Below are 72,089 nucleotides of genomic sequence, written 5' to 3' on the forward strand. Positions count from 1 at the left end.
GGATAGGATTCTTTTTCTGTGTGGTACTGAGGATGTTTCATTTATCAGGATGGAAATGCATCAACCAATCCTGTTCCCATTTACCAGCAGCTTCCAGGTCTGACTGAAGAAGTTTAGTGTCATTTAGAGTTTTAATTTCTCTATAGATTATACTATCATCTGCAAAGAGTCTTAATGTACTGTGTTTTACGTAATCAGCAAAATCATTGATGTAGATTAAGAAGAGGATAGGACCCAAAACTGTGCCCTGGGGTACACCAGAGGTTACAGACACCTTCTTTGACATTTCTCCTTCCAGGACTACTGTCTGGGTTCTATCCTCCAGAAAATCAGAAATCCAGTTGAAAGCATTGCAAGATATACCCTCGATTATATGTTAATATTATACTACATATTACTATATTATGTTATATTAGTGCATCTTTTGTGCAATTCTTTGTTTAAAATGGGATTTTTTATCCGAAATGAATATTCAGCCACCTTGCCTGCAACACGATGTTTGTAGGCTAATCAAAGTGCTTCTAATGTAGTACTAAGAATGATCATGTCAAACTAAATTGATCAAATATATGTTGAAATCGATTATTTGCCTTAGATTTAAACTCACATAGTTTTTATGAATTTAAATACCGGCCAGATACACTTTCGAGAGTTGTCCGCCATTAAAACTTTTCATTATGACGTCACAAATGCAGGTATGGGTCGCCGTATACACAATATATACAGGGAAAAAGTGCATTTTTTCCCTCAAAATATTTTCTTATCAAACGCAAGAAAATGGCTATCAATTGAGATTTCCCATTAATTCCCGAACCGTCGGTCGATTTTACTTTAATGATCAGAACAACCACCTTGATCACTCACGATGATAATCAGGTAGATCTACCAGTTGTAAATATTAATATGAAACAATGCGTTGTTAACACTATTTTTCGAGTAATAACAAGCATTCTTTGCATTATCACTGTGTATAGACTCTCTGTACGCCCAAACGGAAGTCGCCAATAACTAGGCGTTCACTTTCGTTTTTCAAATTTTTGGAAGCTGTCGGTAGTGAGTATTTTTATGTTTTTCTTTGGCTATTTGAAATAAATATTCTTGTTGTATATTTTTTTAATGTATGATAAATGTCTCTGCAACAAACTGCCGTTAAATAGACATTAACACATGAAATTAAAACGTATTTTCACTCAAAACCCAGCAGGTCAAATCAAAAGACGATGCATTCAGGCTAAAAATGCCCATTATTTAGGAACTGCGAGCGAAATACGTGTCAGAACCGCTTCTGAATGTTAAATTATAAATCCATGAAAATGAGTTTATACCTACAAATATGAATTTACAATCATGAATAGTTTAAATATTGTTTAATTCAACATGAATCTGAATTATGCACTGATCGACCGCCTAGTCGCAAAAAAGCAAAACACTGTACGCCTATTCGATAAAGAAATGACTACGTGTTTGGGCTTGTAGGCTCTATACACTGTACTTATTGAATTTATAAATATAAGTTTCGTATTGTATTTTACTTGCGACAGTGAAACAGTATTTATTGGTCTGTTTCACCAACGATGTCCTTGTCTTGGACAAGAAATAGAATCTGTGTACGTGTTTCCGTTAACATACGAGAAAAATATGTATTTATTCCGCTCAACTTGACAGGACACTTTTTGTTTTCTTTTTCTTTGTATTTTCACCTCGACTATTCGGGGGATAGCGGTGCTATTCTACTCACCCCGGTTTCGGTTAAAGCGGTTAAAGTTAAGTTTTTCGGCAACCTTTTTTTCTGTCATCTTTTTTTTTTTTTTTTTTTTTTTTACTTTTGCTTATACCTTACTGTAACTTCACATAAACATTGTGCAAACAAAGCCTTTTTATGCAGGGACTGCCCATTATACCCAAGGTGAAGGTCACTCAAGGTGTTGTACTTGAAATTATTTTTTGAGTTTAAGCTCCGCCAACAGACAAACATGCTGTCTACATGGAAACTTTGTACAATCAAAGTGTCCAAAACGAGTCCGCTCATCTATCTTCCAAGACGGTGGTTAGTTTAATACGTCTAGAACAACTGATGTTAACATTAGGAGCCAGGTCATTTTCAGTTTGATTTGTAGCGATTACTGCAATAATTATTAATGCAAAAGAAAAATAACTAGATATTAGCTTCAATCTGCTTGATTTTGACTGATATCAGTGGTGATTTGGAGCCGGATATTAAAATAAACAGAAATTACCAATAACCGCGCCAGCGGCATGCAGCTGTTTCTTCTGTGAATTATGATAAAGTTCCCGAGGTAAAGTCCGAACAAGTCTCCGAGATGCCGGAAATGGATCAAACACTGAGTTGTGCCACGTAACGATTATATGAATGATGCGTTAGTGATTTATGTGAAAAGAATCTAGTCATTCTTACAAAAAATAATTTCAAACACAATGCAGGTTAGAGTTTATTAGTACGCATTTACCAAATTGAATTAGTCGCGCGGCTGTGCCGCGCTAGACTAAATTAATTTGATAATTACTTACTAATAAACACTAATCTTTACGAAAAGTGGATTCGAAACTGCAGTAATAACATAAACTGGTTCGTGACTGTTATGAAAACGAAAGAAATTGTAACTAGTACTTTTTAACTGTTGGTTATCCATAAAACAAAGTCAAATTATTGAAATATATGAATGAAAAGAAGTTTTGAATAGGCGACAGTTTTTCGACTAAGCGTTCAGTCCGGATTTTAGAAATTGCGATTAGTGGGCCAGTAATGTATCGACTAGTGGGACAGTGTAATCGGCATATAGCCTAGATCTATGTCTCAGAAAAACACATTTTCCTAAAAACGCATTCGTTACCATAAAGCCATGCTAGTATTTATCGATGCGTAAAATATTTACCTACGAAGCAGCAAAGGTTTCAATTCTTTGCAAAAGCTCAAGATACATGTATTTCAAAGAATTGATAGTTTCATTAGAAAATCGAACAAATACCCACACGTGATTTGACTTGAAATGAAGTATATTAAGAGTTTTAATAGGCGTGTTTGGTATCTACGTAAACAGTAGCTCTTAAACAATACGAAGATTAAAACTACACTTACTTTATGCGATATTAACGAAATAAACAATGAAAATCCAAGCCCTCCGCGACAGCAAAAATTTGTGTTTTGATTTCTGAACGCCTAGTTTTTTGCGACTTCCGGTTGAGCGTACAGAGAGTCTATACACTGTGATTATTATCGCCCCGGCCACTGCATGCATGTATTTCCAAGATTGACACTCTATAACCTTTTCGAAAATAATTTCCATTCAACCATGCATCTGCTTTGAAAACACACTGGTCATGATTATTCTTCTATCGCAACCGATTTGAAAGTGACATCATAAATGACATAATTTTGAATGACGTAACAGGGGGCTAGTTGACGTAACAGTACGGTAGCCCTTGTTTACTACGATAATCCAACAAAATTGATGCGATCCTTGCATGCATAGGAAATACTGAGATTTTTTTCAGATGGGCAATAATCTCCACTCCGTAAGTGCACCTTCAAACCGTTTAAAATCGCCTCTCAGTGACGTCTGTGAACGGAGGCTGTATGTGTAATATACATATCTAATTATTAAGTGATCTCTACATAAAAAAAAAGAATTTCGAGTATTAACTTTAACTATATTTTCAGCTTCTGAAAGTTTGTTATGCGCAGCAACATATTAGTCTTTCTGTATTCCAAATGCACCACAGTTATTATACAGACCTACATTGCGCAGCTAATTAGATCTAATGTTGATCGTTGAGGATTGATAAAATATTCACATTCAAAGATATGCGATATTCTATTTTAAATGTGATATCCTTGAATCATTTTATTGTAGGCTAGATCTGTCTTCAGTGTAGGATATCATAAAATATATCCAACATTAAATGATATCTTAAATCAAAATTAGTAATATCATTAGATACAATACTGTATAGCTAATGAATTAAGGATATCACAAAATGAATTAAGGACACCAAGCTTTTCTGATATCTGCGTGCTGTAAATTTTGGAATACCCCTCTATGCCAGTATACACTAGCTATGCACCTGTCAATATTTTGCCCGCCCAGGGGGGCGGCGGGCCGACCCGGGGGAATTTGACATTTCAAAAATTTTGTTGTCTAAATCCCCACCCATGACTAAAGTCTTCTTTCATCAAGGGACAGTACCCCGTATTTACCGTTGATAAGAAGAATTAGATATGCGAGTTTCTCCCCTTATCTACCCGTTTGGTAACATAACGTATCTTATCATCTAGCCTGAGATTCAGTCGGTGATAATTTTCGCTTTGTCATAACATACGCGCTATCTTATGTGTATGAGAAAGTTGCTGTTGCTGTTACTGGCCCGTTTAGTTTCTTACAGTAGAACAGAAACACATGAAAAAACAACAGACTGGAACCCAGGCTACTTTTCACAAATAAACAGTGTTGTTATTATCATCTATAAAAGAAAAGGAAAGACGAAATGGGAGTCCGTATAATTAATGCAAGAATTTTACAGGATAAAATATTTTCATGATCACCTCAAATAATAACCAACCTTATGAAAAGATAGCTATGATGTAATTATCATCATATGAATTGTAATGATAAAAAAAATCATTTCATCAGTGATATGTGATTGAAATTTTAATTAAAAACATTTAAATTGTAAAGATATCCGTATAAGAAAATTTGATTCATCAAAAGCTTTTAAAACTCGATTTGTAACATTTAGTGTTAAAATAACATTTTGCTTCAAAGCTTTCTTTCGATTTTATTAAATGAATGTTCATTTTTGAGTACAGGCTATGAAATGGACTAAGGCAGTCTGGCATTGTGGAAACTGTAACTTGCAGCAACTTAAACACATGTATTTACAATATGTAACAGTACAGAAAGAAATAAAAATTTAAGACACCGGTCACATAATTTTAAGTACTAAAATTTTAGGTTTATCTGACCGCTATCTCATTTGCATTTGCTTAGTTAATCAAGTATAATATGTTGCGCAACAGAACATCTGGTTATATATATCCGTATGAATAGCACCACTGCATGCAGTTGTGTAAACTCGCAATTCTGTGATCAAAAGTATTCAATAATTTCCGAAAAAGTCAACGTTTTAGGATATATTTTTAGGATAGAAATATGATGATTTAATTAAACATCCAGTTCATTTTCTTTCATGAAGTTTTTCTTTTTATAGCTGACCCTTATACAGGCGCGGATACCTGCTGTGTTAACAGAAGTTTTATCATATTGTCATGCTGACAGCTATTATACTTAACACTTTGTTATTAATCAGAAACACATTACACGCTTATATATAATAAGTAAAAACAGTCAACATGCTATATGATATTTTACTTTAAAATCAAAATTACTGTAATATTAAAATCTATTTTAAATAAAAAGATATCAAGTTAACAGATATATCATGTCAGGTCATTGTTCACATTTAAACTTAGAAAAGTTTTGACAACTATTTGATCGACTGTAAACATGATAATTACAATTAAACACTCGAATCAACAGAATATTTTATATACTTCCAGTAGTGCTAAATTTATGTATTAGTCCATTATATCATATAGCAATCTGGTAATACATATAATAACAGTAAAATTAATACAGACGTATGTTGATATAGCTGTGATTTATTCTGTTATGCACTGATCCGATTTTGATAAATAGTAATAGAAGCGAAAACCCTGTAAAAATAGTTTAGAATTCTGATTTTGTTTAATTTCTATACTGAATGTGCACGTTATACTATTTTTATTTCGCACGCACTAATTTCACTTTTACAAAAATGCAACCGATATATTCTGTCAGTCACAGGGAAGCGTGGATGTACAATTTACAAAACTTATAAACTGTAATTTTTTACATTTTAAATCTGTTATATTCTAAGATCGAATATTTCAATGGACACGTGGTTGAGTCAATTTACATTTTTTGACTGTAACAATGACACGTGACTGACTTTTAACGAAATACACAGTAATTTTTGACACTATTTTCTTTTTTTACATAAAATAAACGACATGTAACGCAAAATGGGATAAAGGCAGTATTTTATCTTTTATTTTTAAAACAATCAGCCAAAAAACTTAAGCTTTTCAATAGTATTCCAGCTATAATAGTTCTAATATCTTTGTCTCTACTACTTCAAGCACGACAGAGAATCTTATCAGCTAATCGAACATAACTCGGACATTTTGGGCAGAGTAGCTAAAGTGCAATTTTAGCCGTTTTTAATGCAAATGGAAGCAAGATGCTATTGAATTACTTTAAATATTTTTATATCATCATTTTCTTTGTTTGTTATACTTTCACGTCATAACAGTGATGAAATTTGTTTCAGAGGATAAACAGTATTAAATGTCCTTTAAAGTAAGCGAAAAACGTGTTTTGCTTGCATTTTATATAGGTTATATAGGGAAATACTATCGTTGGTTTCAAATGAAATTGGAAGCAAGAAGAAATGATGTTACATTAATAAAAAATACACCAGTGGAAAAATAAGAAAATGAATTTTATGGTAGGAACAGTGATAAATTTAAATATCAGAACAGGAAATAAGAATGGTCGAAACAAAATTTAATCCTTCTATATTTCAATGTAAATCTCAGGTCTGTCTGATATCGGAAAGTCTCTGCGGCGGCTGTTCTCGCACCCCGCTGCGGATGGCTTGATAAGACGCCTAAGAAGAAAAAAGTTGGGTATGCTAGGGACAACCTTTTTTGTCTAAATCCCACCCTAGAGCCTGGTTGGTACATCAAATGTTTGTCAAATTCCCGCCTGTCGGGAATGGTCTTCTGTCTAAAGTCCCGTGTATGCCGCCGCTCCCCCGGGCGGGCAAAATATTGACAGGTGCACTATATATACTTGATACTTGCGTCAGAACATTTGACCTTCGTCGAAAATATTCTCGGACTAAAGAAAGGCACGCCATAGCTGTATTCTGTTTAAAATTATTATTATTAATATTGTTTCTGAATTAAAAAAAATGTTCAAATTGCTATGTCCGAATGTGTTTCATACTTTTTTTTCATATTTACTCGCCGAATACGTGAGGTGTCCCTCAACCGTGACTAAATAATCACGTGAGCGTAGAGAATATTTATGCTAAAAATAGGAACTGGGAATCGCAACACAACACACGTGTTCGGCTAAAAGATCTGTCATGGCTGGAATTCCCGGATCCGAATCCGACGAAAATAAGGAACAGTCTACTCAGGAAAAGCCAGAAAATGAATGTGCTTCAGGCAGCAAAGCCGCAGTGTCATTGAACGGCGACGGTAAGCTAAAATTAGCATGTTTTTGCAGTTTGTTTTCGAAGGTCATGCAGGGTTTATTTTCAGTCAGCTGAGAGGATATTATGCAGCACATGTCATCTTGTTTTTGACAATGTCAGGGTAATTTCACAGCTTCAGCTGGAAAAGGAGACGATGAAATTTAATTAGAAATGTTTAAAAGAATGCTTTCATCTTGAAAAATGTATTTTTAGTATGGGAATTGTGGACAAAAGAGTCAGCGATTCTGACAAGGTCATTTCCAACATGGAAGTCTCGTTGGCTGTATTATGAAACATTTTTTCTTATGCAACACTTATGCGCACCTGGCAGTTGTTTTGTGCGATGTTAACGAGTACTTCTTGACAGTAGTTTACTTGATATAGTGATTTATATTTGTGTTGTTCTCACTGGATTGTTTATTTATCAAGGTCACAAAGGTCAGAATTTAGATTGTTTTGGACATTTTTGTTGTTTTTACAGTGCTTTTAACAACTCAGAAATTTCACGTAGATTTAGAAACATATTCTTGATCTAAACCTTGTCTCTAGTACGGAAAACACCTTTTTTCAATTGAAAGACTGAAATAAGCGTGAGAAACAAAAATCAATGAATAATAATTACAGAAGGGTCGAATATTTCTGAACATAACTCATGAGACTAATTACGAACAATTATTTCAGTCTTTTGTATCGCTATTAAGTACAAATGACTATATTGACTACTGAAAATATGAATTGTTGGCCTTTTTCTAAGTTGAATCCGGATTTATCTTGGTGACGAGCAAATAGGCCATTCTTCCGTTGCCTTGCCATCTAGTCATAGGCTATTTTTCAGTTGCCTTGCCATTTATTCTGTGGTCAGAAACTTATTTTTTTTCTGATGTAATGTAAGCAAACTGAATGGTTTTTAGGTCAATAATAGTAGTCAAAAGTACTAGCCCTCAGTCCTTGGGACATTACATAAAAGTTTTGACTATTGACTGACAAACCAATCAGTGAGTGTTTAATTCAGCATGTGTGATATATAATGCAATATTTAGACCTTTACTGTTTGCTTCTGGTAATGCATAACAGATTTCTTCTGGATAATGTAATGACCAGTTTGATTATACTGAATAATTTAATGTAAAATACATTCATCCACTAGGATGCTTATATTTCAAATTAGTATTACCAGCTTAAATGTCAATGTTCGCTAAAAGTCCCAAGTGAAAAAGCACAGATTACAATGTGTAAATATATTCCAAAATGTGTCATATTTGTGTATATTACAGAACTACCAAAATAATCAGTCAAGTGTTTGGTAAGACTTCACAAGCTTTTCTACTGTAATGGGCTGACATACTTTAAACAGGTTCCATGACTGGTTTGCTCTTTTTAACAAAATTATGCCCGTTTTTCAACTTTTATATTCATTCATTTGACAAGGCTGCTGAAATGTCGAGTGTTGCTGTTCTGTGACAGCTCTTGATGGTTGTGTATGTTTGCTGGTATCTCTCACAGGGATCCACTGATGGGATTTGATTGAAACTTCACACACTGTTCACTGTGATGTTCTGACATGCAGTGCACAGGTTCCATAACTCTATTTTTCATTTTTTACAAAGTTATTCTCTTTTTTTTGTTTAAATTGTTTCCTGATTTCTCCATATTACAAAGTTATGTCCCTTAAACATTTTTGGGGGGTTAAGTTTTTTTATGCCTCCGCCATAAAATGGGGTGGGGGTTGCATATAGTGTTACCCGTCCATGTGTGTGTTTGTGTGTGTGTGTTCGGGAAAGGGTGGTGTTCCTGTCCGGGCCATAACTTTGACATGCATGTCCAATTTCAGAATACACAAGTGATAAGCATGGATAGACAATGTGTCGTGCGCAAAACCATTTCACTAGTTCAAAGACCAAGGTTACAGTCCTTGGTTGAACTTGGCCAATTTTCACTACATTGTGGTCTTTGTGTCCGGATTATAACTTTGACCTGTATGGTCCGATTTCAGAATAATTTGACACAAATGATAAGCATGGATAGACAATGTGTCATGTGCAAAAACCATTTCACAAGCTCAAAGGTCAAGGTCATAGTCCTTGGTTCAGCTTAGCCAATTTTCACTACATATATACTGATAATGTGGTCTTCATGTCCAGTCCATAACTTTGACATGCTAACATTACATAGTCCGATTTCAAAATAATTTGGCACAAATGATAAGCATGGATAGACGATGTGTCTTGCGCAAAACCATTTCACTAGCTCAAAGGTCAAGGTCACGTGCAGTTTTCCCCAAAAATTGACTTTACATCTGGTTTTTTATTCCCCTTTGCCCAAATGCCGAGCTATTTTTTTTTCTCCCAATCACAAGTCTGGGCCCCTTCCCCACTTGGTAAAGAAAACCCTGGTTCTGCAGGAAGTACAGTCGACATTGTACTTGCGACCACCTGTATTGAGCGATTTTTGTATTAAACGACCAGTCAAAATACCTCCCGAACGTTTTCAGTATATAAATTCATTCCAGTAAACGACTTTTCTATTAAACGACTAGCGACCACACTAGTGTAGTCCCGAACGATAAAATTATTTTTAAATATTTGACAAAAGTATCTATAAAGTGACCGGGTACCAAAATTCTACCGGGCATTTCTTCATCTGTGTAATTAGCGAGTACGTTTTGCACGTATCAGTCAAACTGACAAACAATCTAGCCATAATTTTCATGGTTTGTGGACTTAGAAAAGTGTTCACAATGTTAAAACAGATTTTGAAACTATACATGTATGTTCATAATAAATACAGTTACATTAACAGTTAAAAAAAATTTCCTTTTCATCTGACTGAAATTCATTAAAAGACCATTCCATTAAGAGACCACATCTTAGCAGTCCCTTGGGTGGTCTCTTAATACAATGTCGACTGTATAGACTTGTGGACATCTTTTCAGGCATAGTCAGCAGGGCGGAGAGATGATAAATGGTTAAACAGGCTTTTGTCTTTTGAAATAAGACACCCCATCCTAAGTTTATACATGCATGAATCAGAATACTGGACAAACAACAGTCTCAACTTACAATGACCAGGTCAGCTTGAATGCTAAAACAAGGGTTCATAAATATTAAAATGATACAGTTGAGAGCATGTTCTCATACCGTACTGATTTTAATTACTGTGCTCTTAGCTAAAGACAACACCATGTCAGATATGTTTAAAGCCCTTGCACAAGGTTGAATTGGTTGTCATATTAATGCAAGACAGACAGACAGACAGACAGATAGATAAACCATGAGTAAACTACGTTATAACTTAATGTTGCTACTTACTAGTGAGAATAGGAGTTTAAACACAGTAATTGCACACTTGTAGTCAGGAGTGCAAGACTCCAGTCAGAAGCTTGTAGGTTCAAATTTCTGATAGCATTCCATTATGATTTACTGAAGACAAAGAATCTAAGGCCATTTTTTTCACCTTCACTTTCTGGTGGGAGTTGTCAGTTGCTTGTTCATTTTGATGTAATGGCATATGGTCGGGGTTAAATGTACATTGTTGTAGTTAGTTATCTTTCTGTATTATACATAAAAAGAGCAAGATTTTTTATGTCAAAAATATCAGAACAGGGCACACGTTTATTACCTTAGAACATCAAGAAAATAAAAATTGAAAAGTACTTTTTTTGTCATTTTTGATGTGTTTCAGAAACACAGACTTTGACACTGAATACATAAAATATGCCAGAGTCTTTGTTTGAAGAGGTCATACTGACAGCTGTACCTAGTACAATAGCACCTTAATGTCAAATAGCATCTGCTAGAATAGAGTTACTTGTTGTAAAAGAGATAAACAGTGCACAGATCTGCATCAAAATGTACTAGCAGAAAAACATGAGAATTGCCACAGGTATTTTTCTGTGGAGCAAAGAGAGATTTCATTCTCCAGGAAAAGGAATCTCGGGTTGAAAGTTTACAGTTTACAACTCACCTGGGGATCCTACATAAAAACAGCTTTGATGTAATTTCGTAGGATTCTTTTATACCCTGACATTTCTGTGCTACATGTATACTTGGGGTCTTCCAAGATCACAGTTCCTTATAATATGTTGAAATGTTTGTTTTAAAAATGTAAAATTTTCTTATTGATGTAAACTGCAAGTTTCGAGAGTGTTCACATGTAATAAGCATTTTGTACTGGTCGGGGAGCATGCTCTAGGGAGATCTCTTGATGCTGGTTAAAAGCATTATGTGATATGTAAAGGGATTCAGACAATTTCCATATGGGCCAGTCAGCTGATTTTCTCATTATGAAATTTGAGACAGTGCAGCCTTCTTTGTTAGGAGCACGCAACTTTGTAACAGTTACAAACTGTTCATGCTCAATTTAAGTAACTAAAGAACGTGTCCCAGTTTTGACATCCAAAAATCACAGGGTCTATTGATCCCTTATGATGATTGCTAGGCCCCTTTGAACCATAAGAAAGATAAAATTTAACAACTGTGATAACGGCAAATACATCTGTTTGCTGAATATCTCCATATCTCGTTTTGGGAAATAAGACACCATGTATAGACATATCAGTAAAATCTTTATTGAATAGTGCCTTGTTGATTTGAATAAATGTATTTGAAATAAAGTGACTCAAAATTAAGTTGTGTGTTAACACTATTAGTGTTAAGTATTGTTAGATATTGATATTTGACTCTTATATGCTAGTCTGCTTGCAAATGTATACATACGGTACTATTCTATTACGTACTAAATGTTACTTCTCTCTATATAAGTTTTTTAGCCTGTACAATGAGCATAGTAGGTAGGGCTCTAAAGGGTTATGAGTTCGATCACAGGGTACTGTGTTATTTTTTGTGACATTTTGAAAGAAGACGACATGTCTGAGGTCATTTGTAAACCACCCCTGATTCTTGCGGGGAAGTTATTAGTTATTTGCAGAAAGCAAGTCAGTACTGGTGAAGGATCCATGAACTCTCTTAGTTAGGTTAACAAAAGACTGTTGACAAACGTTTTTTAGCTTCATTTAAAGAAGTGTCCTTGGGCATATTTCATTACCTTTCTTGAATATATTCTCGAAAATCCTTGTATAATTTTAGTCCTGATTGCGTCCTGTGCTTCCAGAGTATCTTTAGTATTTAGTGTTTAGATCTATTCTGCTCACCAAAGCATCAGCATCACATTTCAGTGAAAGTTTTTTATGCAAGGTATTTGCCCTCATCTGAATTAAGAAAATTTTGTTGAAAGTTTTGTGTGCAAGTTGTTAGCGTTGCTGTAATATAATTTTAGTTTATAATAAAGTGTATTAAGATATATTTTATGTAAGCCGTACCTAGTTACGGCCCTTGTTAGACTTAAATTTTTTCATTGGTCAAGTACAAAATTTACGCTGTCTTATGGACAGCTTGTTGCGTGACTGAATACATGCTGTATGTTGGAAATGGGTGCCCGCTCGTGATGAAATAGTGCACGGAGGGGCACCTGGGGTCTTCCTCCACCATTAAAGCTGGAAAGTCGCCATATGACCTAAAATTGTGTCGGTGCGACGTTAAACCCAACAAAATAAATAAATAAATAAGTATGTTGGAAATGTATGTTTGTTTGAACTGTTACACATATAGTTGATATATACTGAAAGTCTTAATGTTTGTAGAAGCAAATGACGTTGGCCTATTTTGTCACCTCGCAATTCTAGTTTACCAGTACTTGAACGAAAGTTGAACTATGATGAAAAATTGCTTTTTGTCAAAAATTGTTTCGTCTTGGCTTGAAAAGTTAAGCTTCAAGTCAAAGAGGATTAAAACATTGAGCCAAATTATATCATATAAGCTGATTAAATGTCTAGATTATAATAGGAAGTCTTGATTTAAGTTTATCATTGTAGAATGACAGTGGTAGGTCAGGGTATTTAGCAGTGGGATCAGCTTGTACTGCCTTTACCACATGCTGAATGTTTGAAACTTTGTGACTGGATCATGCTGAGCAAATAGATGCTCAGAGTGATTCTAGATATATATATGTGTGTTGTCACACCAGAAACGATCATTTTGCTGAATAATGCTTACTAAGAATCTGTTTAAAGATAATTACTGTTGTAACCAGAAGACCCATTTAACATGACAGCAGAGCTCACATGCATTGTCAGTGACACCCCTGTTTTATGATGTGACAAGTCACTTCTGTGTTGGATAGTCAGCTTTATGTATTCCAGTTAAGTTGCTGAGCTAGAATAAGTTCAAAATATCTTATCACTGAAAACTTAACAGTGATACTGACAGACAAAGGTGAACAATTTCTAATAATGACAAGATTTTCCAGTAGTGTAACATACTTTTCTGTCTTTCAAACTTTTCAAAGACAATGATTGTAGAGTACAATGTAGACTGGTTATTTGTTTCAATATTGATCCATTGACAAAATTGTATTATCTTTGTAATTAATTGCTCTACCACTAATTGGAAATATTCTGTATGTTACACATTTAATTTAAGCAGATGGAAATATATTATGTTACATGTAACAGAATGGTATCCTTATAATTATATACAGTTGAAGTTGTAAGAATGAATGGAGAAACATCACACATGAATGGCAGCATGGAATCTGCAGATACAACAGTAACGAATGGAGAGAAAGAAGAAAAGACGGAGAATAATGGAGAGAAGGAAAGTGAGGAAAACAAGGAACAAGAAGTGCTGTTGATACAGGATACAGGATTTAATGTTACTATTATGTGCCCAGGAGTCGAGGAATTTGAACTACCGGTATGTATACAAATTAATAATAAGTAGATGAATTTAGCAATTTGTTTTAATAAATTTGAATGAGCTGTACAGTATTTATTCACATCTAAAATGTAATAAAACAAAACAGATTCTATAGCTAGTACCTAAAAACTAATGAAAATTTCTGTGGTAGGCAATGCTGCAGGTCCTTATTAGATTCATGCATATCAACAGGCATTTTAGCTCACCTGAGCCAAAGGCTCATGGTGAGCTTTTGTGATCGCTCAATGTCCGTTGTGCGTCGTGTGTCTGTCAACATTTTCTAAAAAATCTTCTTCTTGAAAACCACTGGGCAGAATTACACCAAACTTCACAGGAATGATCCTTAGGTGGTCCCCTTTCAAAATTCTTCAAAGAAATTAATTCCATGCAGAACTCTGGTTGCCATGGCACCTGAAAGGAAAAACTTTAAAAATCTTCTTGTCCAAAACCGCAAGACGTAGAGCCAGATATTTGGCATGTGACATCATCTTATGGTCCTCTATCAAGATTGTTCAAATTGTGCCCCTGGGGTGAAAAGAGGCCCGGCCCTGGGGGTCACAAGTTTTACATAGACTTATATAGGAAAAAACTTTAAAAATCTTCTTGTCTAAAACCACAAGACCTAGACCTTTGATATTTAGTATGTAGCATTGCCTTGTGGTCCTCTACCAAAATTGTTCAAATTATTTACCCTTGGTTGAAAAGAGGCCCCGCCATGGGGGTCACAAGTTTTACATAGACTTGTATAGGAAAAAACTTTAAAAATCTTCTTGTCTGAAACTACAAGACCTAGGCCTTTGATATTTTGTATGTAGCATTGCCTTATGGTCCTCTTTAAAGATTGTTCAAATTGTGCCCTAGGGGTGAAAAGAGGCCCCGTATAGGGGGTCCCAAGTTTTGCATAGACTTATATAGGGAAAAACTTCTTGTCTGAAACTGCAAGGCCTAGGCTTTTGATATTTGGTGTGTTGCATTGCCTTGTGGTCCTCTACCGAAATTATTCAAATTATTACCCTGGGGTGAAAAGAGGCCCTGTCCTGGGGGTCCCAAGTTTAACATAGACTTATATAGGGAAAAAAAAAAAATCTTTTTGTCTGAAAGTTCAAGGCCTTTGATATTTGGTATGTATCATTGCCTTGTGGACCTCTAACAGGATTGTTCAAATTATGCCCCTGGGGTTATAAGAGGCCCCCGCCCTAGTGGTCACTTGTTATATGAGTTATATAGGAAAAAATACTTCAAAAATTATCAGATCATATTTCCTAGAGTGTTTAAAATTATATTTACCTGATGTACCCAAGTGATTACATGTCACCTTACTATGACCTTGACCTACTGACCTACTTTCTTGTTTTTTTGAGATACAGCCTTGAAATTTGGATGACTTGTACAATTTTGCATACCGATCTTAAAACTGACTTTCATTTACCATGAATGTGACCTACTGACCTACTTTCTAATATTTTAGCATCAGTTTGCCATTTGAAACATGTGGCTCATATTACTCAGGTGAGCGATTTAGGGTCATCATGACCCTCTTGTTTTGAAGTTTTAGCCTGTATTAAACCACTGTCTGCTCTAAGCAGCCCGATCCTGTTCTTCAGTTGTCGAGTTTCTAACTGATCTTGAAACCCCAACATCTTATTAGTTGTTTCGGAACATAAATTGGATAATTGACCAATGGCAAGGCTGCATATTTAGACTGGTTGCAAACCATGGAGTATAGGCTTATACAATCTTGCCGATGGACAATTATTTGAACATTTTTAAAAAAAAAATGCAGATTCAAAAAGAGTGAGAGCAACAACATTTTTTAAAAGTGAACTTTTATCTAAATTCAGGTGAGTTCTATGGAACTGGTTCAAGAGATACATCAAGTTTTGATGGATCGGGAAGATACATGTCACAGGACGTGTTTTTCCCTCCAGCTTGACGGACAGACACTTGACAACTTTGCTGAATTAAAGAGCATTGAAGGATTGAAAGAGGGCTCTGTAATAAAAGTTGTTGAAGGTAATTGTTTAGATCCAAAACTACTTCTGAAAATTAAATTATATAAACAGTTTTATCATAAGCATTTAAGCTTTAAAATAATTGTAAAGGGACTGGGTTTTTTTTTTTTTTGCTTAAAATGGAAAACATATTTGGATTGCACTCTCTCTTGGCTTAGAAAATTTTCCTCTCAGCCATAACTTTAAAGTGATTACGGTAATCCCATGAACTTCACATAAATGTATAAAACATGATGAGAAGGTGTGTTTGTCACACTAATATTTACATTCTCCCTTTCCGTTCTATTGAAAGTTATGATTTTCATTTTGTATGAACTTCAAAAGGAAATGTGCCAAAGTTATGATAACGTGCCGCTGTTTTGAAGACATTCACATGTAGTCATGGAGAACGTTCCTTAGATTATGTCATAGTTGTTCTATCTACTGAACAGAATGACCAGGAAGCTGATTTAATGTTAAATACAACAAAATAAGTGCAATTTATAATAAAACTTTGTTTTCAAAATGGAAGAAAATATAATGTAAATATAAGATATGAATTTATTTTTTCAGAAATCATGCGAAATGAACAAAATTATATTATTGGCAAATTAAACATGACTGCTAGTGCGATTCATGGATTTGCCGATCCTATTTTGTGGTTCATTTTGCATGAACTCCGAAAAAAAATCATTTCTGAATCGAAAACTTGTAAAACATCATTTGATATTTAGAAAAACTGATGTTGAAATGACTGATATCTTTTGTATTTGTTCTGTAACTTATTTCCAGTGTTAATTCTATCTCTACAACTTTTTGTAAGCATGGCAAAGGGTATCATATCAAGGTTGAAGTACAAAATAGTTGTATAGACTTCCTTATTTTATTTAAATTACATCTGTTTGACACTTAGCTGTTGATAGTGGTTATACTTGTAACATTTTTGAGAACTATAATGAAAGTAAATCCTTGCATATGTTTCAGAACCCTACACAATTCGTGAAGCACGTATACACCTCAGACATATTCGGGACTTGCTGAAGTCGGTAGATCCAGGAGATGCTTATGCTGGTGTTGACTGTAACTCTGTGTCCTTCCTCAACATTATAACTGCAGGAGACATTCTAGGTAAATCATTTTACAATTACATGAATGTTGGTTTTCAACTCAACTATTCTCTTAGTGCAAGATTAAATTTCTTAGTAAGTGTTTTCATGCGAAGAATTGAATTTGAATTTGAATTTAAAAATTCAATAAAACCTCTGTAACAACAACTCGTTAGAGAAAACAGTCCTCTACAAAGACAAATATTATCTTGTTTGGAATATAAATTTCTTAGAAAAAACTTCCCAAGAGCAACAATCTGTCTTTGCACAACAAACACATTTTATTATTCCCACAAAGTGGTGTTCACTTTAGTGAGTTTACACTGTGAAAAGAAATCAATGGAGAACTTGAGTAAACTGCATAGAAAAAATTGAATGTATCGTTCATTTATAAATTATTGAAATGTTATACTATTTGTAACATTTGAAGATTAACATTTTCAGTGAAGACGATACATCTAAACAAAATTAGGAATCAGAATAGTTGTTAAAAATCATTAGATTTCAATATTTATAGAGAAGAAAGCTCACAAACAGGATTCTCTGGACTGTACTCCACCAGACTGTATCATGCCGGGCAGTAAGGAGAGGCCATTGCTACCTCTGCACCCAAATATTAAGGAATTAAAGGTAAGGTTGATAGGGAAAGTGATAGGTAAAAATACATATTTATTTAATACCAGTTGAGGTGAAAGTTGATGATAGTTTATATTTACTACTTTTGATGACTGTTCCTGAATTATGTCTTTCACCACACAGTGGTGTGGGAGACATATTGATTTTCTCCTGTCTGTGTGTGTGTGTCTGTCATTAATATTGTCCGCACTCTTTAAGTTGAACATTCCTCATCCGATCTTCACCAAACTTGAACAAAATGAGTTTGCCAATAAGTCCTCGGCCAAGTTTGATAACTAGGTAAACTGGCCCAGGCACTTCGGAATTATGGCCCTTGAAACTTGTTTGATTTTGATAATCAAAGCACTGAAAATCTGATATGGCATTTGAGGTTTTGGTGCATGGTTGACTCATACTACTATTCAGATGATTAGGCAGTTGTGGGAGACATGTGCTTTTCTCAAAAGCAGCTCTGGTTTTTATCTGAATTTGGTATATAGAATTGAATCTAGAGACCAGTCTAGGAATGCTGCCTTGCCATTGGCCAGTTTCAACAACCAGTCTGATGCTGGAGATGTTCCGGTCTCCATACTTGGTTGTATAAATTTATGGCATAATATATTGATATATAGGGGCTGTCGTAAAATTCTGCTCTAAGTAGGATATGTTCAGTTCAATATTAAACAGCAGACACTTTTAAAGTTTGAGTAACAGACATTGTGATTTCACTGTTTGTACAAGGATGGCTGAAATCTGATATTTTTTGTAGTCAAACTTCCATAATTATGATTTTATAAATTGAAGTCCTTTGGTATTTTTCAGACTCCCCCGTGTTTAAAAGTACTCACACTCAGTGGTTGGAACCCACCACCTGGCAACAGAAAAATGCATGGTATGTTATCTTATAATGGAAGATTTCAGCATGTAATGTAGTCATTTATTTAAGAATGTCTTATAGCTTGCATATAGATCTTCATGAAGCTGTCAAGCACTATTCGTGTAAGCATTCTAACATAACAAATTGAAGAGAATAGATGCTACAAGATTATTTCTTGATTAACTGAGTCAGTCACTATTAAAGTTCAATCTAGAAGCTTAGAAAATGTTCTCTACATGGTCATCATGGCAGTTATAAAATTCATTGAAATCTAACAGAGCTTTAAATGAAACAAAAACAACACAAAATTATGGAATAATCGATTGTAGGTATTAAGTGTAAATGCCCTGTTTATTGCAGGAAAAAAGACAAGTAAATTGTTACTTAGGCAAGTGATTTTTCAAATTTTACAGTTATTCACCTGGGTGGTATGATAACTTTATAGATGGATAATATATATAGAGATTCAGAATGCATCATGATTTATATTTTCTTCAGTTGTAAATTATATATATGATTGCAGGTGATCTTATATATCTGTATGCTGTAACACTAGAAGACAAGAAATACCATATCACAGCTTCAACTAGAGGATTCTTTGTCAACCAGTATGTAAAATTTCTTATGATTAGAGTGGACCACTTTGGTCGAGTGGTTACAGTAGTTACAATAGCTGAGTTTGAACTACTTGCCTTTAATCTCTGTATGTTTAAGCTTTGCTCCTGCTGTGTAAAGGACCATTGCAGAAGGTTGATGGTTCTACCCAGGTGCACAGCTTGTCTGAAATAATGTCATGAGCGGCACCTGATGTCTTCCTCCACCATTAAAAGTGGGAAAGTTGCCATATGACCAGCATTGTGTTTTTGACTTAAAACTCAACAAAACTTGTATTAGAGAGAAAATAGACATGTATATGGCATTTTATCCTTGAAATTTTGTGACAATGTCAGATGGCTTCATTCACAATTTATTATATCCATCCATAACTCCAAGACTATGAAGTCTAAATTTTCCAAGTTCTGAAGAGAACATGTTTATAAGAAGGTCTTACACAAAAGCAAAGCATGAAAAAATCTGATGATAAATCATTGCTAACTACAAACCAGGATATCCTTTTCTCCTAGTACCTGACAAAGAAAGGTGAAATCTTAATTTTGCTATAATATTTCATGGTTTTAGCCATAGATAATGTTGTGGATTTCCAGTTTACAGGACAAAATGAAATGGAAATTTGATTTATTCACTGGAACTAATTTTGTCAATTGGCTGAACCAAGAAATCCACTAAAATCAGTCTCCCATGAATATATATTATTTCACAGTGTGTTTGTATATTTTCAGATGTACAGAGGATGTTTTCAATCCAAGAGCTGCAGCACAAAAATTCCTTTCACATACACTGATAGAACTGCTTAATCAAGTAAGATAGTTTAAACTCTTCTTTTTATTTCTTGTTAAAGTATTTCCTTACTGGTTAGCGCAAACTTCAGTGATGCAGTTTGTGAGTTTATTCCATAGAAGGACCCAAAGGCTTATGATATGTCATGTTGGAGCATATTTTTTCAGCCTTTGGATTTATGTGTGCATGTTTACAGATACATGTATATATTGAATTTGAGACTTTGTGGTTTAAACATTACAGAGATGTCTCGTGTATTGTGAATTATATACCTTTCCCATTGATAAATTGTTTTATCGAGCGTTTAACTGTTAACAAAATAAAACAATACCTCATTCATATGGATCAAATTATTGCAGAATTTCCGGTGGCATTAGCATGCAAGAAGTGTTCAAATCTGTTTTATTTTTGGAAAAAAAAAATAGAATGATAGATGAATATTTTAAAAACATATGATTTTCTTTGCAGTTAAGTCTTTCTTTCAAAAGGAACTTCTCAATGTTGTTGAAGAAACGTGGACAGAAGCACCCGTTTGAACGTGTACCTACACCATATCAGGTGTACACATGGATGGCTCCAATACAGGAACACACTGTAGACTACATTAGGGCAGAGGATGGTATGTTCTACTTATTTGCTGTGTTCATTCAGTGTAGTATATACATGTAGTTGAGATTGTAGGTGGCCATTGTGACTGAGCGGTTACTGGCTTCATATCATTCAACCCTCATTACTGAGGATTCAGAACAAAAACTTTTACATGTGAGGAAGTCATTCAGGTGGCTTACAGAGGGATGAATTTCTGCCCAGGTGCCTTGAGTGTCTGAAATAATGCTGGATGGATTTTGTCTTCCTCCAGTAAAAGGAGGAAAGACACTTAGTGACCTGAATTTTTTTCAGCTGAAATTTTTACATTTGCTATTTGTTTGATTGGAAGATTTAGGTCCACAGCAAATTATGTTCTTACTTTCCAGTTTTAGATATTTTTGCAATTAATGCAGTATTTTTTGCCTTAAGCTCATTTGAAAAGGATTATGTACAGAGTAGAGTAATATGATTTTACTGAAAGACCTAAAATGTTGATGACTGCAATTATTATTTTTAAAAATGCAAATTACATGTAATAGTTTGATTTACTAAACATGATGCATCTATTTTTAGCATGAGCTTAGTATAATTTTCGTTACAGCTTTTTCTACACGCCTTGGATATGAGGAACATATTCCTGGTCAAACAAGAGATTGGAATGAAGAGATTCAGACCACAAGAGAACTTCCTCGTAAAGCCCTGCCAGAAAGGCTCATCAGGGAGAGAGCTATATTCAAAGTTAGTATAACAGCTCTTGAAATGATCTCTGCTCCACTTTGATCTATAAAATTATTTTGTGATTGTTTTCTTGATATTATATCTGTCAGACATTCCTTGATAAAGACTAATATTATTATGACTTTTATATTTAAATGTGATTTTCTGTTGCTTTTTAGAAATTGAACGTTGTTATATATATATTGATTTTTTTTTAAATCTTGTCAAGAAATATGATCATATGATTGTCACGTTATTACCTGTTATTCTAGGTACACAGTGATTTTGTTGCTGCAGCAACCAGAGGTGCACAGTCTGTCATAGATGGTAATGTGATGGCCATTAATCCTGGAGATGAGGCCAAGTATGTTCTATCAGTTTATATTTGAGCCCCGCCATGAGAAAACCAAAATAGTGGCTTTGCGACCAGCATTGATCCAGACCAGCCTGCGCATCCGCGCAGTCTGGTCAGGATCCATGCTGTTCGCCAGCAGTGCATATTGCAGTTAGAGAAACCGTCAGCGGATGCGCAGGCTGGTCTGGATCCATGCTGTTCGCAAAGCCACTATGTTGGTTTTCCCATGGCGCGGCTCATTTGTTAAATGGTATAGTATGATTCAAAGTGAACTTTCCAGTAAAACTTACGAACCCGATAGTAAGCAGTTTATATCTACACAATTCAGCGACATTCAGAAATTTACAAAAAATACTGCTAGTCCTTCTATAACTCTGGAGACTACATCTTTTTTCATGTGATATTACACTAATAAATTTATATCTGTGACCTTTACCACAAAGGTCACTGAAAATCCTACTGTAAATTGTTTACTGTTGATGCTTTCTGCATGTTGATTCCAATCGTGTCTTAAAATGTTGTTGGACGCTGTAATCATAAAAAGCAAAAGAGCAAGAGAAAAAGATAATGAGCTATGAGGTTTAAAAGATTTAATAGCTGTTGAAAATAGAATACTCATTTTGAAGCAGTATATTAGACTTACAATATTTGGTCAGTTTGCTTGTATTTGAGTGTTCCTTGGTTAAGAAAAGGGAGAAATATAATTCCTTTCAATGAAAATTGTTTATTTTTCAGGAATCAGATGTTTATCTGGAACAACATATTCTTTAGTCTTGGCTTTGATGTGAGAGATCATTATAAAGATTTTGGTGGAGATTACGCTGCTTATGCTGCACCAGTAAGTTCAGTTGTAGTATTTGAAACTCTGTGTAATTGGGGAACATATAGCAAAATATAAAAAAAAACATTGGTTGGATAGCAAAAAATTCGGTTAAAGGCATTTTTGTCTCCCTTGTTTTCAAAATCAAAGTGCCGGACTTCGTTAATATAATTGACATACCTGGCAAAGCTCTGTGTACATTGTGTGACAGCTTAATTGCATATGGTTGAAGAGTAGTAAATGCCAGGAGAAGCATTTAAATCTGTTGAAAAGGACTTAACCCCTATAATTTTCCATGGGCTTTGCCCCCTAGTCTCCTACCAGGGTTGCACCCCTGGACCCTGACGGGGCCTACACAGCCCCCAAAACCCCCACGTAAATTTTCAAGAGATTTTTGATGAAAGCCATTCTCATCCCTGGTATTAAGATCATACTTTGGAGAATCTTTCTTTTACTTATATGTTAAAAATACACTACAACATTTGACCTGAAAATAAGTCTTACCAGGTTATCTCTGTTTATAGATTTTTTTAACACAGTTTGAGTTAAATTATAGCATGTTTGGTATCATCTTTCCCTGTAGCTTAAATTTTGTTATTTATAGATTTTTGTTACCTTTGATTTCAGGGCAATGATTTGCAGGGTGTAAGAGCATATTTCAACACAGATATCGAGGGAATGTACACCCTCGGTACAGTGGTAGTAGATTATAGAGGGTACAGGATCACTGCACAGTCAATTATACCAGGTAATTATCATGAAATAAAAGTATAATCCACCCTCTCAATAATAGCAAGTTACGGAAGGTCGGTGTTTCTACCCAGGTGACTGCATATGCTGAAATAATACACAGAGGGGCACCTGGGGTCTTCCTCAACCACCGGAGCTGAAAAGTCGCCATTATACTCTAATACTATACATCTGTCGGTGCAATGTTAGACCCACCCAAAAACAACCAAAAAAAAATATTACCAGGATGTTAGCAGCCCATTTACCCTCTGAACTTCAGATATTATTTGGTTACTTGGTATATATGAGCCTTTTAAAATTAGAATGTTGAACCTTTTAGTTATAAAATTTTCTCTGCAATGTTGAATCAATGTGCTACTTGAATTTTCTCCATTATTGATGTTAGACATATGTGAATTACTTATAATCTATGTCCACACACCCACACGGTACTTGAACTAAGGTTTACTGAATTTACAAGAAATGGTCTGTGACCATAAAGTAGGCCAGGAAACCAAATCAGTACATATAAATCAGTATACTACAGCAAAATGCTCTTATGACTAGACTGTTGCAAGCATTCATAATAATGTAGCTTGTATATGTGTTTTACAATATTTATGTGAAATATTACAGGTATATTGGAGAGGGAACAAGAGCAGTCAGTTGTGTATGGTTCTATAGACTTCGGGAAAACAGTTGTCACAAATGATAAATACAAGGAATTGGTAAGATAAACCTCTTAGCTTAGATTGTAAAATAAATACCGGTAAAGCATTTATTAATGGGCAGCAGTTACAAGAGGCATTTATGTTTGTTGGCTGTCAGAGAGGCATAAAAATTGTTTTGTCTCTGACATAATGACATTCTCTGTTTTGTGCACATCTTTGCATAAAATTTACTTGGATTTATGAAAATTTTTAAGGTATTGGAATTATGTGTTGCATTTTGTTTGTGTTTCAGTTACAAAAGTCAGCTAGTCAGTTAAAGATCAGACCACACAAGTAAGTCTGCTTTCACTTTTCATTCATATTTCTTTTGGTGCCTATATTAAAGGTCGGAAATTAAGACCTACATTTAGGAATTTTAAATATTTTGATTGCTGTATCTTGTTTTTAGTAATCCTATAAAGCTGAACTTGTACAAAGCTGTCTGTGGCTATAGAAGGCTCGTTCATACAAAGTTTCATTACAATATGTGATAGTAACAAGGTTAACTTGACATTTTAAAGTCTTAAGTCAAAGTTTCAGACTTGAATTATTGCCTCAGTATACTTTCTCTCTCATTAAAGAAACAATTCAAAGACATTGCATCACTAGTAAAGGTACTGTGTAATAAATTGCTAAATTTTATTCACTATAACAGGGTGCTAAATGAGAAAGGCGAAGAAGTAGAATTGTATTCATCAATAGAATGTAAGGGAATTGTGGGAAATGATCAGAGACATTACGTACTAGATCTGCTGAGGACGTTCCCACCGGATGTTAACTATTCCGAAAGTATGTGGTATTTTAATTTTAATTATAATAGGTTTGTGTTGAGATAAAGGCTGTATTTTCAGTGTGACATGTGATGAGAAAACAAAGGTATTAGTTTAGTTTAGTATAGTTTAGTTTAGTTTAGTTTATATTAATTTATTTCAGCTCGATTGTGATGAAAGCTTAAAGCTTATTTGAACCACTCTCGAGTCCGCTTCCTGGTATTAGCAGTAAAGATTGCTGTATTGTTGCAGGGAATATGGACTTGGCAATGTGCACATCAATAGATATTGAAATAAGCGTATTGAAACCATAGAATAGAACCAATTTACTGTGTAATTGTAGCAGATACTTGCCAAAGCAAGGAGCCCATTGTAGTCATATGGTTAGAACATGTTGGATATTCAGATTTTAAATTGTTTACAGTTTATCAAACTTAATAGTAAGAAGAATTTAAAAATGCATCATTATGTTCTTCATAACTTATATTGAAATGTTCAAAGAGCAGTTGGTAAAAATTGGTTTGTATTTCAGTTTCAGCAGATGAATTATCAAATGATATGAAAAACCATGGTTACCCTCTCAAACACAGACACAAGTTGTGCTGTCTTAGACAGGAGTTGGTTGATGCATTTGTAGAGTAAGTACATTGAAATTATGTAATTTTGTTTTGGTCAGTAATTGTAGGGATGTGATTTTGTGGATTGACACAAACTTCAATATAGCTAGTCCCCCATGAATAGTAATGGTTTCACAGTATTCAGGAAGGATTATTTCTCCATTTAAATGATAGATATTTGTTGTTTTCTTCCTTTTAAGAAGCTCGGTAGTACCAAAGGAACTACAGTGTAACTCTGGTGTTTTATTCTAGTTTAAAAAATTACCATGATAGTTGTTCTTTGCTTTTAAACTAATAAGTACCTCCCATAACAAATTTCTATTCTGTGTTTTGCAGAAATCGTTATGTAGCATTTGTACGTACAGCAGCATATCATTTTCAACAAATGCAGTTGCATAAAAAGGCATCTCAGGATTTAGAAGGGAAAGAATCAAAACTTAAGGTAACTTACACTCATGCTACCAAACATTCTGATGAAACTGCAACTTGATTTCTTAGTTGAATATGCTGTAGAACCTGTCAGCCATTGAAGGGAGCGGTACAGTTTGACTGCTTTAGGCTTGTGGCTGCTGTAAGACAAGTTGAACTTAGAACAAAAAGTCTGTTTGGGGAGTAAGCTGACTGGCTGCTTAAAACAAGTGGCTGCTAAGGCAGGTTCAACTGTATTGAATGTCAGCAGTTCAACACTTCTGGGCCCAGCTGTTCGAAACTTTAACAGGCGATTAAGCTAACGGTTGATTAACTTTTAGGGTTATTTTTCGACATTTTAGGAGACTTAGAAAAACAAATGTATGAGTTAAGAATTATGAACTTTGAAAAATCTTTACAATAGAATCAAAACATCATACTAGATTCTCCCATCAAGATTAGTGTTTTGAATCATAATTTAACCAGCGGTTAGTTTAACAGCCGGTTAAAGTTTCAAACAACTGGGCCCAGGAAATCAACTTTAACAATAATATCAAGTACTTTGCATAAATTTAATGTGATGCAAAGGTTTTTTTTACTGCTAACATATGCAAAAGTAATTCGTTAAATTAGATATACAGAAATGTACATCATGATATTATTATTGTGTTTTCTTACAGGCAATCACTGCAACAAAAACAATTGTTCCTGGTGAGAAGGAGAAATCAGATGACAAAGATTCTGCAGAGGCTGAGACAGAGGAGGCCAAGAAAATTGTAGAGGCTCTCACTGGAAAGGAGAATGAAACCGGTACTTTTCTTTATGAAGTGTTATGGATTTCCATGCACACAGAAATTTAAGTGAGCTCATATTCAGTTTTCAGAACTTTTTATAAACCACACAAATGCATAAAAGGTACTTTACATCTTGCTGTTGTGTTGCCAGTTGTCAGTCTGCTGTCATGATAAGTTTTACAAAGTTAATGGCTTCTAGTGATGTATCATGTGTGTTGTTATTTGGAACTTATGATATATTTACAGTAGAAGAAAGCAGTAAAGATATTGTTAGAAAAGCGGCAAAGGCTGTTGGATCTCTCAGTGAAACTGAATTCAGCCTAACTTTCAACCCAGACGTCTTTCAAGAGCATGTTAAACATGCTGACCCAGAGGTAGGCCAATAGTTTATAAGATACATGCTTGCAGATGTTGTCGTTTCTTCTTATTTTTGTTTCTGCTGTTTTTGTTAGAACTTACACCGGTATTTGTATTGATATTTTCTGTCTGTTAATATTTAGAACATAGAAAAGAGATGCACATGACTTTTTTGTATGCATTTGGTAGCTGTAATTTACTAAGGTCATAATTATTAAGTTATTGGATATATTGATACAGTTAGAGCGTAAGTCTGTAGCAAGAGCCTAGAAAGTTTTTATTTCAGTATTTTGTTCAAGTCTTAGATCATAGAAATTGATTTAGTTCTGAAAACTATACTGAAATACTGTAACTTGACTGGAGTTAGCTTAAAATGATATTACCATGTATTCACGTATGTGTGTGTATTTCAGTGTACGATGTTACAGAAGGAGAAACAAGCTGTGAAGGAAGCTGCCGAGTTCCTGGTACTTCATCAAATACCTACACTTGTAAGTACTGTACTCAAAGACATAGTGTCAAAAATCATCATCTTTTTTCCTCTCTCAGAGTCTGAGATTGATGTTTTTATTCTGGTTTATGTTGCCTGACAATTTAGGCACAGGTATGGAAAAGGGTCTTTTTGTGGTGGATCAGTTAAGGTGGCTGATTTTGAACCAGTTGCTCCTCACCACTATTGGTCCGAGTACCAGCTTGGGATGTAGAATACTTTTTGATCTGATGTGAGGAAGCTATTCAGCGGGCTTATGGAAGTTGTTGTTTCTATCAAAGTGCCCGCTTGCGATTAAAATAATGCCTGGAGGCACCTTATGCCTTACTCTTAACTTCAAAAGCTGGATGTCACTATATGATCATTAATGATGTTGATGTTAGGGCTTGGACGATTTCAAAATTTTGAAACCGGTTAATCATTTGTATGAAATAGAATCGAACCGGTTAATCGACCGCCACATTTGAAATGCTGTTTTCTTTCCTGACGACCTTATAAAGGTACTTTCAGCAGCTGACTTCATTAGGAACTTACAGACTTTATCATTTGGAAGCAGTATGATAATTAATAATAAAGTCTGTAAAAGTCATATTTTGGTGTATTTTATTATCACAGCAAGCAAATCCAAGACTTGATTATGTTCAGTTGATGTGTTTAAGCGGAATTTACTGCGGGTCTATGTGCTGGTCAAAGAAATTTATATAGATAAAGTATTTGTGATGTTTATTGTTTGAGAGCGACTAACAGTTTTGCAAAATTGAAACCGGTTTCACCTAGTAATAGAATCGAATCCGATTAACGGAGTTATCGTCCCAGTCCTAGTTGATGTAGCATTAAACCCAACATAAAAAAACAGATGTGTTGGTAGAAAACACAAGTCATAGTTATAAATCTGCTATTTCAGGTAAATGATTGCCTAGATCACTCGTCTTCCCCAATAGATGGTGCTACATTGACGGAAGCAATGCACACGCGTGGTGTAAACATGCGTTACCTAGGCAAGCTGGCTGAGACTGTATCAAAATACAAATCTGTGTCGTATATCTATGTAAGTCAGTTATGGTATATCATTCTAAAACTGTTTAAAAGGTTTTAAAAAATGTACAAAAATGGATATATAAGCCTCAGATAAAGGAAATTGTAGTATGTTACTTATATTTAATTTGTAAAAGTATGTTAAAGCACAATTATTTATACATGTAGAAATATCATAATTCATCAAATATCTTAATTGACATTTATCAGACAGATAATTGGACTGATACTCATTTATGCTTCTTGGGTTTTATATAGGTTATGAATAAAAACTTGCAGGTTATTGAGATCTTTCAGATCCCTTTTTTGAGATAAACCAGAACTGATTAATTTTGAAGAATATGCTAACAATATTGAGAAATGCTTGAAACTGTGAGATTGAATGCATGTTCATTATGTACTTTACCAACGATACTTCTGATATTTTTGCAGACAATCTGTATTGCGGAGATGATCACGCGAGCAGCGAAACATTTATACAAAATACACATGCAGGGGATAGATCAGATGACTCTGTCAGCTGCCATAAGTCATTTCCTTAATTGTCTGGTCGGCTCATTCCCAACACCAAACCCCGGAGTGTCTGTAGATGAGGTAGGTCACTGTTCAAGGTTTTTTTTTAAAGTATCTAGGTTAGCTCCTGGGTGTTTTAACATGTGTGATCAAGTTTATATATGTATTTGTGAAAAAATTTAAGCATTTTTATTCTTAGAATAATGTATGGAACTGATATGTGAAAGACACTGAATATATAGCAGGAGAAATTAAAATTACAGAAGTCATTGAAGTTATGCAGGAAAATGATAGATCCAGTCTTACTTTAAAATTGCTTGATACACTTTGGCAGGAGCATTACAGGGACATCTAGGATTCATCCATCTTAAAAGTAAACAAGTTCAAAGAGAGCTTCTTTTCTATAAAGATGTAATCAAATAATGTTATCAAATAATTTTTAATTCCAGATCCAAGTTTATCAAGCTTAAAATACAGGTTAAAACTCTGTAAAAAAATGCTGCTTTGCCATTTGTCAATTTCAGTCATGTGTTACAAAATGGCTAATCATACACTAGAGATCTAGAGTGGTTTGGGGCATCTGCAGTGTTGCAACCTTTGATCCAGATTTAACATTAACATTTTCCTTACTTACAGGGTAAAGGCACAAGAAAGAAGAACAAGCGACGTAACAAGGGCATAGCAATCAGTATTGATAACACAGAGTGGGTGAATGAAACGCCAAAAACACTGTGGAAAAAAATCATTGATGAAGTAGATGAGTACTTTCACTACACTTTGGAATGGTAAGAATCAACATTTGGTAACTATAAATCCAACTTTGCATTATAGACTATGAAATCATTATTTTTTGGGGGGACTAATGTTTAATGGTTTTCTTGGTTGAGTCATTAGTAAGTTTAAGGAGTAAAATTCCTATTATTTTTTGTACAGAGTCCTCAAATTTAAATCTGACATCATAAAATAGCTGTTTTGGCCAAAACAATGAAATTTCATACCTGCAAAATTCAATGATTTTACAGTAGTTAAGGGCCCTTTTCTATACAATGCAATGAAATGCCATTTTAGAATATAGTGCTACCCTAGGCTCTAGATTTATCCTTGCTTGGATTAATACTAAAATGTGCATTGTTGTTCTGGAGAGGCCTTTTACTATAAATTTCATTTCATGGAAAAGAAAAAAGTCGTTATAAAGAGGTGTTTGCTCTCCATAAGTGTCGTAAGGCTGTATTATAGTAACTGCTTTCAGTGTTTCTAATTTTATACTTCGACCCCCATACATTGAGTTGTTCAACGAATGGAATACATTTTTTGTCAAATCTTTCGGCTTTTGATCTTTTACACATGTGCAGAATCATATTCGAGTGTGTACATGGGTGTTTGTATTTTGCAGTGATTCCATTGACACTGCTGTAGAGAAGTATGGTATACAGAGAGTGTCACTCCTGCGTTCATTCTGTCAGACTGTTGGTATTCAGATCCTGTTGCGAGAGTACAATCTGGAGATAAGAAGCCGGTCAATCTTTGCTGAAGATGATATTGTTAATGTCTTTCCTATTGTTAAACATATACATCCCAGGGTAAGTGCTGGTCAGTTTTTAACTTACTACTGTCAAACCAGGTATTATGCATTCACCCAGTCAAGGGAGTTATTATGCATGCACCAAGTCAAAGGAGTAACAGATCTGACTACTAATGGCAGGTGGCGGCTTAAGTAAAACAGAAATTTAATTGGGAAGTTAGCTGACTAACTGCTGAGGCAAGTGGCAGCTTGCTACAGGTTGACACTACATGAGCCGTGCCATGAGAAAACCAACATAGTGGGTATGCGACCAGCATGGATCCAGACCAGCCTGCGCATCCGCGCAGTCTGGTCAGGCTCCATGCTGTTCGCTTTTAAAGCCTATTGGAATTGGAGAAAATATTAGCGAACAGCATGGATCCTGACCAGACTGCGCGGATGCGCAGGCTGGTCTGGATCCATGCTGGTCGCACACCCACTATGTTGGTTTTCCCATGGCACGGCTCACATGTTCTTTTGTATTTTGTTAATGATGCTTTTAATACTCAAAGTGGCTAACTGATTTAGACTGTTGATTATAAATTTTTGCATCAGTCTCTGGTGGTTTTATCTTGCTAGGATGGTATTTTTAATCAAGCTTTTCTGTTGATCTAACCAGATACCTATCTGTGCTAGAAATATTTTGGTGACGGACACGTTGGCTCTGGTTGTAAGTATTTAACTGTACAATTTTTAGTAACTAAAAGGGAGATAAGGATATTGTTACAGAATTTTTTACATTCTGGTTAGCAATGTTGGTTTTTTGGGATGTTTTGATACTTCTCTTTTGTAGGATAAATGAGTAAATAAATGAGCCGTGCCATGGGAAAACCAACATAGTGGGTGTGCGACCAGCATGGATCCAGACCAGCCTGCGCATCCGCGCAGTCTGGTCAGGCTCCATGCTGTTCGCTTTTAAAGTCTATTGGAATTGGAGAAACTGTTAGCAAACAGCATGGATCCTGACCAGACTGCGCGGATGCGCAGGCTGGTCTGGATCCATGCTGGTCGCACACCCACTATGTTGGTTTTCCCATGGCGCGGCTCAGATTATAATTGATACAAGGTATGTCTCTTTATTTCTAGGCGTCGGATGCATATCACTTTTTCTCAAGCGGTCAAGCTAAAATCCAGCAAGGTTCACTTAAAGAGGGTTATGACCTGATCTGTGAAGCCCTCAACCTTCTCAACAACGTGTATGGGGCCATGCATCCAGAGATTGCTGCCTGTCTGCGTCTCCTTGCAAGACTGAACTATATTATGGGGGATTACACGGAGGCGATGAGCTACCAGCAGAGAGCTGTGTTGATGAGTGAACGAGTGTTGGGTGTTGATCATCCAAATACAGTTACAGAATATGTAAGTTTGTTGAGTTTTGTGAAACCATTAATATTTGAGCCGTGCCATGAGAAAATCAACATAGTGGCTTTGCGACCAGCATGGATCCAGACCAGCCTGCGCATCTGCGCAGGCTGGTCTGGATCCATGCTGGTCGCACACCCACTATGTTGGTTTTCTCATGGCATGGCTCATTTATTGGGAATAATTCTCAGGGTTGTGTTTATCATAACAAAACAAAAAAAAAGCAAAATTGAATCCGAATGATCTAGCAAAATTCCCATTCTTTTATCTTGAAATTCTCAAATTTGTTTACTGGCGAAATAGCTGCTTTTTGGGAAAACAATGAAATTTTGTTTACACAAAATCAAATGATTTCATAGTATATTCCTTTTGCTTTGACATATGTCATTGTGAATTGTTAATTAAAAACTTACAAAAAAAAAAAACCCATAAAGTATAATGTATTAATTTAAGGATATAAGTAATGTGTGTTTTACACTGCAGATATATATAAATACGATACCCATAATTCCATATTAAAGCAAGTGCAGCTTTAATTTAAAAAAGAAATTATTGTTTTCTGTAAGGTGTTTATTGGGACAGATGTATATACAACATGTTATGTATTTCAGGCTCACCTTGCATTGTATTGTTTTGCCAACAATCAAGTATCTAGTGCTCTACGTTTGATGTACAGAACACGATACCTGGCTCTACTTTGTCATGGAGAAAATCATCCAGAAATTGGTCTTATTGATGTATGTATAACTCTTACGTCTGTATATAGATGAATCAGTTGAAAGATGAGCAAATCTAATTAATGTTTGTATGATTTTGAAAATGAGACTTGATACCAGCCTGTTAAACTCTGATTGGCTGTTTCTTAACAGCAGTTTGGAATTGTCCAATCAGAGTCGTGCATTCTGACACTGATCCCAAACTAAAGTTTTGTTATCTCTAAAAGCTGTACTGTTAAAATAATGAGGCTACTTTAGCCAGATCGAACCTGCAACTTATACACACACTGATAGGCAAACACAATTTTGGGTATTGAACACTGGGTTTTCTACTATACTACCCTTGATTTAAGAATTGACAGGTTAAAAGATCAGATTTTTAGGTCCTTCCCTACTTGTTCTAACTTCATTAACTTACATTCAGCCTGTCTGCTTCAAAACTACAAATTCAAAAGAATAATTTATAAGGAAGTTCTGTGTATATTTATAAACATTTTAGTAGTGGTACTAAACTTGTCTATTTCAGAGTAATATAGGTCTGATCTTACATGCAGTGGAGGAATATGATCGTTCCCTCACCTTCCTGGAGCATGCATTACAGCTGTATCAGAGGTAAAATACAAATCTTTCTGCAAAAGTTTAGCTGTCTTGGTATCCCCTTAAAGTGCAAACACATTTTATTGAATAACATATAATTTGATATATTGAGTTTTTACACTAATGGTAGAACAAAATTGCACATATTGTACCCTCAGCTATGTCCTGTTTTCTGGACAGTTCAGAGGGTTTAAACAAACAGAAATGAGATTATGGTATTGTCTGACAAAGTCACACATCCATATATGAAGGAAAAACTTAAAAAGAATAAAATTGTAAATGTCTTGTCTTTGCAGATTTTATGGTTCAAAGAGTTTGAAAGTTGCCATGAGTTACCATCTTGTTGCTAGGACACATTCATGTCGTGGAGATTTCAGGGCGGCACTATCCAGTGAGAAGGAAGCATATACTATCTACAGACAAATGGTAAAAAAGCTTTATTAGACATATATAAAGGGGCAAATATAATGACAACAAAAGCAGAAGAAAATCGATAATTTAAAAATAAACTTAGTGCTTCCTACTCGATCCTTCTGTTATTTGTAATGTTTTGTGTATATGAATGTAAATAGGTAATGAAATATTGTGTAAAGCAGAAGAAAATAGGCAAATGGCTGTGTTTGCTTGAGCTATTTCAATAAGGCTCATAATATCTTGACACTTGCTGAATCGGTTTCAGACTTCTTTGCATGAAAAACCTGTGTCTTGTTTGGAAGAAAGCTCCTACCAATGCCAAAGTTTGAACTCTTAAGTTAGGGGGCTAGTGCCTTATCCACAGCACTACATCTTTCGTTGCATATTTAAGTTTGAATATGATCAACTGGAGTTGTTGAACTTATTTCTTAAATAACCAGTTACCTCGTCTTTACAATTTTTAGTGGTATCTTAACAGTCTTGTTGAGCCTTGTTGGTTCTATCCTGGTGCCCTTGCATGCCTGAAAGAATGCCTGGAGGGGCACCTGTGGTCTTCCTCCACCATCAAAAGCTGGAAAAATGACAATATGACCTAAATTTTGTCCATGTGACTTTAAGCCTAACAAAAACAAAACAGATAAATAATTGTATAGTCAAAAACTTAAGAGTGATTATTGTTGCTTGTTTTAGCTTGGAGAGGAGCATGAAAGAACAAAGGAGAGTGGAGAATGCCTCAAGCATCTTACACAACAAGCTGTCGTCTTTCAGAAGAAAATGAATGAAATAGTGAAGGGAGAAAAGGTCACATCCCTGGCTGGCCTACAGGTAGAATATTATCCATTTCCTCACTGGAAAACCTTACATTTTGTTAGCAATTTTACCAGTCAGCAAGAGCATGAGTCAAGAGAATATGTTCAAATGAAGAGAAGTATGCAAAATTCCATGTCTGTACTAAATGTCATTATGATAATCTTGACAATGTGTACAACAGGATCTGATATTGATATCAATATTTCAGAAAAACTTGCATACACTGTTACCAGAAAATGAAATTGGGACAGATAGATGGACAGATAGAAAAGTAAGGCAAAAGCCAGCGCATGTTTAATTTCGGGCATGGAAGCAGACATCATGAATTTTACAGTATCTTCTACTGTAATTTTGTTGACGTAATCTAGTGATATTGAGAAACCTCTTACCATTCCACTGTTCTCATTATCCTTTTCTCTCCTTACAGATTCAAACTCCGTCCATGCACAGTGTGTTAGAGATGTTAAATGTGATCAATGGCATAGTTTTTGTACAAATAAGGTAAGTGATCTGGATTTACCTCCAGTAGTGTCATCTCGTCTTACAAGCCAGGCTACTTGTATTAAGGGCAGAAGAGGTTGCAAGTTTGATCTTGCTTTGAAGTATATGTAGTTCATATCAATTTGACAGAAGTTAAAAGGCCAGAAGATGATGGTCCTCTTCTGTTTTATGTGTGTGAAGGCCATAGTTGTGACTTCCTTGTGGACTACAACTTGATACGGTTTGACATCCAGGAATACAATAGACCAACTACTGTTACATACTGAAGAAGTTTTGATTATAAAGGGGACACATTTTTGTTGATTTCTTGGTTGAGTCAATCCATGAGATTAAATCTGATGGACAAGTAAAATTTCCATTCATTTTATATTCAAATCCACATATTCATACTCAATAACAGTTTTGCCCAAAACTATGAAATAAACCTAACAGACAAGCAAAATTCTCATTCATTTTAAGTTCAAAAGCTAAAATCAAATTCATATTCCCATGAAATAGCTGTTTTGCCAAAGACCACGAAAGTTTTTAGCTCGACTATTCATAGAATAGTAGAGCTATTGGACTCGCCCATGCGTTGGCGTCCGCGTCCACGTCCGCGTCCCGATTTGGTTAAGTTTTTGTATGTAAGCTGGTATCTCAGCAACCACTTGTGGGAATGGATTGAAACTTCACACACTTATTCACTGTGATAAACTGACTTACATTGCACAGGTTCCATAACTCTGTTTTGCTTTTTTACAAAATTATGCCCCTTTTTTGACTTAGAAATTTTTGGTTAAGGTTTTGTATGTAAGCTGGTATCTCAGTAACCACTTGTGGGAATGGATTGAAACTTCACACACTTATTTACTGTGATAAACTGACTTACATTGCACAGGTTCCATAACTCTATTTTGCTTTTTTACAAAATTATGCCCCTTTTTTGACTTAGAATTTTTTGGTTAAGGTTTTGTATGTAAGCTGGTATCTCAGTACTCACTAATGGGAATGGATTGAAACTTCACACACTTGTTCACTGTCATGATCTGACATGCCCAAAGCAGGTCCCATAACTTTATTTTGCTTTTTTACAAATTATGCCCCTTTTTCAACATAGAAATTTTTGGTTAAGTTTTTGTATGTAAGCTGGTATCTCAGTATCCACTAATGGGAAAGGATTGAAACTTCACACACTAGTTCACTGTCATGAGCTGATAAGCACTATGCAGGTTCCATAACCCTATTTTACTTTTTTACTAAATTATGCCCCTTTTTCGACTTTCTTATTCATTCAAGCGACAAGGCTGTTAAATAGTCGAGCGTTGCTGTCCTCCGACAGCTCTTGTTGTGTACGAAATTAAATGATTCACAGTAACTGAAATACTGTGGAAGATGTTGTCTAACCATAATCAACCAAATTAAATTTATACTTCCACAGAGCATTTTATAAAAGAGCAAACTGTAAAACTGAAAGAGAAAAATGAAACCTTTTCTTTGTTGTCAGCCAATTAATTTGTTATAATGTAGGAAATTGTATAAGGATCTTTCATTTTCCAAATTTGATTCAAGTGAAGAAGTTGTCGGATACATTGGTAGTACAAGTTATTAGTAGCGTGGTATCCAAGGATACTGGTTAGTTTGACTGTAATCAAATTACAAATTTTCATAAGTTGAAAAATTTGTTAGGTTAAACTTTTGTCAGAGAAACGAGTTAAAATTGCAGTTTCAGCTGTTATAAGATTGATTTTGTTTCGTATTTTTAGTCCTGATGAAATTGAGAGACTGAGAAAAGAAATAGGCAAAAAACAGGAACAAAAACAAGGTGAGAAAGATGTGGAAAGTAAATCAAGTGATAGTGGAAATGAATCAGACAATATCAGCTCACCAGAGAAAGATGATCTTGCCAAACCAGAGAAACAATTAATAAATGGAGATGTTCATCATGTGGAGGAAATTGCTGTCGGACATTGAAATACGTGCTGTAAAGAATGTGTTGACTACATTATGTAGCAAAGTCGAGTGATTTGATAGGTGGGGAAGTATTTAAAGTATTGGAAAAATTTTGACAAATGTGTCATCAGTGCAGTTTCCAGGACAGAAGTGTGAATTATTATAATCTTTTCCTTGAAGATTGAGGCAGCACCAAGAAAGAATGATTAATGTGCATCAAGATATTTTTTGATCTTATTTCAGACCTTTTTCCCATGCAGGCTGGTCTGTAAAAAGGAGAGACAGAAAAGTTCAAATATCTGGATTAAAAAGATAAACTGTTCTACAGAATAAATATGTAGAAGAATTGAAGAAAAATAATGTAGAATGTTATATCGGTGTTATTTGAGCTTCAGAACCAATGTGTAAACCAGTTCAGTGTTTGAATGATGTTTGTTTCTTTTTTTTCCGTAAAAAGTTGTATGAAATTATGCATGGTGAATTTAAAGATATGATTCATGCACCAGAAAACTATAAAATTGTCCTATATAGATTTCTGCTAAAATTATTGGTATGCTTAAAAGGAGAACAGAGCTTTGGGTATTGAATATGTAGGGAAACTACTTTTGAAGTACTTATATTATGTTTATATTATGTCTCCACAAAAGGCTCTGAACTATTCTGTGAAGATTTTTTATTTTCATTAAGACCATTTGATTTTAGGTTTGTTACTTAGAATATGTGTTTGGTGTTGTATTTGAAGTGTCATTTCATTAGGACATACTGTTTGGTATCCATTTATTGCGTTGAGAGAATGTACATTATTGGCCACAGAAGAAAGATTTTTGTTATTGTATTTCATTATTTCACATATATGTCTATGGCTGGGTGATTAAAATCTTGACACTGAATCACTTGTCCTTTAGAGTTCTTGCCAAACAATGGACAAATTCTTTCATTTATGTAAGCTGTCTCGCTGGTTTCTGAAAGGTGAATGGGTCTGCCCTAGTAGTAAGATCCTATAGTGTAAGAAATAATGCCAGTGTGGACACTCCACCTTTAAAATGACTTAAACCTTGTTGTCAATGTTATTCATTTAAATAGACAAGAAAAGGAAAAAAGAAACATGTCTTCTGAAGGGAGGTAACTGTGTCTAGATTTGTTGTTCTTAATATTAATTTCAGGCAAAGAACTTTGAAGTGAAACCCAATTGAGCCTGAAAAACACAGAGACCATTTTTTATGTGGCTGTTTTAATTGTAGTTACATGTATTGCATGTACATTTTGATTTAAGGAAAAGGTTTTTGTGTCTGCAGATTATTTCAGTGAACCTAGAGCTAGTGTAGTGTGTAGTGCTTATTTACTGAAAATAGTTTGTAAATATCAGAACGAAGCACAAGCTAAATAGAAAATATAACAGATCATAAATTTTTCATAGAGCACTCCTAATTAGTTGTCCAAACCAAGTATGTGTATATATTTCTGTATATAGAGCATTCCATTTTTGTGTTGTCAGGGTTATAATGTAAGTTTTATCACCCAAGTTTCATGTTGTAGTGTTGATAACTACACATGTAGACCTTGTGTAAAATTTGCCTTCATGTACAATGGCAATAAGAGAAAAGAAGTACTGGGTGGAGTGATTTAATTTGAAGTAGTGCTTGCATGATAAATTGTGTAATATTTATTATTCATAACTATGGTGTTATTATATAAAAAATGTTTTTGTTTTAAGAAGTGACACTTAAAGGAGATTGTTCATATTGAATTTACATTTAGTAATGAAAAATACACAGGAGTCATTGTATTTAATAGAGAAAATTATGAGAAGAGTTTTGAGTTTTCGAGTTTTCTTCTGGAACAAATATATGAACTGAGCTTGGATAGGAGGCTTGCATTTCTACAGTACACAGTAAATTTAGACTGCAAGTTAATGCTTGAAAATATATTTTTTATTCTGGGGAAATTTCATGTTTTTTTATTCTGGCCTATTGATGTTCAATATAAAACGAGATGATATGCTACTTTTCAAGTTGATTATTCTGCCCAGTATGCATAAAATTTAAAAAAAAAAAATAATAAAGAAAAACACCAAAAAAAATTAAAAAGAATGCTATTTCAAATACATGAAGTAGCTAAAATGTATGCAAATAATTATTTACATCATGTAACATGAGTTTACATGTAAAAAAAACAAAAACAACTGTAGTGCTATAGTATGTTGTCATAGGAACTTTCCATTATTTTGTTCAGAATGTCTTCTGCTGATGTCAATGAACTCGGAAGTCATTGCTTGTTATCATTTCACATATTTTCTACTTAATTTCTATGTGTGTATATAATAAACAAAGATTATATGAACAACAGTTGTATATAGATGTTTTACAAAGTACCCATTTAGTTGTAGCTCAATATAGAATTGCTGTGATACGTAATCCTGATCCTCATATACCAGGGCCAGAATCTATCAACATTTTAAATCAGAAAGTTTTAACACTTCAACATGCTAGAATTACAGTTTATTATAGAGTAACTTCAGAGTGCTCCATACATACACAGATTCATATGCAACAAAGTTTTATGTGCAGACAGAAAATGTTATGTCTTCTTTTTGTGCTGTCATTGATTGATATGCATAGATTGTAATGAAACTTTGCAAGAATGTTTGTAGCAAAATTTCATGAGTTAAACATTGATGAATATGTTTCCATGGCAACAAGATGTTTACAACAAACATAAGTCTTCCAAGTGTAGATTCTATTGAAGTATTTGATTTTAAATGAAACTATAGAGATGTTGATAAATGGTTGATCAACATTCATTTCATGTTTATGTAGATTTTTGAAATAAAACCAGTTTCAGTAAGTCACAGCATTTTATTGTGCACATGTAAATTTCTGGCTTAAAATTTATTTATTTATTTTATTTTATTTGGGTTTTACGGCGCACCAACACAGTATAGGTTATATGGCGCCCTGGTTTAAAATGTTGATGGATACAGGCCCACTAGTCTGTATAAAAAATGTAAATCTGAATATCAGTGTAACAAAGTCTATTAATGTTATAATCGTGTAGTATAGAAGTCAGATTACAATGTAAGTAGATATTGGTAGGAAATGAAATTGTGCTAAATTGTATTATATTCAGAATGGTGTTTGAATTATCCTCGAATATTGTAACATTGCATTTTAGATAAGAATGAAATGTGATTATCAAAGACACCAAATGTAAAGACCTGTGAAATTTGAATGGTTGGTTTGTTTAGTGTGTAAATGAAGGAAAACCTTTATTGTAGTTTCTGTTTGAATATTTTAAATCTTGTTGAAGTCTAAAATTGGAATTTCTTGGTGAAAAGACTGCACTATTAACCTGCACTAAATACTGTCAGGTCATGTATATTCCAAGTGGGGGCTGGATTCCATTCGTCAGTTCAAAAATAAGGTAAGTCCTAATGAACGAATGAAAGTTCATAATAATTGAATTTATGCCCCCCCCCCCAAACCCCACAACCCCACCCCACAAATTAATTATTTAGGCATGAACCACTCGGTTATATGTCCACACAAGTTAGCTGGTAAGGCCTGAACCACTAAGTTATATGTGTACACATGTTAGCTGATTAGGCACGAGCCACTAACTTTCATGTCCACAAATGTTGGCTGCTTTGACATAAACCACAATTTTAAGTCTCCACATATCAGGTTTTTAGGCACAACAAAGTTTTATTCCAACAAAATTCCCTGGTTTTAAAGTGAGCATGAAAAAACCAATTATTCCAACAAAGCAGTAGACGGGCAGATCGATCTAATTGTAACTTACAGAGAAACACAAATGATTTTTGTTTTAGTTTCAAACTATCACAATTTGAATACAGTTGTCTTTATTATTACCAAATGTTCTTTATTTGACAGTTTATTTTTGAAAGTTTTTATTGTTTCTTTTCTATATATTCACTGTTAAACCATTTTTATCAGTAATACATGTATATATTTAACTTAAATACATGTAGTACTTATTTGATATATTGACATTTCAAATTATTTTTAGGAATGCTGACATTTTATATGATGAAATTTATTTGTTTCTCTATTTTAATATATTAGATTGACTGAGAAATTGAACTTTAGAAAAGACTTCTGTGTATATACAGTGTATTGTACTGATGTGAGATGAAAAAATAGGAGTAACTTGTGCCAAATAGAAGTACATTGGCTTTGTTATCTATAAAGATTTTTTTTTTTAAATTACATTCTACTTAAAAAGCATAGGGAGTGCCTGCAGAGTATAGTCAAGTCTTCATTAAGCAGCCAGCCAAGAGAATGACTGGCTGTTTAAGACAGTTGGCTGCATAAGTTAAGATCAGAATAATAAAACAGTTTTAAGAGTAAGCTAACTGGCTGCTTTGAGGCTAGTGGCTGTTAAATAATAGCTGTAGCAGGTTTAGTTGTATTTTGGTTCAGAATTTGTCACATATTTTGTTTGGTTTGAAATGTGTAATTAGATAGGGCCATATATTATTGCATTAGGTTGTAGAGTTTTGATTTATGAAAATTTGAAATTTATTATTGGTAAAATATAGTAAAAAGTGTTGATGAAGTTGGGGTTTTTGTTTGAAATGAATATGTACATCTAGCCAAAAGTTGTTTTTGTAGCAACAGTTGATCTTTTTTATGTATGAAATATGCCAAGGTCCAGCTGCACAAAGGTTTTACTGTTAGTCAGTTTGGAATTATTTTGTTGATTTGTAAAGGACCATTTTGCTGGTGTTATTATTTTTGTAATTACTACACATAGCGGGTATTACATATAGCAAGGTTAAACTACCATTATTTTATATATAGAAGGCAATGGATTTTGGGAACCTGCAAAAAGTGGTATAGATAAAAAAAATTGTTAAATAAAAAAGGACTCCAAATTCGTAATATTTGATGATTTCTGTATTTTACTCCAATTTTCTACTTGCCCAAAGTTTGGATGATATTTTCAAAATGTTTATTTCCACCAAGTTTGGCAGTGAATGTATATACATTTTGTAATATTATAATATTGTATAAAAGGTAAAATAAGTGAAAATAAATGGTAATTATTTGTAAAATGCAGAAAGACTGTGGTTGATTTTTTCCATTATTTAAGATGTTGCAATCGTTAAATCCATTCTGCACAATGTTTCTGGTTATTTATAAAGATATCTTGCAAGTCATGTATAAGTAATTTTGTAACCTTTGTCATTTACATAGAACCCAGGTCTGAAAGAGTCTCTTTAATATAGATTTCTAGATACAGTTTAAAATGAACGAAGTTAATGAAAAATCAGTTCTGTGTTACGGTATTTCATGCCTGGTACACATGTATAATATGATTCAGAACGAAATAATATACGTGATGTTTCCAATATATTCCTATTATATGTGCATGTAAATTTTATGTAGCAGATCTTTTTTTATAATAAAAGTTGCCTGGTAGCCTGTACTGGTAACTGTTACTGAATTTGCAAATAAAAATTTTGTCTGTTATTTGGTTTGTTGTTGTGTTACTTATATAAGCTTGAACTGTTACTGTCTTCAGCAAGGCTGTCTGCTGGAGCCACTGTTTGTTTCTTGAACAGAAAAATATTTTTGTTCAATATCTAGAGCAGCATGATCTTGTTTGTGCTTTATAGACCAATACACTTAATCCACCAAGGTTGTAACTCAGATTGGACTTACAGCCTGAACACAATACAGATTTATTATAAACTAAGTCTGTCACCCAAATAAAGACTATTACCCAGTTTGACATAATTTACCCAGGTTCAACATGCACTGTTGCCCAGTTCTGCCGAGATTGTTAATTATGTCTCCCACCACACCGTGGTGAGGGAGACATAATGATTTACTCCTGTCTTTGTGTGTGTCTGTCACAAATGTTGTCCACACTCTAAGTCGAACATTTCTCATCCGATCTTCACCGAACTTGAACAAAATGTGTTTGACCATAAGTCCTCGTCCATGTTCGATAACTAGCCAAATCGGCCCAGGCACTTTGGAGTTATGGCCCTTGAATTACCTAAAATCGGCCTTTTTAATCTTGTTCGCTCTCTAAGTCGAGCATTTCTCATTCGATCTTCACCAAACTTCAACAAAATGTGTTTGACTATAAGTCCTCAGCCAAGTTCGATCACTAGCCAAATCGGCCAAGGCATTTCGGAATTATGGCCTTTGAATGACCGAAAATCGGCCCTTTTACTCTTGTCTGCGCTCTAAGTCGAACAGTTCTCATCCAATTTTCACCAAACTTTAACCAAAAATGTTTTTTGACCATAACTCCTCGGCCAAGTTCATTAACTAACCAAATCGCCCGAGGCACTTCAAAATTGTGGCCCTTGAATTACCCAAAATCAGCCTTTTTACTCTTCAAAGGTATATTTGTAGTGAGTAAACAGTATATAAAGACTGACTTACTATTTAGATGATTAAGCAGTTGTGGGAGACATTCGCTTTTCTCAGAAGCAGCTCTAGTTAATAATTATCCAGGTCACAAGTATAATGCCAAGATCAGTGTACATTTTTTTTGGCTGGCTTGCTTCAGAAACCTAAATCAGTGTACAAGTAAGACAGAAATTAGGAAGTATGCATAGAAGAAACGAAAGACACTTATGATTTTTAGCTCGACTATTCATAGAATAGTGAGCTATTGCACTCGCCCATGCGTCGGCGTCGGCGTCCGCGTCCCGATTTTGGTTAAGGTTTTGTATGTAAGCTGGTATCTCAGTAACCACTTGTGGGAATGGATTGAAACTTCACACACTTGTTCACTGTCATGATATGACATGCAGTACAGAGGTTCAATACCTCTACTTTGCATTTTACAAAATTATGCCCCTTTTTCAACTTTTGTATTCATTCAATTGACAAGGCTGTTGAATAGTCGAGCGTTGCTGTCCTCCGACAGCTCTTGTTCAGCTATCCTGTAAGGCTGTGCTCAAGGTCACAGAGTTCAAAGGTCATAAGACTTTGTTTTGTGTCCGCGCTGTAACTCTTGAACTGCATAAAGGATTTTAAAGAAACCTGACACAAATGTTCACCACATCGAGACAATATGCAGAACCCATGTCTGATGGCTCGCTTCAAGGTCAAGTAACACTTGAGGGTCAAAGCAATGTCTTGTCCACTCTAACTCTTGAACCCCTTGAAGGATTTCGAAGAAACTTGACACTGCATGTTTTGGATGGCTCACTTCAAGGTCAAGGTCACACTTGGTCATATGACTGTTTTGTGTCCGCTCTGTAACTCTTGAACTGCATAAAGAATTTTAAAGAAACTACACAAAATGTTCACATCGAGACGATGTGCAAAGCATGTGTTTTGGATAGTTTGCTTCTAGGTCAAGGTCACACTTAGGGGTCAAAGGTCATATGACTGTTTTGTGTCAGCTCTGTAACTCTTTAACTGCTTGAAGGATTTTAAAGAAACTTGGCACATTTTGTTTTGGCTGGCTTGCTTCAAGGTCAAGGTCACAGGGTTCAAAGGTCATATGACTGTTTTGTGTCCGCGCTGTAACTCCTGAACTGCTTAAAGGATTTTAAAGAAACTTGACACAAATGTTCACCACATTGAGACGACGTGCAGAGCACATGTCAGGGATGGCTCGTTTCAAGGTCAAGGTCACACTTAAGGGTCAAAGCAATGTTGTTTCCGCTCTGTAACCCCTTGAAGGATTTCGAAGAAACTTGACACAAATGTTCACCACATCAAGACGACGTGCAAAACACATGTTTTGGATGGCTCGCTTCTAGGTCACGGTCACACCTAGGGGTCAAAGGTCGTATGACTGTTTTGTGTCCACTCTGTAACACATCAGGACGACGTGCAAAGCGCAGGTTAAGGATGGCTCACTTCAAGGTCAAGGTCACACTTACAGTTTAAAGGTCATATGACTTTGTTTTGTGTCTGCTCTGTAATTCTTGAACAGCATGAAGGATTTCGAAGAAACTTGACACAAATGTTAACCACATCGATACAACATGCAAAGCGCATGTTTTGGATGGCTTGCTTCAAGGTCAAGGTCACACTTAGGGGTCAAGGGTGATACCTTCAGGCATATATTGCTCCACACTGCGGTGCTCTGCCACTGACAACCCATATGGGCGATTCCTGAAGAGTAGTATTACTAGTGGATAGTTCTGGGTGCAGATGATGATCTAATTCTAGAAGCTTGCCTGATTTTAAGTGTGCCAGAAGTAAAGCACCCATAAATGGAACTTGAATGTTTGGTTAGTGGGGACTCAAACGTGCAAGCCCTAGTTTCATCGTGCTACAACAGGACCACTATGTCCCCTCTAGAATGCTTCAATCTACAGAAAGTAGATGGTCCATCAATAGGTCAAAGGTAAATGTCACTATGACCTGATACAGACATCTCTTATTCTGGGTTTTAACTTCATAGGATTATTGCTCATGTTGACTATTATGGTTTCTTGAGTCAGTAAATCAAAGGTCAAATTTTCCTTTTGCTTGACAATGTTTTTGATCAATAACTGGGAAAATTTTGCTGGCCAACAGATACTGAATTTCATAGGAAGATTATTGAACACATGACTAAAGTTCCTAATTTTTGGGGTTAAAGGTCAAGGTCATTACCAAGACTTAATTGTTACACAATGAAGAATTCTGGGGTCCGTTTTAGTATTATAGCCCTTTAATTGACAAGGGCATATAGTTCTAGTTTTATATTAGATAAGCATACTGTAAAATCATTATAGTTGTGGGTGATTAATTCATGATGAATTTCAAACCATAAAATTACATCCCCAACAACAAATAAAATTCCAAGTCATCTTAGGAAGGTGAAGTCCACAAACTGATAACTCCGCTAAACAGCTGTTTTGACCCAGATCATGAAGTTTCATACCAATGAAATAAAATAGTTTCATACTAAATTCTTGCCTATAACTGAAGTTTCAAAAACTAAATTTGTCATGAATGACAATGTATTACAAGGTGTGTTACCTAATATATTAAATGTCATAGGTCACATGGTATTCCAGTTACCTTATCATTTTATAATTACTGTCAATACTGGTGCCATTTTAGGCACACAAACATTTTACGTTCCCAACCCTAGGGACAGTTTTGGTTTGGAAAAAATCATAAACAAAAACTCGCATGCTGAATAATATTCCTTCATGGTTTCGTAACTCTAGGTTAAACAAGAGGGCCATGATGGCCCTATATATCGCTCACCAGAGTTAATCTGGCCTACTGACCTAGTTTTTGACCCCACATGACCAAGAGTTGAACTTGACCTAAAGATCATCAAGACAAACATTCTGACTAAATTTCATACAGATTTGGTTACAACTGTGGCCTCTAGTGTTCACAAGCTTTCCCTTTGATTTGACCGGGTGACCTAGTTTTTGACCCCACATGACCCAGATTCGAACTTGACCTAAAGATTATCAAAACAAACATTCTGACTAATTCTCATGAGTTTCAAACTTAAATTGTTGTCTCTAGAGTGTTGAAAAGATTTTCCTTTGATCTGGCCTAGTGACCTAGTTTTTGACACCACATGACCCAGATTCAAATTTGACCTAGAAATGTCTAAGACATACATTCTGACCCAGTTTCATAAAGTTTGAGTCACAACTGTGGCCTCTAAAGTGTTCACAAGCTTTTCCTTTGATTTGACCAGGTGACCTAGTTTTTAAACCAACATGACCCAGATTCAAACTTGACCTAGAAATCATCAAGCCAAACTTTCTAACTTTCATAAATATTGGGTCACAACTGTGGCCTCTAGAGTGTTCACATGCTTTTCCTTTGATATGACCAGGCGACCTACTTTTTAATCCAACATGACCCAGTTTCGAACTTGACCTAGAGATCATCAAGACTAACATTCTGACCAAGTTTCATAAAGATTGGGTCACAAATATGGTCTCTAGAGTGTTCACAAGCTTTTCCATCGATCTGATCTACTGACCTAATTTTTGATCCCACATGACCAAGTTTCAAACTTGACCTAGAGATCATCAAGACTAACACTCTGACCAAGTTTCATAAAGATTGGGTCAAAAATGTGGTCTCTAGTGTTCACAAGCTTTTCCTTTGATCTGACCTACTGACCTAGTTTTTTAACCCCACATGACCCAGTTTCAAACTTGACCTAGAGATCATCAAGACTTACATTCTGACCAAGTTTCATAAAGATTGGGTCAAAAATGTGGTCTCTAGTGTTCACAAGCTTTTCCTTTGGTCTGACCTACTGACCTAGTTTTTGACCCCACATGACCCAGTTTCAAACTTGACCTAGAGATCATCAAGACTAACATTCTGACCAAGTTTCATAAAGATTGGATCACAAATGTGGCCTCTAGAGTGTCCACAAGGCAAATGTCGATGGACGAAGGATGACGCACGACGCCGGAAAATGACTGGTCACAATAGCTCACCTTGAGCACTTTGTGCGCTTGTGAGCTAATAATTTTTGAGTTATATATGTGACTAAAACATGTAAGGCTTTTATACATGATTTTTGTTTAGTCAAAGACCATAAATATGTTCAGGCAGGATGAAATCTCTAACATCAGATGATCAACTTCTTATATCATATAACAAAACCCTGAAGTTTACGACTATAGGTCAAATATTTGATGAGACACGTGACACAAGCTATTAGGTCCTTTAAGCCTTATTTTGACCAAATCAAGGACCATACATCTGGGCTGGTTGAGTGAAATACCAAACAAAAACTGCTGGTGCACAACTTCACATGCTAAATAATATTCCTTTAAGCTTTAATGACTAGGTCAAGTACTTTTCAAGCTACATAGGAAACAAGCTTTTAAACCCTTTCAGCACATTATTTATATAGGGCTAAAACTCTTGTCTTGCTGTCTGAAGTTCAAAACAAATCCAAGGCGCACTACTTCACATATGCTGAATAATAGTCCTATGAAGGTTAATGACTCTAAATCAAATACCTTTTGAGATACATGTAACACAAACTTCAAGGTTCTCAGTGTATTTTTACTAAATCAAAGGCCACGACTCTGTTCTAGCCGAGTGAAGTTCCAAACAAAATCCCAGGTGCACAACTTCACATGCTAAATAACATTCCTGTTTCATGACCCAAAGTCAAATACTTTTCGAGACCATACCAGGTACACAATTCAGACACTCACCAGGCATACCGACTAGGGCAAATCCAAGTGCACACTTAAAATTTTGCTGGGCTTAAAAGTTGCCTATCATCCTCAGTACCTACCCTACATTTTTGTTAAGAAAACCTAAACTCGAGGTATTTTTCTTTCTGGCCTTTTTTTCTTGCCTACCATTTTTATAAAGACAAAATTTTCAAAAATTTACTGCAAGTCAAAAATCATGCATATAATTAACGAAGTTATAGTAGGACATCACGGTAAGCAGTGTAACTCATTTTTTCCCTATGGTGATCATTTACAGGGATATCCTTCTCTTCTCTAAATAACCAGGCAAAAATATACTGTTTTACCATGCCAGGCTGTAAAAGAAACACAACTGCAAGAGATTTTAACTGTATCTGTAGTTCTAAAACTTTGATCTTAAAAGAAATCTACCAAGATTTGCACCTGAGGCTAAAACACACCTTGAAGTAACAATCCTTTGGACAGTAATACAAGACAGACAAGATTTATTTATAGCCATTTATTGACTAAAGATACATGTCATTATACTGAAACAGACGCCAAGTCTAAATACTTTATACACCCATATGCTCATTTGCTTGCTTTTCTCTCCGGTTCAATTCTGTTAAGTAAACAGTGACAAAAATGAAGAGAAAATTCCCCTCTCTCTGACCTATTTTGGACAAAACAGGACTGAATGTTGACAACGAAATCAACATAAAGTCCTAAATAGGCTCTGCAGAAAGAAGGGCTTTTCCAATCATATAAACTTCAAAGTTCTGATAAAATACACTATTTATCTCTACATCAAAGCAATTATTTTGTCTGACTAGCATCAAACAGGTTGCATATTATATTCTTTTTCCTTGCCGTAAACAAAACTCTTAAAAATCTCTAAGTCAAAAAGCATTCTTTCGATCAGCACTAACGATACATCGCATCTATCACTCTATAATCACAAATATCTTGAGTGCATACAGAGTTAGCTTAAAGGTGGACATATAAGACGCAAAAAAATAATAAATTACATAATGTAATATATAGAAAACAAGATATATATCATACAAACAATAATCAACAATTAGAATCATTTGAGCCTTGCCATGGGAAAACCAACATAGTGGGTATGCGACCAGCATGGATCCAGACCAGCCTGCGCATCCGCCTATTGGAATTGGAGAAACTATTAGCGAACATTATTAAAGCCTATTGGAATTGGAGAAACTATTAGCGAACAGCATGGATCCTGACCAGACTGCACGGATGCGCAGGCTGGTCTGGATCCATGCTGGTCGCATACCGACTATGTTGGTTTTCCCATGGCATGGCTCATTTATCAATTACCTTACTATAGCTGTATTTCCCAGTAAACGCCTTATCCACCATGAGATTTCTTAGCTACCCTTCATGGAAAATTCAGCTATTGTAAAGTAATAACATATTAAAGTATTTCATTTTATTTATGGACTAAGATAAAAGCTCAAATTCCAATGGCAAAACAACGCTTTGGTCAAACTCTCGCTTATTTCAATACATGGTCTGGAATTATTTTGGAAATTATTTTTTTGGTAATAATGACTAAAGTTAGACAACAGACCTGAAATCAATTTATCTATGAAGTGTGTCTATCAATAACTAAGTTACAATATCAAAGCAATTATTTCTCTTTAAAAAAATAACTTTGGCACACAACAGAATATCTTGTATATGTGTACATTTTATAAACAGAAAACAAGACGTGCAAGTTATCCAAGATCAATTTTTGTCATCATGGCATGAAAGAAACGAGACTTTAACAATGTTTACAGTTACATTCCGTGCAATACGCCTAGATATGTAATGTATTGCACAAGAGTAAATTCTCCTTCGTGTCTGAAAAATGAATGATTACATAAATACACAAAATTCAACTAGCTAATAGAAGCATTTTGTAGACAAAATGTTGTCACCACAAGGCAAAACTATTGCAACTGTATAAAAAGAAAGAATCAGATACCACAGTTTTGCACTGAGGCAACAAATTTAATGTAATACATCTGGAGCAAAAAGTAAGTAACTTCTTGTTGGTGCTAAAATCATTTTTAAAAAAAGCAATGTAAAAGCATTTTTTAAAATTTATTTTAGCACCAAAAGAGATTAAAATAATACTTTTTGATCCAGGGAAAGTGCTGGTGAATGTCATGAGTGATGTATGTCACACACTGTAGCAAATACTGAACATATTTTACATTGTGTCCATTTGAGGTATATTTCAACTGATTACATATAGGACTTGGTACATGTCCTACACACAGACTTAGACAAATATAAATGCAATACTTTACCATTTATAAAGGCAAGAATTGTTCTATACACAACCAATGCAGATATTAGGCCACAGTTAGATGTTGTTGTTCTTTTATGTACAAGTATGAAAATATGAACACTTTGAGTTAAATACCCTCAAGTGCAGATATCATAAAAATAAAAAATAAACTGATGATTTTATAACGCTCGAGAACAAAATCACAAGAATGTTGGTCGTTTTGAGTAAAGGCTGATTTACTACCACTGTTTGTCTGTTTTATAAACAGTGGAGGAGACTATCAAATGACTCATTTTTTGGATTAATAACTGCAAGTATCACAGACTGTGTTCTTTTATGCTGCCTCGGTAACAAATACAGAAAAATTGTGCTTTCTAATTCATATGGCAGTCATGTAAGCTTATGCTATAACTGAAAGACAATGAAAATATTCTTTGGTATAACCCGCATTTTCCCCAAGTGTCGTTCACTTTCATATTTTCCAGAACAAGCTCTGATCGATTTGTTATACATCAATTGAGCAACTTTCTTCACAAACTTTCAATCTGACCAGCAAATTAAAATTTTTATTAGAAACAAAACATGAAGATGGATGAATACTGGTAACACAAACTTAATGCCTTGAGAAGAAAATATTAATTTCAATAAATAAATATATTGCACATGGGTAATTCGCATCAAAATGAAACATATAGTCATAAATGTAATTACATGCTTGGCATATTCCAATAGTTTATCCATTATCAATAAAAATCAATATTTTTAAAAACAAACTTGTATCTATTACGCTTAATTGAATATTAATATGGACGGATGCAAAATAAGTGTCAATAAATGCAACAGGAGTATGTCTAACATAACATCAAACAATTTGAAAGCTCCTATAATCTGTCTAGAGATTCTGTCTATATATATTTGAAAGGCATTTAATACAACATAAATTCTGCATACATATTAAAATGACCAAATTCCTTCAATCGTATGTACATTAACTTGGGTATTTTTGACCAGCTTTCAACCAACAATATTATACCTTAAACATTCAATCTTAATATCACAGAAATATAGTTTGCTTTCAAACTAGTTTGTCAATTCTGTCAAACATGTGTGACGATTACACACCAGACATAAAACATACACTTACATATTATTACATACCCAACACAAAATAAATTCTAGTCAACATTTTTCTTCAAACTTCTGGTTACATTATTCCCCCCAATTTCTTGAGACTTCAAAATTACCCATAATTCATACTTCCAGATATCCCAGAATTCATTTAACTTCAACATATCCCATAATTCAAAGTTCCAGATATCCCAGAATTCACTTCTGGAGGCCTTGTAATTCTGAATATCACATGCAGATCTGTTACAAAGTTTACAGTACAAGCAGTTCAGCTTGTATATCTATACAATTGTTGTTGTACACACAACAGCTATATATGGACTTCCATTACTTGCAATATCCATTGAAAGCATTACCTATATATAGTAACAATTATAATAATTACACGGCTAAAACACACCCAGCAACAATAGAGAATAAAAACATGTACACTATAACATCTAGGAAAAGTCTATATCACTTATAAATTGAACATCAATTATGCACTATCTTCATGTATGATCTCTGGTCACACTAGTAATGATTTATTCTGCGTCTGAAAGGCTGCCACAATATAAAATGATTTGTTCTAACCAATATCTATGTTGGTTTAACCAATCATTTTATGCTATGACTTAGACAAACAGCACAAATATTACTGTGACATAGATCTCCATGTGACTATTCATTTACACAATGGTATGACAATGAAATACTTTATTTACCCATAATGCAACTCACTTAAGCTGCAATCAAAAAGTAGGAATACAACTTTTAAATATTAACTTTACAAATTGGGAAATGTAATCAAAGTGAAGAGAACAGAAAGACCAGTAGCTGCAATGAAATAGTCAGATTCTACTGTATCTCTTGTAAGTATTGCAGAAAAAAAGTATTCAACAAATTTTACAAAGAAAAACTTTCAACAAAAGTTGAGACAGTAAATATTTCCTTTTTATCATTGCACTATACCATAACAAAATCTATCTTAACATTATTCAAAGCAGATTTTTTTTTCATAGGTTTAACTCCATTTTACCAGTATTTCTGTCATGATTGTGTGATGGTCAATGAACTTCCCCAGCATTTGTAGACTCTATACCAGTACTAACTTGTTCTTCAAAGTTAACTGAAACTTCACTACATGAATCAAGGGTGATAACCTAATGCCATTAGACATGTTGTTTTTACTGTTACACAGAAATTCTTTTACTCACTAACTTGATAGGTATAATGGCCTGCTCTATCAAGTTACACAGCAGGAATTATTGTATATATATAATATGGGAGTTTCTAGCATTTACATCCATGTTGGAAAAACTGTCTTATATCTTGAATTCAGGAGAGCTTGAATGCTATAAATAATGTTGCGACAAACTAATTTTTAATGGTGTGTGTGTTCCTACACTATTAAAAGAAAACAGTGCTTAAATAAAGTTTACAAATTTTTTTTATCATTTGTAGGTAACGATATGTAAGAAAATGAACCTACAACTGGTGGTAGGTACAGCGGGGAATATCTTTTGCTTGGGAGAACAGTTTTGGCACTAACTTGGCTAGCCTTAACACCTTCTAAACAGCTTCCTCAAGCAAAATATTCCAATATTTCAATGTCCACCAATAATTTTGGATTGATTCTAATTCTTGCTGCTCTCACAGCTGCAGAGTAAGAGAGTTGCTATCATAAGCAATGGTGTACGAGTATGAATTATATGAAACAGGCAGAAATAGCTACACAGAACTACATCCGACTCATTCTTTGAAGAAATATATTTAACACAATTTCATGTTAAATCTGTTAGCACATATCAGTGGAGAAGAACAAGACAACAGCTCAAAAGTCAATATCAAATGGGAATGTCCTTACAATCAATTCAAATTTAATTACAGAAAATACTGAATACCAATATAAAAAATTTCATTTGCAAAAAATGACGTATACCTCTACAGTTTACAATTCAGATATTTTTTGCTTGTTTTGAAGTGTAAGCTTACCGTCAACAAATTACCTATACTAGAGTGGACACGTGTTTGTCCTGGCAAGCATCAAAGTTCTTTGTTGACAAAAAGCTGATTTCATAAAATGATTTTACGTACCTAATTTTATCAACTTTTACCAACTGATCCTCGTCTCCAGTCACTAATTCAAAAAATTAACCTCTCAATTATCAACTGCCAGTTTACTGTTTTAGATGCTTTCCTTAAAACAAACATGTATTTTTATGTCTTTATTTGACATTTAGGACACTACATGTAATACAAGTTGAGACCAAGTTTACCCTAGAACAGAGGTCTGTGAACGTGGAGCAAAAACACTAGCGGATGCTGAAAGAAATGCCCCTGTCTAAATCCTACACACCTTCAAAGACATTAACAATACGAAATTCACAAACGCTTCATCAGTACCTCAAATTAACCATTTGCATTTGACACTTCCTATCATGAGCATTTTTTCCAAAAACTATCAAGATGCATGAAAGTCAAAATTAACATAAGGAAAAAGAAATATCTTTCTGTATGTGAAATTATTCGGTGATGGCTTCATTTAAAATGCAAATCGTTCTGTTGTTTCTTTTCCACAAGATCTTTCAGACATACTACAGTGACAGTGTTATTATCCCAAAACTTTAATATTAAGGTGTCACTGAAAACTAGCTATATAATATCAAGAAGTACAAAATGCAATACAAATGCAATACTTTCTTTCAATTCAAAACTGTAGCACAGCATACACTGAACATTTCTTCGTATTTAACACCCACATCTGTTCAATCAACATAAGTTCAAATAACAATACATGTCATAACAAGGCATAATAAGTTAAAAGCACTTGACTGTGAGATTACTGTTACCATGGCAACATAACATTTTTTTCAAAGAATTTCTGTTTAATATGCACTTTCAGTAACTTTCCTCTTAAATAACTATACAGAAGGGGGAAAAAAATCTAGAATTTCTATCGTGTCCATCTGTGGTTTAATTTCCACTAAATGCCCACCACCCAACGTCCCAACAGCTAAAACAATAATATATATGTCTCTTTTTTTCCATATAAAAAAACAATAAGAGGAGGCAAAAGTTAATTCGTACAAAAATCATCCTAAAACTGTTTATCACACATTTGACATAAAGCCATGTCAAGGTAATTTTGGTACAACGCCGGTGTCGTAACATTTTGGCGCTGAAGCTGTTTCAAGTACAACACATGAGTCGATATCACCTACAACTGGCAAAGAATGAAAAAAATCTGTTGTTTACGCAGAAAAAACTAACATGTGATACAAAGATTATTACATGTATCTTTTAACACTGAATTGATTAAACTTGTCAAATAAAATAAATATGAAAAGATACTTATGTAATATCCTCTATGTATTATAGTAATGTCTATCTCACTGATCAGTGGATTATAAGTTTTGAATGATTTGATTGAATTGTCCTAAATCTATATAATATACAAAATTATATCAAGCAGAGTACTGAAAATAAAGTCTAATTAGAGCAAAATTACATATAATTACCTCTATTTCATTCATATCACATGATCATTTTAGTCACACACACTCGGACTACTATGCACCTTTTATATGAACTTTGGTCTGATTTTACATAAAATGAAGTGAAACAACTATATCTGTCCAACCACAAACAACACTCTAAACGTTCTTGTTTTGTATGATGCAACTACCTAACTTCATAAAAATGTATTTGTACCTACATGGACACAGCTGAATTTTGTTTTTAAGTTTCATTTAATTGGATTATTTCATTTAAGATACATTATTTCAGAGACAGAAAGCTACATGACAGTCTGTAACTGATAGAAACAGCCAAATCGCACAAGAAAACGTAATCAAACAGAAGTTTCTAATTGACATTATCCGTTAAAGGATTCAAAAAAGGATCAAAACCCCTACTTCATTCTTCATTAAATATGTGCTCACTTTGTGATACAAACTTGCAATTTTAACTTTTATAATTCCATTAAAAGTGTAAAAAGCTCCACTGGCCAAGCATCTATTTTTATATCATTTCTACATATAAATATTTCATAACATTGTATAGCACTTAAATAGAGATAACCTAGCCACCCATTAATTTAAATTGTCATCAACGTCACAAAGTCAAGCATACCGAGGAATTTGTGATAAAGCATGATACAGGGGATGACTGCCATTTACTAAAATCACAAACACTCTTTGAGTCAAAGTACACACTACTTGAGAATACATTAATAAAAAACATCGAGCCTCTCATATTGGCAAGCAAAAAAAAAAAACCTCTAAAAACTCAAGCCAGGAACATAATGGAGTAATTCCACGGTACGGGTGTTTCTAATATCAGCACTTTTAACATTTAGCTACAAAGCTTTAAGATCAAGTAGAGCCAGCATACTCAAAATGCTACGCTAAACACTATCAATATCTTCAATTGGCCGGCAACCTTCAATTTTGCCGATATTTTGTCTTCTTCATGGTTTACTGGTATTTCTTAAATCCAGGACATTTTTGTACATATACAGGTTATCAGGAACTGTTCACATAGTCTTGGTTTTATCATCACTTATTTCTGAAACCTCTAGATTAAATATATAACTGTGGACAGGAAATTTTCCAACCAATATCTGGTTTCGTGATGTCCAAAAGCCTGTATATGTATAACAGTGTCTGCAACATTTCTTGAGTAGTGTTAACGACACTCCCAAACTTTGACGGTTTGATCTACACTTCCACTTATCACATACGGTGAGTTCCGATGCATGTCTGTAAAATAAATCAAGAAAAAGCTTTCTCATTGACCAAAATATACCTCATTTTCAAAAATGTACTGAAAATATTGCAGTAAAATTGAAAATATTCTAAACAAACACTTATTACGTTTCTCAAGACAAAGCACCCAGTCTGAGATATACTCAATCTTTAAACACACCAACTTATGAATTTTTCAGATTGCTTCAATTTCAGTGGTGTGAAATTTTGGTAAAATTTGGATCTTTTTTTTTGTGTGTGAACATCTACAGTATCATAAAATCTAGCCAATTGCTAAAAGGTGACTTATGCTTATTCAAGGTAAAGAATTTAATTCACCTTATTCTTATTTCTAAACCAAAAGATTATGTAAGTCAAAAGTACCACATAGAGGAAATAAGCAATTACAAGTGTTTTTTCAATATTTATTTAACCTTAACTTTTACTGATAATGAAAATGAAGAGAATTTCTGAAAGCCAGTTTACCTAGAGATGTAACAAAGTGTTGGTGTGCATCTAGCGTTTTCTGGTTTCTTCTATTTTTAATGTCCCATACTCGTATAGTTTTGTCGTCTGAAGCACTGATTACAAATTTCCCTCCTGGGTGAAACACCAGTCCTCGAACCCAGTTATCGTGACCAACCTAATAACATGGAAAACAAGATTGCATGACAAACATTCCTGGATTCTTTTCAATACTATCATCTCCTGCACAAATTGAAGTGAATTTCCCAGAAGAATTTACAATAATGGTATCAAAACCTTTGTGACAAGCAAAGAAAATTTCTGATCATATAGTTTCAGCTTGCTACAATTATACACAGTCTGCTTTTTATTCTACTTTTAAGAGACAAGATACAAATTTTCACAAATTAAATGAAACAATTGGAACTTACAAACAGTACCTACTCCAAAACGTTCATGAAAATTGCATCATGTAAATTCAATGTTTTAGTCAATAAGTTGTCATCATTTGAGCCGTGCCATGAGAAAACCAACATAGTGGGTTTGAAACCAGCATGGATCCAGACCAGCCTGCGCATCTGCGCAGTCTGGTCAGGATCCATGCTGTTCGCTAACAGTTTCTCCAATTCCAATAGGCTTTAAAAGCGAAAAGCATGGAGCCTGACCAGACTGCGCGGATGCGCAGGCTGGTCTGGATCCATGCTGGTCGCACACCCACTATGTTGGTTTTCCCATGGCACTGCTCATTTATTATTCAGTTGTATTATGTAATTGCAAGATATCTTTTGAAAGCATGACTATACTGTGAGGATTCAATGCCTGTGATATCCAGATGCTTATTCAATAAATTGTTTGGCACTATACATACAAGTGTGAAGAGACATAGTCCTGTACTGATGTCCCACATTTTGATTGTCTTATCTCGGGAACCGGACACCAAGAATGGTCCACTCCGTCCTTTCTTATTCTGTCAATAAAATTACAATAAAGCCAAGTTACAGATATAGAGATGCTAAAACTGCTTTCAGGATAAACTTAAAAAGAAATATATTAAACTATCTTAAAATAAGATTTGCCACCACCTGATGTTATAAAATTTAATGATGGAGACCATAATAACACATCAAAGAAAAGCATCAAGCGCACTCAAATCCAAGTCAAACAAGAGGACAAAATTACACAAACTTCTTATATCAAATTCATTTGAAAAAGCTACTAACCTGCCTCTTAATCAGGCAACTGAAGTTAAACTGCTGCTTTGAAAACATAGTTTACACAGTATATCTAGCAAAGAATTCCAAGATATTTCAAGGTATACAGCAAACAATTCAAGAATATTTCAAGTTATATGCAAACCCTTTTCAAAAAAATCATGTAGCCTGAAATTTCTCTAAATTGGCATGTCTGAAAATCTTTACTTGCCTTAAAGAATGAAAACACCTCCCTGTTCAAATTTTGCACTTGTTGCCATTATTTGCGTAGTTCACATGCAAAAGATGACATGTACTTACATCAATACCAGCGGCTTCATTTATGGCTGGAAATCCCACCTCCGGTGCCCAAGCAAGACATTCAACTACATGTTCATGTTCTCGTAATTCTGCTTTACATTCTTTAGTGGCTACTACCCACACACGTAGTGTTTGGTCATTGGAACAACTAGCTAATAAGGAACCATCCTGGTTCACACGAACCATTCGTACCCACTCTCGATGGCCAGTGAATGTTTTTACACAATACCTAATATAACATAAAGAAATTATCCATCATTTTAATAAACATAGTAACAACAATAAACAACATCAACGAATAGAAGTTTGCAAAATGTAGATTTGATAATATTCTCAATCACATATGGCTTTAATTAACTGTGGAATTATTTAGCTTCCTGTAATTATATTGTTTTGGCCTGAACATTTTCTTGGAAAACAAGAATTTGTGGATTTAAGATTTTAATAAAATGAATGTAAATTCTTGTTTTTTTTCTTGGATCTTCACTTCATGGTTTGTGAAACTGCAAACTCCCAAGAAAATTTTTGTGGTGGACTGTAAATTTCATCAATTTTATGGTTGTGTAATCCATGAAATCAAAATCTAATGCATAAGTACAATTTACATTTATCACTCATTTCAGAATCCTGTGAAAGTTTGTAAGTTTCATCCTAAGTATGAACTTCTAAAACATATTTATTTCATAGGATTTAACTGGTATCTTTTTAACAAGGTGTCTTTAATTCATTTTAGGTCAAATCTACCTTATTTTTGTTTGACTAAAAATGGTAAGAATAGCCTGATAGTTGAGGTGAATATGCTTAGAATGATGTTCGTGAAACACCTTTCTCCTAAGTTTGAACTTTGTATTTTGTAGGCTGCATAAATATTTGCTTTACTACAGTGGCATTCACCACAGGAACTTACGTGCCCGTAGAACTGCAAATTTGGCTGAAACTAGTAAATTTTACAACTAGAAAATAAATAACTACACAAAAGTAGTGTACTTAGCAGCAGATCACAGAACTCAAGAAGCCGAGTGCTGAGTAAACAATTTTTCTTGTAATGTTATCCTTTATAAATGCGATATGTTTACAAAGGCTTTATTTGATTAACATTGCAATCAATACATGACTGCTCTTTTCCACTAGGTTCTTTCAGAAAGTACTTATCAAATACTGTAAAACCTGTATAATTACAAAAACCATGCCTGGAAAAAAACAGGTCTTTACAGATTTTATTATTTATGTGGTCCTTATTCACATGTATAAACAAAACTGAAAACATTCAATTTCAAAATGCAACTAGTGGTCTCTTAACCCAGGCAGACTCTGTTCAGCAGAGACTTTTACACAGGTTAGTGGGGGGAACTGTCTGCACTTAGAGGATTTTTTTCTGAATATTATTCTTAAAGCAAGCAGAGGATTTAAAACTAAGAACTGTGTAAACCACTGCAGACTCACCCTGTGGCAACCTCCCACATTTTGATGGTTTTATCTCTGGAGGCAGATACTATAAAATCTCCACTTGGCATGAATGATACACTTGAAACATTGTGGTCATGTCCTGTAATATACACAAACTTGTTACTGCAGTAGATAGAATTTTGCTTTGTGACTTGTCCAACATGAGAAATGGTAGCGTAAGCCTTGACAGTAAAAAAAGATTAAGAGAATAATGCAAAGGAATAACTTCTTGATTTTTTGAACAGCTTGTTCTCTTTTTTCAAAAAGAAAAGGCAAACTAAATTGATATATAACCTTACAACAAAATGTGATAATTAAATCCAAAGAATTGTAATAAAAATCTCTTTTTGATTGACAAATACAAAATAAGCAGTTGCACAAAGTCCATTTTATCAAGCCTGTCTATCACTAATAAACTGAAGGCTATTTTAAGAGATATTGGAAGGTAGTTAGTAAATAAACAAGTACTCACCATACATAGTCTTGACACATTCAAATCCTTGGAAATCCCATAATTTTATTGTCATATCAGCTGAACATGATACTGTAATAGAAATGGTTAAAACACCTGTAGGAATCAAATCTCCTGGTATTTATAGTACGATATTATCATTAATAAAAAAAATTTAGAAATGGACTGAGTATACAAACATTTCTATATTGCCATTTAAGGTAATTGTTTAAAATATGAGACCAAGACAAGGCTAACAATCTCCTGTAACAAGAGGGCCATACTGGCCCTATATTGCTCACCTGTTATCACTGCACTTAAGGACAAGAAAGTCAAACAACAAAGAGAAGAAATTTAACCAAAAAGAAAGAAAAATTCTTACAAGGTATAGATATGTCAAAATACATCTAAAAATTGAAGGTACCCTCCATGTTGTACCACAGAAGAGAGGACCATGACTAGTTTTGCCCGCATTTGACCCAGTTTCGAAATTATCCTAGATATCATCAAGATGAACATTCAGACCAACTTTCATACAGATCCCATGAAAAATATGGCCTCAAGAGAGGTCACAATGTTTTTTTTATTATTTGACTACTGACCTAGTTTTTGAGGGCACATGATCCAGTTTCGAACCTGACCTAGATATCATCAAGGTGAACATTCTGACCAATTTTCATGAAGATCCATTGAAAAGTATGGCCTCTAGAGAGGTCACAAGGTTTTTCTATTTTTAGACCTATTGACCTAGTTTTGGACCGCACGTGACCTAGTTTCGAACTTGACCTAGATATCATCAAGATGAACATTCAGACCAACATTCATAAAGATCCCATGAAAAATGTGACCTCTAGAGTGGTCACAAGCAAAAGTTTACGGACTGATGGACGGACAGACGCTGTGCGATCACAAAAGCTCACCTTGTCACAAGGTGACATGTGAGCTAAAAAGATTGCCGTAAACTCAGTCAAAGCATTAAAAATACACCATGTGTGATAAAGAAACTAGCATGAGTATATTTTGAAATCAAAATCAGTTTTTTAAGGAAGATATACAACACCTAATATTAATAGCAAATTCATCTTAGCAATGTAAACTGTAGCAGTCCAACTATAATATAATATGTAATTTCAGACAGCAATACTACAGGATTTGTATACGAAAATAATAATTAGATGTTTTCAAATAATCTAAATGGATATTTGAATGCAAACTGTAGTATTCATTCACATCCTTACATATTTTAACACTGATATGATCCGGTTTCTTTTAATTTTACATAAACTTCTACTGTTTTCCTGAACGTTCATTTAAAAGGTTAAGCTCCGCATATAAAGCACATTTAGAATGAGCTAAGGCATAAGAAGTATGTATGAAATGTCAGTTTCATGTTGCAATCATTTTGTTTAAAAATAACAGACATTCTTAATTTTGCATAACTGCAATAATGACACTATACACAAACAGGTAACAAAAGATACAAAAAGTATTTCTGAGTTTCCTTGTACCAAAGATCAATCACTTCAGTTTTTTTAACACAATATTAACACGTTTTAGCTGAATCCATAATTGACAAAAAAAACCCATTACTTATATTTATAGCTTTATTACCTAGATATTTGCCAGTGTGGTCAAACGAAACATCTTGCACAGAGTCTGTGTGACCTTTTAAAGTTCTCTCGTAATCCCCAGTCTCATAGTCCCATACCTACAACAGTACAAGGTACAGATAAACATACATCACTCCAAGTCTCAAGAGGATGAGGAAAATGCTTGATTTTTTTTATTTCAAACGATCCAAACATGGTTGGGCACCAAATGAATTGCTTGAGTCAGACCTGGTATTCAAGCCATCGATGCTCCAACGAGCGGTGTTTGGTTTTACATGCGAATGAGTTACATTTAAGGCACTTGTATAATGTCTTGTGTAAAGTGACTTCAACTGTATAACAAGTTCTTTTTAAAATACCTATTTATACATTTTTCTAACACCAGGATAAGCTATGGGATTACTGAATGAGTAGAGAGTAATGCTACCTCAAGTCCATAACTTCGCTATAATTGATATTGCATTTTTCTATAAAAATTTCGCAACAATCAATATAACAGAATCTGATGTCAGTGTTTAAGACTTACCCTAATCGTAGCATCCTCACTCGCTGAAACCATGACACTAAATGTGGGATGAAATATAACCCTCGTAACTGGGCTTCTATGGCCGCTGAGGGAATAACGTTCTGGGGGTCGAGGAATCCATTCTGACGGATCTCTTTTATCACGGGTTGGTCCACCCTGGTTGAATTCTTTCTCTGCTTCCGAAAGTTTGGCTTCTAAGTCCATTACCTAACAGTTATAAAACAGGTCAAAAATGTAGCTAATTTTCAAGCAATATATTTAATTTTGGCATATATTAGCTTTTTGATTGTGTAACTGTAGAAGTTATCATTCACAATCAAATATGACAATGCCAGATATCTACCAACGAAGAAAATTAGACACTTCCCACTAAAAGTTGATTTTTAATTTTACAAAGTATGTCCTTGATTAAACAAAATTATCACTGAAATAAAAAAAAGTAAATTTCAATTGTCCTTTAATAAACACAAAGTAGTCCTCTGGAGCTATACAATGTGAGGCTAAACATAGACAGTCATAAGTTGCAGCAGTTCTTTAGTTCAACCCTAGATAAGCAGCAACCAAATTTTGTTCCTCAACTTCAAGTGGAGTCTTTACCTTTTTCTGCAATCTGATGACAGATGTCCATTTTTTCTCTAAGATACCAGAATATTTTTTGTCTATTTCCATAGGCTGAAAACAGAAAACAATGCCAATGTAATACAACAAATATCCATGCAGCATTAACTTGTTAATTATATTTTATCTCAAAGCAAGGTTGTTTTTTTTTGTATTTAGAGTCACACCAACATAATTTGGGTCAAATGGCGACTTTTCCACCCTTTGAGGGGAGTAGATCCAGCGCTCCCCCCCCCCCCCCCAAGGTTTGTTTAAATGAGCAGACACCGGGGAGAACACAAAACCTTCCATAAGCAAGGGGGTTTCTTTCTACTGAAAATTCTACCCCAAAGGGGGGGATTTTTTAAACCCCCATGCAGTGGGGGTAAGTGATTATCCACCCCTGAGCCCCCTTATCTCAAAGCAGGAGTTAAACTGTTGCATTAGAAGAACATAACAAGCACAGCTATAAGCCTTTAAAATGTCTTAACCTTCACCCAGCTAAATTGCTAATACGGACTAATCTATCATTCAATTTGGGCAGTACCACTTCTTATTCAAAGGGGTGTTCACTGAAAATCTGATGGAACAGAGAACAGTGCAGACCATGATCACTTTGCAGAAAGGCAGAGCCACTTGCCGCCAGCAGGCTAAAGGTTAAGTATGAAGTAAAATCTTCTTTTCAACTGCAGTAAACAAGTTTCCAAACATTTTGGAGGAACTGAATATTTTTTTTTTCTTTTCTTAAATTTCTTTGTACTAACTTATACTGCTAAAGCTTTTTTTTCTTAAAAAAAAAATTTTTAAAAATGTAATATTAAAAAACCATAAAAAGCCCCTTTTGAAATTCTGTAAGGCACTGATTTACCATTTGAACTGAGTTCACTAGGGCTTTATTTCTAAAATCAGAGAGAAACAAAACTAAATTAAAAAACGGGTTTTACAAAACCAGAATAAAAAAATAAAAGTGACAAATTCTTTTCACTATCATTGTTATTCATAAAATTTTGGCCAAGTTGGGAGAAACATGTTTCAGGCAGCCAGTCAGATGGTCGGTAGAGCACTCGCCCAATATGCGAGGGCACATTTTTCTCATTTTATGACATTTGTGATTTTATTCTAGCCCAAAATAACACACAATCCTTGAAACTAAAATCTTATTTGTGAAAAATCTCAATTTTAATTTTTACATCCTTGACCATACAAATCCACCAAAATGTCTGAAACTAAAACATTTATCACCCCTCAATCAACCCCAAATTTTAAACATTTCCCCAAAGTAATCTAAAAGGCAATAAGTTTGTTGGCAATTATCAAAAAAAGTTTAAAGGCCATTTGGGTCAAACACTACTAGACCGCTTAAAAATCAAATTTGTACAGGAAAAACCAAGTAATATTTTTAAAAGCCTAAAAAAAATATTCAAAAAATAAACAGCTTTTTCAGGTTCTCTTTTGTAATCTTGTGAGAAATTTTTCTGTCTGGCTGTAAGACTTTTGTTGTTCATTCCACAAAAACTATATGGTCTGAAAATTTTTGTTGGGGGACGACTGTGAGTACTATGTTGCTAGTGCTACAAGTTTTCCCCCAGGAAACCGCAGTATAATTTTTGTTTGCTTTCCACAAAAAAAAGAGGTTTTGAAATAAAAAGCACCAAACCCAATTATCGGGATCTTTTACATCTATAAAACAAAGGTGACTCAATGTATTTCTTGCAAATTGCTACATGTCTGCAGTACATGTTTATTGTATGTAAATATTTTTAATCAATCTTTTGACAAATGAACTACCGCAGAAAATGTAAGTACAAAAATATTGTTTTATAGGAACAGAAGGATTATTTTACATATTTAACAGTTTCTATACTACAAAAAATGATCTTTTAACTGTTTAAGGGGAAAGGGCCCATGGCAAATTTGTTTTGTCCTTAAACATTACTATGGGGGGTTGAAAATCCCGTGAAAATCTCAGTGTAAAAGGGTGAAAAATTATACAAAAACCTTTTCCCTCAGTTTTAATGATTTGAATCTATATTTATCAATATTTAAAAACAAAATCCTAAACTGTTTTAGGTTATGGCCCGGGAAAGACCGCAAAATTTTATTCTTTGAATGATTCTGGTTTTTTGGGTTTTTCTGAAAATGGGAAATTTTCACAAGATAAAATTTTTATGACCACACACCATGGACAATTTTGCAATGTAATGAATTTGCTTGCACATCACTGTAAAAATGGCCAGAAATGAATTTCTTTCATTTTATTAGTTTGAAAAAACCTTATCAAAACCCTTACAATATTTAAAATTTCCGATTAATTTGGAAAAAACCTTGAACATTTATAAGCACTATAAAATTTTCGTATGTCAAAACAGAAGCAAAAGTAATAACAAATGCAAAAATATTACCAAACCTGTATAGACCTACTCCAAAGGGAAAAAGTATTATAACTTACAGTTATCTTTTGTCTTGTGACAACACCAGGGTTGGGAGAGTTGAAGGTCTTCACACACAACAACAACAAAAATCACCGGCACCGCCATCCTGCAAAAAAATAAACAAATTTACACTTCTACTCATATATGACATTTTAGTCTTATAAAAAATGGTGAGAGAGACTTCAGGGGTATGAGACAGGACGAAGTACATAAATTTTTTCATAAGATTTGAAGGGCCAACTTTTTACAAAGAATATTGCCATTCAACCAAATTCAAACATTAAACACTTGCAAAACTTATTTATTTATTTATCTATTTATTTGGGTTTTCAACGCACCAAAACAGTATAGGTTATTTTTGGCGCCAAACAGGACTACAAATTTTGGTTTCACTTCCTTTAATCAAAATAACAAGAAAAGGGGCAACCCAAAAACCGGTTTTCAACACTTTTCATAAGAATAAACAAGAGTGCCAGAACCCAAAATATACACCAAGCAATTTTCTTTACTCTAGCACCTGTTTTTGCAGATGAAATTTTTAATTTTGGGTTTTTAGAAATCATTGAAATCTTTTGTTTTTCAAAGCCCACAAAAAAAACTCCTTCCGGGGTAGAATCCCCTTAAATACAAAAAATTAGAAAGAAAACTAGTTGTCCCCACAAAAAAGTTGTTTTGGTTTTTTCCCTACGGTCAATTATAAAAAAGTTACAATATAAGTTATTTAAGAAACAAAAGGGATTAATCTAAAAAAAAAAAAAAAAAAAAAAAAAAAAAAAAAAATTTAAGCCCACACAGAATCCTTCCAGGTGAGTTTTGGAAAAAATACCCTCAAAATTTGGGATGTAACATGCATTTTGTACTACAAAATAGTGGTCTCGTTTTTTTTCCCTAGCTAGAATAAAAAGTTAAAATTAAGCATTTAATAAAAACGGGGGGGAAAGAATTCTAAAAAAGGGGAACTGCCAAAAACCCTTTGTTCATGATGGTGTTAAATTTCCCAATTTACATCAAAATCCCCAGCATGTAAAAGATATGCTAACCAAAACCCAACCTAACACAAACCCTATTTTTTTAACAAAAACCCTTGCCTTGATCCCAAAACCCCAAAATAAACCCCAAGCCAATTTTATAAAGTTTTCTATACACCAAGTTTCATCGATCTCATTATAATTAAGTTATTGACCGGAAACCTTTTTGTATTTTAAGTAACAGTGACCTTGCCCTTTGCCCCCCGAAAACCCCAAAATAAAACCCCGCCTTTGCTTGATATAACTACTTTAATACCAAGTTTTATTCAAAATTTTATTAAAACAAAAGTTATTGACCGGAAACCCTTTTTCTTTTTTAAGAAACAGTGACCTTGCCCCTTGACCCCAGAAAACCCCAAAATCAATCCACCTTTGTCTTTAAAGTACATACACCCAAGTTTTGTTCAAATACTTTACCGAAAAAAAATTTTTTGGGCCCGGGAAAACACCAGTTTGACGCCGCCGCCCCCCCCCCCGTCGCATTCCCCCAATCTAAAAACCTGGTTAAAAAACATGAGGTTGGAATCAAAATTTGCATCCCTGCTGGAATCACACAGTTACAGAAAAACAAGTGTTAAGCCCCTATTAGTGCCTTTACGTCATGAAAGGGGTAAGGCAGGTTCACTTGCAAAACTAACTGACCATGGAAAAGGGTGGATTCTTTCTTCGTTTTAAAACCCTTACCTGCAAAATTCCTTAATAAAATTTGTCTTTTTCAATTTCGCTCCCATAACTTTTTAAAATGCTAAAAGGGGGGGTCCCAAAGATACGATGAATAGTGAACAGTGCTTTTCACCTTATATACAGAGCCGATATTTGGCCCTTCCCCAATTGTTTTTGAAAATAAGGTCATTTTTTCCCAACTATGGCAGGAACTTCCAAAGCCTAAAAAAAATATAAAAAAAATATGCAATTTAATTTCACAAATAGGAAGCAATGACTATTTATGATTGGGAAAACCAAAATTTGCCCTCGATACAAACCTTTTTGCAGAAGGAAAAAGACCCTGTTTCAATAAGAGCAATTACATGTTTTGGAAAATTTTTCCCCAATTTGAAAGGCAGGGCCTCTTCCAATTTTCTGATAAAAAGCTTGGCGTCATGATCGACGCACTGTTAAGGCTGAAATATCTACACTGGCGCAAGGCAGAAAGTTGTTCCGCATGAAAAGGGGTTAATTTTACAACTCACCCACTGACATGTAGAATGAGTTAAAAGAAAAATGTGTTTCAACACTGGAAATTGTTTTTTCCCATGAAAAATTTAAATTAAGGATAGTTCGATCTTACATTTGATCTTAAAAGAAAAACGCAGTTCAATCTTCAAAAAAAAAAACACAGTTCAATCTTCAAAGAAAAACTTTGCGAACACCTTCATAAATGGGGAAAAATTCTTTGCTAATATGCCAGTAACACTCTAAACAAATAACACCTTTCATCAAATGCAAAATACTGCTTCAATACCAGTAATTCAGTAGCTCATATCATAAATGTCAAAGTTTCAGCAGTTTCCAGCCAGGCAATTTGCAAAATGTTAAAAACATGCCTAGTTATAATCTGTTATTGTAATTATAAATGTATCCTTGGGGGAAAAACAAACAAAGGAATAGAAAGTAACACAGCTTTGACACTTAACCCTAAATAAAAAATAAAACTAAACAAATTTCATTTAATAACAGCTGAAATCGAAAAATTAGTAATGAAGTCTAAAACAACAGCATAATATCTGCAAACAGAAGCCAGCCAGAGTAAAAGCAGTAATATTTTGGCATGAAACGACAGTTCACTGTTGCAACAGAACTGTGTTTGTCGAACAGATGCTGTGTGTCTGCTCTATCAGTATTGATCTAAAGCATTCCAGAAAAACTTTCCCCTAATAAAAATACTCCCTGCAGTACAGAAGTACAAAGGTCTGTTCACAAATATATTCAATATATGCTACTAAAGTTTCTAAGTGATTAACAAATATTCTTAAGTATTCTTAACAGCCTGAATTTTTAAAATTATTTTAAATTGTCATTAATAGGTACATTTGTCATGCATTGAATTAAAAATTTTTTCTTCCTAATCATATAAATATTGCGGATGACAAAGTAAACAAAACGTATCACTTCCTTCTATCACAAACATCATGCTGAAATATACTTTTGATCGGTATCAGTAACGTCTATTCGAGCTTTTTTATGTAAAAAAATACTGTGAATTTTTTCCCGTCTGTTATTTGCCCTTAAACAAAAAATGCTTAAAGAAATAATATTCTAGTGCTTGAGAATAAAAGCTTTTGTTTTGAGGGCAGAACAAACAATTATTACAATTAAATAATTTATATCCCTATTGACCCAAAACTCGGAATATAACAAGCAAACAAGCAAACAAGCAAATTCGCTGAATTGGTATCCCCCGCCGAATGGGTTTGTGGTGAGGAATGTTGTTGTTGTGTGTGAAGACCTCTCAGACATCTCCAAGAATAGGGGGAGAGTACAACTTTGCATGTTGAAAAATTTATGGATTATAAGGTTTTAAAAAAAAACAAGGGGTCAGATGACCCTGGATCGTCACCTGGTAAAATGAGCTACTGTTTTCAAACTGAGTTTTTTGGGAAATTTTTTTTGGAAGTTTTTTTCCGATTAAAAAAACAAGTAAACCCCTGGGGCGGGGACACGTTTATCCCGTGGGTCACGAATCTCACGATTTGAACAAATTTTGTAGAATCTATAGCAATGTTACATATCAAATATTAAGACCTGGGCCTTCTGGTTTATTTTTAGCAAATTTAGAAGATTTCCCTATGTAAAATCAAGAAACCCCCGGGGTGGGAAATTTTGGGCTCGGGGGGGGGGGGGGGGGTCAAGATTTGAAAAAATTTTTTTTGAGGGGCCATGGCAATGGTACTGTCAAAATCTAAGCGATAGGCCTTGTTTTTTTAAAAATTTTTGAAGATTTTTTATGTACAACAAGTAACCCATGGGTAGGGTCAATTTGCCCCCGGGGTATGTTTGAAAAATTTTTGTAGAAGTTTACTAGGAAATGTACATGTCAAATAATAAACTAGGCCTTCTGGTTTTTTTTTTAAAGTTTTTCCCTTGAAAATAAAGTGACCCTGGGGCGGGGTCTTTTTTTGCCCCCGGGGTAAAATTTGAAAAATTTTTTGTAGAGGCCCATAGGCAATTAATGTCAAAATCTAAGATCTAGGCCTTCTGGTTTATTTTTTAAAATTTTTTTTTGAAGATTTTCCTATAAAAAATCTATGTAAAACAGTGCCCCTGGGGCAGGGTCAATTTTTTGCCCCGGGGGTCATGTTTGAAAAACTTCAGTAGAATCCATGCAATCTACATGTTAAATTTTAGCTTGGGGCTTTTGGTTTTGAGAAGAAATTTTTTAAGATTTTCCAATGTAAAATCAAGTGCCCCCCTGGGGGGGGGTTAATTTTGCCCCGGGGTTGATTTGAAAAAATTTTGGTAGAACCCCTAGGCAATGCTTCACACCAAATTCAAGCTTGGGGCTTTGGTTTTTGAGAAGTTTTTAAAGTTTTTCCTTTTGGGTTTCCCTTGGAAACCGAGTTCTGCTGGAATTCAATTTTTTAACAATTTTGAAAGGGGCCCCAACCCAAAGGACTTTCCCTTGAAGTTTGGTGTATTCTGCCCAGTGGTTTTAAAAGAAATTTTTTTAGAAATTTTTGAGGCGATGGATTTTCGCACGAGGACATAAAAGCGTAAACAATAGTCCTTGTCACTTCGTGAAGTGAGCTAATGAAAAAAAAAAAAAAAACAAAAGGCCCCCTTGTAAAGGCTTAAGTTTTGCTGTAAGAGTTAGGTTTCTTTTATTTTGCCTAATAGTGCCACGCCCTCGGCAGCCAATTTTTTTTGATGAATAAAGAAAATTTGAAAGTTTTTTGAGGTCACACAAGAACCATCTGTTAAAATTATTTTAAAAATTTCAACAAGCGTTTCACACAAGAAGATTTTTTTAATTTCCCAATTTTAAAATTTGGGGAAAAAGGCCAAAACCCTTGGGAAAACCAGTTTTTTGACAAATCAAAATATTTGACAAATCTTGGTAGAGGGTCAAAAAGGAACATTTGGGGGTAAAATTATTTTTAAAAAACGGGCTAATATTTCAAAAATAAGATTTTTTAAAATTTTAACTAGACATTAGGGGAAAAATAAACCAGCCCCCCCGGGGGCCATGTTTTTTTGACAAAAGGTATTAAATTTTAACAATCTGGTAAGGTTAAGGCCTTTGTGTAATTTTTTACAAAAACGGACTGTTGGGTTTAAGTTTTTCGTTTGTAGATTTTCTTTTTTAACCCGGGAGCCCCTTGTGCAACCAAACTTTTGGTAAGGGGGCCCTCCAAGGAACATCCATGCCAAAATTTTTACAAAACAAATTTGTTTTTGGAGATGTCTTTTAAAAAAACGTTGGGAACGACAAAAAAAGCTGATCACAATAGCTCCCCTGAGCAATGCTCAGGTGAGCTAAAAAAGAGGACCATAAGGTCCCGAAAACGCTCACCTTTCCCACAGACCCCGTTTTGGTATGAGTCGTTTTTTCATTATTTGACATAGTGACCTAGTTTTGGCCGTGTGGGCCCCTTTTTAATTGCCTGAATTTTTCAAGATAAAAATTCGACGATTTCAGGGAAAATCCATTAAAAATATGGGCTCTAGAAGGTCACCCAAAGGTTTTTTTATTATTTTCCCATTTGACTAGTTTTTCGAAAGTACGTGACCCTGTTTTGAACTTTTCCAGATAAATCAAGGTGAACATTGTCACTAATTTTCATGAAGATTTATGAAAAATTTGGCCTCTAGAGAGGTCACAAAAATTTTTTTTATTTTTTATCTATGGCCTAGTTTTTTTACGCAATGCCGTTTCGAAACGACCAGATACATCAAGGGGAACATTTATATCAATTTTCATGAAGATCCCTTGAAAAATTTGCCCCTAAAGGTCAAAAATTTTAATAATTTTTTGACCTACTGACCTAGGTTTTTTACCGCTGTTGACCCATTTCAAATTTGACCTAGATATCATCAAAATGAAATTCAGACCAACTTTTACGAAAACCATGAAAATATGGCCTCTGGAGGTCACAAGGTTTTTCTATTTTTTTTAAAATTTCTGACCTAGTTTTTGAAGGCACGTGACCCCGTTTCAAATTTGACCAGATATCATCAAGGTGCATTTTGACCAATTTTTTTGAAGATCCATTTAAGGGGAGGCCCCTGAGAGGTACAAGGTTTTTTTTATTTTCAAGACTACTGACAAGTTTTTGATCGCAGTTTTACCCAGTTTCAAAATTTACCTATAATTTATCAAGATTAAAAATTCAACCAACTTTCATACGATCCCATGAAAAAAATGGCCTGTGAGAGGGCACAACGTTTTTTCTTTTTTGCCTACTGACTCTTTTTGAAGGCACATGACCCACTTTTGAACTTGCTTAGATATCTCAAGATGAAATTCTGACCAATTTTTTGGGGATCCATTCAAAGGGGATGGGCCCAGGAGGTTTAAAAGGTTTTTTGATTTTAAGACCTATGCCTGTTTTTGATCAAGTTGACCCAGTTTCAAATTTGACTAGATATCATCAAGATAAGCATTCAGACCAAATTTTATGATCAATGAAAAAAAATGGGGCCCCTGAGGGTCACAAAGGTTTTTTCTATTATTTGACCTATGACCCAGTTTTTTAAGGCAGTGACCCAGTTTCGATTTGCCAGATATCATCAAGGTGAACGTTCTGACCAATTTTCATGAGATCTTGTGAAAATAGGCCTTAGGAGGCCAAGGTTTTTTATTTTTAAACCTATGACCCGGGTTTTTGAAGCACATGCCATTTGAATTGACCCCAGATATCTCAAGGGGAACATTTTTGACCAATTTTC

General features: G+C 34.5%; 2 protein-coding genes across 3 annotated transcripts; one reads left to right on the forward strand and one right to left on the reverse strand.

The window, feature by feature from the left end:
• Positions 1 to 7,144: 7,144 nt before the first annotated feature.
• LOC123534591 (clustered mitochondria protein homolog) lies at positions 7,145 to 42,344 on the forward strand. Of its 2 annotated transcripts, none has more exons than XM_045316901.2 (32): positions 7,145 to 7,324; positions 13,855 to 14,069; positions 15,914 to 16,085; positions 17,048 to 17,191; positions 17,687 to 17,799; positions 18,607 to 18,676; positions 19,185 to 19,269; positions 20,002 to 20,080; positions 20,528 to 20,678; positions 21,249 to 21,385; positions 21,637 to 21,728; positions 22,455 to 22,557; positions 23,167 to 23,287; positions 23,905 to 23,996; positions 24,232 to 24,272; positions 24,634 to 24,767; positions 25,281 to 25,386; positions 25,702 to 25,807; positions 26,454 to 26,583; positions 26,814 to 26,941; positions 27,338 to 27,415; positions 28,319 to 28,462; positions 28,882 to 29,043; positions 29,599 to 29,747; positions 30,356 to 30,542; positions 31,610 to 31,882; positions 32,497 to 32,622; positions 33,128 to 33,213; positions 33,495 to 33,624; positions 34,303 to 34,437; positions 34,850 to 34,923; positions 36,666 to 42,344. In XM_045316901.2, the coding sequence occupies exons 1-32, from the start codon at positions 7,210 to 7,212 to the stop codon at positions 36,871 to 36,873; spliced, it is 4,086 nt and encodes a 1,361-aa protein (XP_045172836.2). In that variant the 5' UTR covers positions 7,145 to 7,209; the 3' UTR covers positions 36,874 to 42,344. The 2 variants fall into 2 exon arrangements, with proteins under 2 accessions (XP_045172836.2, XP_053376163.1); XM_053520188.1 differs by lacking the exon at positions 7,145 to 7,324 and adding an exon at positions 7,617 to 7,758.
• Positions 42,345 to 48,482: 6,138 nt separating this feature from the next.
• Positions 48,483 to 62,820, reverse strand: LOC123533935 (lissencephaly-1 homolog). Its single transcript, XM_053520189.1, has 9 exons — positions 62,744 to 62,820; positions 62,147 to 62,353; positions 61,622 to 61,718; positions 60,032 to 60,103; positions 59,557 to 59,659; positions 58,114 to 58,342; positions 57,471 to 57,569; positions 56,624 to 56,780; positions 48,483 to 56,152 (listed from the first exon to the last, which is right to left on the reverse strand). Exons 1-9 carry the CDS (start codon positions 62,813 to 62,815, stop codon positions 56,079 to 56,081), a joined length of 1,110 nt encoding a protein of 369 aa, XP_053376164.1. The 5' UTR covers positions 62,816 to 62,820; the 3' UTR covers positions 48,483 to 56,078.
• Positions 62,821 to 72,089: the final 9,269 nt, after the last annotated feature.

Source organism: Mercenaria mercenaria, chromosome 12 (assembly GCF_021730395.1).
Source record: "Mercenaria mercenaria strain notata chromosome 12, MADL_Memer_1, whole genome shotgun sequence".
Lineage (NCBI taxonomy): Eukaryota > Metazoa > Mollusca > Bivalvia > Venerida > Veneridae > Mercenaria > Mercenaria mercenaria.

What these genes read in the sequence shown, in the direction of transcription:
- LOC123534591 (XM_045316901.2), top strand. Translation starts at nt 7,210, where the DNA reads ATGGCTGGAATTCCCGGATCCGAATCCGACGAAAATAAGGAACAGTCT. An exon ending in GGAAAGAATCAAAACTTAAG is followed by an intron (nt 25,808 to 26,453) that starts GTAACTTACACT and finishes GTTTTCTTACAG; the next exon opens with GCAATCACTGCAACAAAAAC. An exon ending in TTAAACATATACATCCCAGG is followed by an intron (nt 30,543 to 31,609) that starts GTAAGTGCTGGT and finishes CTTTATTTCTAG; the next exon opens with GCGTCGGATGCATATCACTT.
- LOC123533935 (XM_053520189.1), bottom strand. Translation starts at nt 62,815, where the DNA reads ATGGAAATAGACAAAAAATATTCTGGTATCTTAGAGAAAAAATGGACA. An exon ending in ATGAAGCCGCTGGTATTGAT is followed by an intron (nt 57,570 to 58,113) that starts GTAAGTACATGT and finishes TTTTATTGACAG; the next exon opens with AATAAGAAAGGACGGAGTGG. An exon ending in ACACTTTGTTACATCTCTAG is followed by an intron (nt 56,153 to 56,623) that starts GTAAACTGGCTT and finishes TTTATTTTACAG; the next exon opens with ACATGCATCGGAACTCACCG.